Source organism: Triturus cristatus, chromosome 6 (genome assembly GCF_964204655.1).
Source record: "Triturus cristatus chromosome 6, aTriCri1.1, whole genome shotgun sequence".
NCBI lineage: Eukaryota > Metazoa > Chordata > Amphibia > Caudata > Salamandridae > Triturus > Triturus cristatus.
In genome coordinates, this window is record NC_140589.1 from 1437012795 (window position 1) to 1437084883 (window position 72089).

The following is a 72089-nucleotide window of genomic DNA, read 5'->3' on the forward strand; positions in this document are numbered from 1 at the left end:
CTGAAACAGATTTCACTGCTGTCAAACACTATCAAACCCTGTGTCTTGTCAACACTATTAATCCCTGTGTGTAGCTACTGGGCGTAAGCAAATTTATAGGAGATACACAGCGTATTTGAAACGGCGAGAAATCCTTCAAATTAATGTACAAACCTCATTGTGTTAGCTCATAAGCTAGCCAAATGACATCTCATATGCAAATGTCCCTATTACATGAACCTACACCAACCTGAAGTCAATATTAATGCTAGTAGGCCCTAATAGGAATGCTAAATTACCTAAATATTCGGAAAACCAAGTTTAAGAACAGTTGTTAATGTTGATAATTAATAATTTATCTGCTAAAGAAATCAGTCATTTTGCAATAATTTCCACCTATACAATAAATAGCCTAATTTAAAAACAAGTCAACTTTTGGGGCCACCACTTACAAGAATGAGCTTACTAAAGCAAACTTTAAAAAGGAAATCCTGTCAGATATTTTCTCATTACCCTAAATACCGAGCCTTATTTGTCACTCTGTGGTGGCAGTCCTTATTTAAAACAGGCCTTTCAAGAGTTAAGATGCGAGTGCACAGATCATAATTGTTCCTTAATGTCCAATCTGGAAACATATGACCGAGGCTGCCTGTCTATAAGAGAAAGGCAGTCATGTGAAAAATATTTTAGTCTTGCATAATTTTTCCTTTTATTTCATTCATCTCCAACACCAATTAGACATACACTGATAACGTGTTGTCTGCTATTTTGACAGCATGATAAAGGTAATATCACGTCTGTGAAATTTAGTAATTGTGAACAAGTTCCAGCCAAGCGCTGTGCAAAGATCGCCGTCGTCACGACTATCTCTGTACTTGCACAGGAGAACTTGGTATTAAACGCTAAACAGACTGGTCAATACAACACAAAAACAAAACATATATAAAATACATATGCCAAGCCATCAGTATACCAAGCACAGAAAGCATAGACAATTGCACTAACATATATAAATGAGCAGCGATGCGCAATTACAGTACCTACAGCTCAGAGGCGAACATTCTGGCCTGCTTAATTTGTCAGGCTTATAATCAATAATTCATTTACCTGCCCTATACACCCCCATCTGAAATCACCGTGTCAAGTCTGACACACAGAATCAGCAATAATAATCAAAAACGAAGAACACACGAACCTGTTTGTTTTCTTTTATAAAAACAGAATCAGCAATAATAATCAAAAACGAAGAACACACGAACCTGTTTGTTTTCTTTTATAAAAATGAGCTATGCATCTTCGTCAACACAATGTACCCTAATGTCCCAGACGAAGACGCACCTCTCATCTCTCCTCACAGACTTTTAACCACTGGATCATTTATCCAATGCAACTGGTGGCAGCTTGTGGCCACAATTCAAAAATGTCTGAATTTGAAAATCGTTTTTATATAGGCACATAGCCCTTAAAATTCCAAGCAAGAGCAACATTTTACTTTCTGGCCAGAAGCAATATAGCATTTTCTAAAAAATAAAACAAATCTTCTCCATAGACATTTCCTCGGGGCACTCGTTTTGCACAGAATAGAACAAGGGAATCTTTCTCGACTTACATTTCTCAGCTGCCCTGTCTTATCAGAGAAGTTAAAAATAGCCCCTCAGCGCGGCCTGAGCCTGGGCTGCCAGCCAACTTTTTTTTTTTGTTGTTCCGGCTGCAGGCATTACACAGATGCGATGTCAGAGAAGCTTTCTAAGCAGTGCCTCTGTTCTGCTCCTCTCACCGGCCCCCACCTACGCTGGCTACAAGGTCAGAATCTGTCTCCGATTTCTGTATCACATACTGCTCTACACAGCCCCCACCTTCTCCTCACTCTGAAGCTGTCAAAGACAAAAAGACTACTCAATTCCATAAAAACTGCAATAATTCGCCCAATTGAAAAATTATTTTTACATACAATTTGCACTCAGGGGGTCATAATCTCACCGACTTTACCCAGCACATTGGCTCACTGGACCACCAAGAACACAAACCTGTATTCTTGAACAATTTGCAAATTCGAAATACCCACAATTCTTTTTTTTTTTTTTTTTTTTTTTTTTCAAGCTAAACTTTTCAACAATTACTTTTTCGTTAGCACTTTGTACATTAGGGGTGTCATCAAATCACAGGTGTTGCTCCTTCTCTAGCTACACCCCTCTCAATTTCCTATTGACAATGTAGTCAAATGTTGGACCATGTAAACACCAGCCATGCGCTGTTCATTTGGTGGGTGGCTCAAGAACCTTCGGGCTACTATATCATTATTATATGTATCGCGGTACTTGCGGTGGCACTCTAACTGGTCTTTCTACTGGGGCCACTCTTGCTAGGTCCTCTGAAAGGACGGGATAAATACCAGCAACGTCAGTATTTCTTTCTCTGTCAGCCTGCGCTCATTGTACCTACTCCAATTACTCCTGTAACATCTGTTCCTTGGCTTTTCCAGACTCCAGTCTACTCCTCTCTGCTTCGTGAAACACTTACTCTGACCTACTATGTGACTCCTTGCGCCAAAACTCAATGGCATCCTTCCAAGCTGGTCTACATTTTCTCTTTCATAAGAGCGTTACGTTGTCCATCTACTTGTTCTGCTTTTACTCGGATACCTTCCTCAACTAACACATTTTCTCGAACTTTATTTGAATTCTCCTTACTCTTCTCTTCCTGTCTACGTGCTTTTTCCGTACGTCTATACGATTCTTTTCGCCATAATTCAATGGCGTCTTTCTGTTAATTGTCTAGCTTTCCTTTTCCATAATTCTTCCTCTACTTTCACGATGCAATCTGCATCCCAGGTCCCAGCTGCGGGCCACCTCTGACTTTCTGGTAATTCCTTAGTGTAGTCTACCCCTAGATCAAGAAATAATATGGCGTCTAGGCCATGTTTATGATACATGAAGTACCCTGGAGTGTCCCTAGGAGGAATGGGAACAGCTTCTTCGAGTACCCCTTTTCTAGTTGTGATCTGTCTTAGTTTCGAAAAGAGCGGCATATTGAGAACTGATCTGATACTTGGTTTTGAACAAACTTAATACAATAAAACACAATAATGAACAGTCATTCATACCACAATATGCAGGACGTATTAACACATTTAACATTTTTTTTTTGTGTTGAAATTTTTTATTGAATTTTATAAGACAAATACATTAGAGCATATGCAATAGTAAATAAAAGAGAATAATTACATGTTAGAAGGAATCATGGAATAAGAAATTGATAAATAAATACGATATAAATATGCGTTTAAATAGATAAATACAAATTAATGCAACAAAGATATCAAAACCCAGAATAGCATGTAATAAGAGTGAGCAATAAGGAAAAAAGAGAGAAGAAAAACATAGTAGAATAAAGAGTGCTGGAAATATAAAGAAATAGAATAAAAGGAAAAATAATTAAATAAAAGCAGAAGAATACCACAACGGAGGAAGCAAAGGATTGTGAGGGAACAGAGAGAAGAGAAAAAACAAAGGACAGAAAAGTGAAAGTTGATTAGCGTGTTTGAGTAGAAGTGGAGGCCGGAGAATCAGCAGCATTTGATTTAAGAAATGGAGACCATATTCGAAGAAAGGTGTCGTTTTGATCTTGAAGATTATAGATTGTACGTTCATGGGAAGCAGTTTGCATCATTGCCACCAACCAGTCCTCCTGTGAGGGAGGCAAAGTTGATTTCCAATGACGCAGTATACATATTTTGGCAGTAGCAATTGAAGTATGAAAAAGACGGAGTTGTGGCTTCGTGAGCTTTGGGGAATGACGTAAGTCATGTAGGAGAATGGTAGTAGATGTAAGTGGCAATTTTAGGGGCATAGTGGATTTCAAGGTAGCACCGATAAAAGTCCAATAGGGTTGAATACTAGGACATTCACAAATGATATGAGTAATATCACAACCTGAATTGAAGCATCTCCAGCAGTTAGAATGAGAGAGAAGACCAGCTTGGTGTAATTTGACAGGAGACCAGTGCCAATCATGCAGAATTTTAAAAAGACAAAATTTAAGCCTTGATTCACGAGCTCCCTTATTTAAACTCTCTAGAATCAAATCCCACTCAGCATCGGAAAAGGAAATGGAGAGACGAGATTGCCATTTACGCTGGAGGTCATGTGAAAGAGATTTAGAAAAAAGATGAGATGAAAAAATTTTGTATATACCAGAAGTAACACCCTTAAATTTCCCCCAAATGTGCAAATAGGATAATATAGGGGAATCCTGCAGGAGCCATGGTGATGTTCCCATATGGGTCTTTAAACATTGTTGGAGTTGAAGATATTTGGAAGAATGATGAAGGGGAAGATCAAATTCTACCCTGAGCTGAGAGAATGTCTTAAAATCCCCATCATGTAGGAGTTGATCCGGATAGAGAATACCTGCAGCTCGCCATTCAGGCCAGGATAACATACGGCCATTAAAACGGATCCCCGAATTGTTCCACAAGGGAGCTTTAGCATGTATTCTGGAGTTTGAGCCTAATAATCTATGACTTCTCTGCCAGGATTTATGCATGGCAGATAGTATCGGGTTTTTTGGGTCAGAACGACTAGAGCCAGTACCATACAAGGGAGAAAGGTTTGATTCCGAGGATAGAAGATGTCTTTCTATTGGAACCCATTGTGGTAGATCTTTGATGCCAGGTAAAAAATATGAGATTTGGGAAATATGTAACGCCAAAGAGTAGTGTTCAATAGAAGGAAGACCGATTCCGCCAGATAATTGGTGAGCCTTCAACTTAGTGATAGCAAGTCGCGGCTTCATAGTACCCCAGATGAAAGTTTTAATCTGGGCATCTATTGATCGAAGTAAGGATAGAGGGATCTGCAAAGGAAGCATACCTAGAATGTATATAAATCTCGGAAGGGTAACCATTTTAACCGCCTGAGTTCTGCCCCAAAGAGAAAGGCCCAAAGCCTTCCATTTGTCAAAATCCCGTTGCATTTGGGATATAAGAGGAGATAAATTATCTGCAACCATGTCTTGCAATCCTTTATTAACAAGGACACCCAAGTATTTAAGGCGTGAAGGCTGCCAATGAAAAGGAAATCCAAAAATGGCTGCTTTGGTGGTACCGTTAGAGATGGGCAAAGCCTCACTCTTGTCCCAATTAATCTTATAACCTGAAAAAGAGGAGAAATCATTAATAATGTGAAGAAGAGAAGGAATCGACCGGGGAAGACGAGTAAGGGTGAGTAGGATATCATCAGCATATAAGTATATTTTAGAATGTCCAATTGGAAGGGGGACACCAGAGACCTCATCCGATTGACGAATGGTGGCGGCCAAGGGCTCCATAGCCAGAAGAAACAAAAGAGGGGATAGTGGACATCCTTGACGTGTCCCTCTCTTAATGGCAAAGGTGTCTGATAGAAACCCACCACAATTTACCTGAGCAGAAGGCTGGTCGTATAATAAGCGTACCTTATCAATAAATTTTGTGCCTAAACCAAATCTATCCATGACTTTGAAAAGATAATTCCATTCAATGCGGTCGAACGCCTTTTCTGCGTCAAGTGAAAGGGCTAACGCATCATCCTTAAGATGTTGAGCCGACCATAATGCATGGGCCAGAGAACGCAAATGGTTCCGAGAGGATCGACCCGGTACAAAGCCTACTTGAGAATGGTGTATCAAGGAAGGCAAGACCTTACGCAAACGCGAAGCAAGAATGCTGGCCAGGATTTTAATATCAGTGTTCAATAAAGAGATGGGGCGATAGCTACTGCAGAGCTGGGGGTCCTTACCTGGCTTTGGAAGCACGACAATAATAGCTTTGTTAGAAAGAGGTCCTAGTGAAGATGAACTATCCGCCTCCTGGAATGCGGCATGCAGGGTATCAATAATATTGTGACCTGCCCAGCGATAGAACTCAGGGGGAAATCCATCCTCACCAGGGGCCTTGTGATAGGGCAGGGCAGTAATCGCACTAGAGACCTCATCTCTGGTTATTTCACCCTCTAGGATGGCTCTGCCCTCCGCCGAAAGAGAAGGAAGATGTACTTTTGCAAGAAATGCTGTCATTTTATCCGAGTCCATTCTACTATCGGAGGTGTAAAGAGATTCGTAAAAAGAGGCGAACTCATTAACGATGTCTTGAGGTTTCGTGCACAGGTGACCTTGCGTAGATCTAATGGCCGGAATGGCCATGGACGCCTCCCTCTGACGCAGCTGCGCGGCCAATAACCTTCCCGCCTTTTCCCCTTGCTCGTAATGCCGGCCTTTCATTTTCTGTAAAGCGTATTCTGCTTTAGATGTAAAAAGGCTATTTAAGGCCATTCGAGCTTGCTCTAATAATTTGCGGTTTTGTAGAGACGGAGATGTGGTGTATAAGCGAGAATAAGTTTGTATATCAGATTCGAGCTCACTTTGTCTCCTTGCAATTTGTTTATTAGCAATTGCTGCATCACGCATTAATTGCCCCCTCAAAGTAGCCTTCGCCGCGGCCCAAAGAGTCCTGCTGGAGGTGACAGACCCCTGATTAGTAGAAAGATAATTTTGAAGGTGTGATTGCAGTTGGGCCTTACCAGCAGGAGTCCTGTGGCGTTGGATGCTCATTCGCCATGGTTTACGTCCAGGCCGAGAGAGACCCAGATCAAGGGAAAGGAGAACCGGAGAGTGATCAGACAAGGCCGCTTCCAGGATGCAGGAGTCAGTAACGAATTGAACTGTGTTATGAGAAATAAGGAAGTAATCAAGACGAGAAAATGTACCATGGGCCGAAGAAAAGAAAGTATATTCCTTATCTGTTGGATGGCTAAAACGCCAATGGTCAACCAGTCCAATATCTGATAGGATGTCCCCCAACAAGGCTCTGTCTGACGCATTACCCCTATCTAATGGGCCAGTTTTGTCTAGAATGGTATCTTGCGTCACATTCCAGTCTCCGCCAATCAAATATTGTGATGCATTAATTTCAAGCAGCAAACGGGAAAGTTGAAGAAAGAATGTTTTTTTGGTACCCGTAGGGGCATAGACAGACCCTACACAAATGTGAGACTCTCCAATTTTAAGTTTGGCAAATACATAACGGCCATTTACATCTGACCATGTTTTAGAGACAGTGACCGGGAGGGATTTGCGAAGGAGGATTGCTACTCCACATTTGCGGAGAGGGCCTGTGTCTGAGGAATCGTCTTGTTGAACACTACTATGGATAACCTTGCCCACCCAATCTCTGCAAAGTTTATCTGATTCTAGAGCATCCAAATGGGTCTCTTGAAGCAAGGCCACATCTACATGTTTGGTCTGGAGATAGGAGAGTACTTTCTTCCGCTTTATGTAATGGGTGAGGCCATGTACATTCCAAGTGATCGCATTCAGAGAATGTGCCTGTGACATGGTAGAATAGAGCAAAAATCAGGAGGAAGAAAATAATATAAAGCACAAAACAACGTGGTGAATCGGACAAAAAGAAAAGGAAGAGAAATGACAATAGAAAGAGGAAACAGAAAGAATATAAGTGGAAGTAGTACTTGTAATCTAGGTGAAATGCATAAAGAAAACAATAAAAAGATAAAGACGAAAGGAGGTAAAATTTAGAAAATAGTACAGTAATAAAGAAACTATAGAATAATAGCGAGTAAAGAACAAGAAACCGTAAAACTGTTACCCGCGGGTCTGGGCGCACTAGAGCGCCGCCGCGGGAAAAGACCCCACAGAAAGAGAGAAGCAATTAAGAAGGCATTAATAATATAGAAGGGGAGCCCAAAAAAGCAATATAGAAAGAACAGAAGAAGGTAGAGAAAGCCAAATAGAGGTTGAGAAGCAACACTACATAAGAGGAGAAATCTTACAGTAATTAAATGTGAGGTAACCTAAGCGTATAAAACATATCATACACATATATCAAAAATCTATACCAATATGCATACGAGCAAATAAGGTGATACAACTATAATCAAACAATTAGGCGCCAGTGCACCCGAGTAACTGCAAAACCAGTTGAGAATATGCAATAAAATTGTAACATGAAAAGTAAGAAATACAGGGAGAAAAAAGAATAGCATTATAAGGCAGAGATATAGCAGAGGGCAAAGTGAAAAGGAAAAGAGGTAAGATAAGAAGCTAGTGAGAAAAGAGGTGAAAAAGAAAAGGCAATCAGATATTATAACAGCGAAAAATGCCAAAAATATAATAATAATTTAACAATATAAACAAGGCCCGCAAGGACCGAAAGTCTACGATAAGCTGCCAATAGGTCAAGAGGTGATTTTTCCCCACATGAGGAAGTATTATTCAGTCCGCATCCGAAGGGGTTTTAAGAGGAGAGCGGGACTTGTCCCTTTGTAAGTCTTGTGGGAATGTGGCTGCTGAGACCGACTGTATTGCTGACTTCCTATCTTCTTGTGAGCGATGAAGTCGTTCGAGGTCCCTGCCTCGAGATCTAGGGCTACTAGGAGGGCGCCTGTTACGTTCTGACGTTAAAGTAGAAGATTTAAGGAGTGATTGGGACGGAATTGGCTGTGAGGATGCAGCGAGAACCTCCATATCTTGGGGTTGAAGGCAGTCCAAAAATTGCTGAAGATGTTCTGGATCAAAAAAGTCCTTGGAGACTCCATCTTTGGTGACACGAAAACGTGCAGGTTCAAACAGGCCATATTTGATATCTAATTGACGTAACTGAGGTCGCATGGAGAGAAAGGCCTTCCGCCGTTCATTGGTTTCCTTTGAGAAATCAGCTGCCATATGAATGCGATGGCCTTCAAAAGAGAAGGAACCTCGAAGTCGAGCAGCAGACAGTAGTTGTCTTGTTTGGTCATGTCGGAGAAAGCAAGCAATGATCGGCCGAGGACGCGCGGCAGGATCATCACGAGGAGGACCAATTCTATGGGCCCGTTGAATCTCCAGAGGTGGGGTAAAAGAGATACCAGTCATCTGAGGAAGTATGCGACTCAGAAATGCACTGGAACTCTGCCCTTCAATACGCTCTGGAAAACCAAAGAAACGAACATTATCCCTCCTGCTTCTGTCTTCCAAATCAATAAGTTTGCTGCGGAAGAATAGGAGGTCTCGATCTTTGTTGGGAAGGGAGTCCAAGTGGTTCTCCACCACCTGAACTCTGGAGTCAAGAGAGTCAATCCTCGCATTAAAGCTGATGAATTCTGCTTTAATTGATTTGGTCTCCTCAGCTAATGATGTAATTGTGAGTTTCATGTCGTCTAGTCGGCGACTGACCTCAGATATTTCGTGTAAAATACGCTGCAGAGTTACCGCCGATGTCTGTCCCCCATTAGAGGTCGAAGCCGAGGATAAAGCGGGAGGAGAGGAGGCAGTACCTTTCGTTGGCATGTTAATGGTCTGCTTAAGAGCTTCAGCAAAGAGAAGTGGTTTAGAAGACTTATTTCCTTGCCTAGGGGCAGGCATTTGAGGAAAATATTTGACAGAAACTTTGAAAATGCGTGAGGGCGTCTTGCTGGTAAACAGTTCTTGCATATAAACATAAAATTACAACCATTCCAGACACTAAAAGGTAAGAGTACATCACATGAAGGGGAAAACCCCCTGCTTAGTTATCCCCAAAAACCACAAGCAAAGGTTGAAAGCATTGATGAAAAAAGTGTAGCTGTCGGCATGCTCAAAGACGCATAAATAGAGTGAAACAGCATATAAACCACAATTGAATTTGCAGAATGAACATGGAGGTCGTGAGCCACATCAAAACAAAGAGTACACAACCTGACTGAAAAAGTTGACATAAGCACTATGATAACATTAAGTTAAGACATGCCATTATATACGTCACCCATGTTGCATTAAAAGAGTCATTTCCAGACGTCCCCAGTCGGAGGGGCGAAACTATGAGGCCAGTCATAAGAGGATGGAAAAAAAAAAAAATCGAAAAGTTCAGTTGTGGGTGACAGCCGTGGCTTGTTCTTGCAAGAAAAACATTAATTTGCAGAGAGTGTGGCGCAAAATGACTGACTGAGGTAAATGACAAGGCGCCACAATAAAGTTATAAAAGGAGTTAATCCTACCAGCAGCAGTCCAGCGGCACGACAAGAACCATGACTCCTGTGAGGTAATATTGCTGAAGAGAATAAAACAGGCAAACTGAAGGAGGCGCGGCTACATGAGGAGGCAGGTATTCAGCAGTAAGAGCAAAGGCGGGACTTCATGAGGAAGGCGCCTGACAGCAGCAGCGAAGGCGCGGCCTCATGAGGAGGCGGGCGCACGACATCCACAGGAGCCCAGCCTCATAAGGAAGCGGATGCTCCTCAATAGCAACAAAGGCGCGGCCTCTTGAGGGGGCAGGCGCACTCCATGAGTAGCAGAGGCGCGGCTTCTGAGGGGAGGATGAGGCAGCCGAAGGAAGCACGTCAGGCGGGTGAGTCAGGTGAGCAGCGCCGCACAATCTCGTCAAGATGAGCAACACCAAGAAGACTGCGCTGTCACATCCCTGGAACACGCTCAAGTCGTGCCCCCCACCTTCCAGCAAGCACAGGGCACGTGAAGAGGGCTCCAAAGCAGGTAAGGAGAAAGATATTTCTGTTAAGAGCCCATCCCGCGGCGGAGCTCACTCGTCAGGCGGCTATCTTCCTGCGTGGCCAGACCACGCCCCCCAACACATTTAACATTTAACGTTTTTAAATGAGCAACAATGATAATGACGATCTAAGAAAACTTAATCACAAGACATAATCCTCGACATTAACGGAATTATTCTGAATTTATATACTTGATATACTAGATATACTGCTAAACAGTACAGATACACTGCTGAAACAGTGCAGACCGGATTTGTGTACCCAAACCCGTCTGGATCGGCACAACTTATGTGCACGCCAGAACGCCTCCCCAGTAATGGTACTCACCGGGTAGCTCGGAACGGAAGGCCTCGGAACGGAACTGAACTGAACTGGACCGGACTGGACTCGACTGGACTCGACTCGTGACCTGGATACTTCGGAACTTCGGAATCTGGTGGGCCTCTGTATACCTCGGACACAGCTCTCTCGCAGGTGGGCTCTGGGTAGGACAATCTGCGTTCCTCACCGCCTCGTATGGATGCCTGGTCGCAGTCTGTCCCCTTCGTTGGCCTGAGGGAGTTGGCGGGAAGACCCGCGAAGTGCGCGCTTGAAGTCCATCACGGCTATGGAAGGGGGCAAAACTGGACCTTCATCTCCGGCGTGTGGGGAAAGAGATTAAACTGTTCGGGCGCCATTATGTGGTAAATAAAATATCACGCTCTCATAATTTCATAATATCAATAAGATCATGCATAAAGCAAGAGGCTGAGTCTGTGGTATCAGGTTCATAAAGGGATTTATTCCAATAACTCGAGTCAAAGGGAGAATATTTCCATCACCAAAATTGGATCTGGAAAGGACTGAAAAGTATTCGCAATATTCTCAAAACATTATTCACAGAGTACAGTATATATACATTTCTCAATTGTACGTAAGCAAAAGAGCAAGAGAGAATGAGATAAGAGCATGTGGGCGTGTAAGTAGGCGTGAAGGTGGGCGTCCATGTGGGCGTCCACTTGATGATAATGGGTAATTTGTCATGTGTGGGTGGATACCTGGAGAATCCTGCAATGTCAGCAGAAATATTTGGCAGAGATGCGTGCGCAGTCGCATGACGTGTGATAGACGTGCAACTAGAGGGAGAAAGGGACTTGACATTTAGCTCTACATGTGGAGACAAAAGTCTGGGGTTATGTCAACCTAATCCCAAATCATATCTAATATCCTATGTTTAAAGAACTGTGTTATCCAAAAAGAAAGGTCTCTCGAACAAAATCTATTCTATACTGACTGTGAGTGCGTGTACAAGCGTCTAAGTGTCTACACTAAATGCGAGGGGGTAGGAATATTCCATGGTAACAGGGCTATGAATTACTTGCATGAGGACAGAGAAGCCGGGCCTTTTGCTCGGTAGCTGGAAGAATGTTTACTTAAACTACTAGACAGGAATGCATTGGGCAGGGAGCGGAGCAGATAATTTCCGAAGGTGAAATACAGTTCTTGGCAGGCAGCAAGCTGATGTCGGGCATCGTGAGCCGCGCAGAGGATGAGACAAAGTTCATGGTCACAGATGCAGGCTCGGACTGGAGCTTCAGAGACAGAAAGCAAGAAAAGCTTGATGACAGAATCAGGGCCTACTTGCCTGGACTGTAAAATGGCATAAGTGAACCATATAAAGGCGGTGGCCTTTCGTACTTAGGAATGGAATATCCGGCCCATTCATGGCGGATCAACAGAGGACATGTTAACGGTGGACGCACATGTATTTGCGTCTTCATAACTGGAACTGGAGGGAACATACATGTACTTGTAACATGCACATAGAACCGTTGGGGTCCAAGATAGGGGACATAACTGACCAGAAAAATCCATATTTCCACAGTTTCACCCCTCTTCAGCCAGGATAGCTTCATTCCAGTGGCATGGAGAGCACGGGACTCACGTCTGAGCATACCCGTCCCGCTCGGGGTGACAAATGCAAAATGCTTTCTCGCCCTAAGTGCACCAGGTATGCTCAGACGTGAGTCCTGGGCTCACTGTGCCACTGGAATCAAGATATCCTGGCTGAAGAGGGGTGAAACCCCGAAACCGGTCCTAGGATGCTTGTTTCCGGTCCAGGGAGGACTTGGCTTGGCAGTTCGGGCTGGACTGTTCCCATGAGGCACAGGGTCAAGACTGATTTGCATATAGCCAGGTCTAAACTGGGGTGGCTTGGTGAGCAAAAGAATGATGGATTTAACCCAGATCTCTTGACTGGGGGTGAATGTTTTGATTTGTTCTGCATTCCGTCCATCAATTGAGTGTCTTTTGATTGGAACTCAGTTAAACCCCGTCTCTCAGCTTCAAAATTAAAGGCTCATCGTTCCTATGGAGGAATGGGCTTACCCTCAGTGGAACATTACGCCCTTGTATTGCAGCTTTCTCAAATGTCATTCATGCTTTCCAAAGCATCTGATATACCACAATAGGTACATCTTGAACGCTATCTTTCATTAACCGAAAAATGTCTCTCTGTCCTGTATGGCACTGAGTCTCGTCCACGTGATTCCACAAATCCCATTCTATCAGCCATGCGCGGGACTTGGCAAAGGGTGCACCGCTTACTGGGCTCACATCCTCTTCTTCATAGAAGGGCTCCCTTATGGAATAATGCTAGCATCCATATTAATAGACAACCACAATCTTGGCCTACATGGGAAATAGCAGGTATTTGTGCCCTAGATCAACTTCTCTCCAACGGGTAACTTAAAACATTTGTTCAATTACAAGAGGAATTTCATTTACCTGACATACAACTTCCAAAGTACTCACAGTTACGACAGTCCTTACGGAGGAGTCTAGGACCTCCTCCATGGCTATTACATGATTCACCAATTGTAACATACCTCTCTACCTGGGGAAAGATTAAAGGAGCTACATCTGGTTTGTATCAAACACTCACAATGCATCTTTTCCCACAACCTTTATCGCAAGCCTTATGAACTAAATGGCAAACCCTATTATCAGTCTCCTCTAACGATGATGAATGGTCAGAGATTCTTTATAACTTGAACAGAAGTGCACGTGAAGCACGATTGAAATTTTGTCTATTCAAATTTTACATGATTGGCATTAGGATTGGCATTGGTCACCAACAAAACTACATAGAGCTGGCTTGCTTCCCCATTCTAATTGCTGGAGATGTGATAGTACATCCTGTAACATTTCTCATATCATTTGTGGGTGTCCGGTAATCCAATCCTTCTGGAATTATATAGGTATCAACTTACATTCTATGATGCCTTAACAACTTCCACTTTCACATGCCACCATTCTCTTGCATGATACACGTCAATCACAAACACTTTCTAAACCTCAAACCCGACTTTTACACACAGCTTTAGCTACAGCTAAAATGTGTATACTACGGCAATGGAAATCCCCTCAACCACCATCGCAAGAAACATGGTTGGTGGCTATGATCCAAACAGCTTCTTACGCACGTATCATCTACAACATACAGGACCAGTCTGATCTATTTCTTCAGGGATGGTCACCTTTTCTAAGTCCAGATACTAATATTAATGACAATAACCAATCTGCACAGTAATTAATCCAAATCTGTTCTTATTCCCACTCACTATTGGTAATTAGTTATTTTTAACATTTATCATATCTATTTACTAACTTCCATTGCTTCTGGAGACTCCTTTTATCAGTATTTATATATAAGTTTGCACCTTTTACTATATATATATATATTTGTGCATTTAGGTTCTTCTTCTCCCTTCTTCATTTCACATAATATACTTGATGATCTTTCGTATATCCTCTTTGCACCTTTCTACACATTTTACTATTTCTTTTCTGTCCCTATCTTCTCCGTATTCTGTTTTTCTCTTTTTCAAACTTTGTCTCCCCTGGTTTCGTAACAATAAGATAATAGAGCCATAATCTAATTTAACTTAACTTTATCTAAATTATTGATCCTCACTTTCTCCTTTTCTTTTCCTTTACATCAGCTCATATATTTGAAATCATGATAAGTATTTATTCACATTGTCACTTAGAATGTCACTTCTTATACGTATACACATCAGATGCAATTACCTAGTATCTATAATCATACTAGGTCTACCCGTACTTATTTTCCTGGATTGTTCTCTTTTCTCGAGAATACGTTTAGATATCATTATTTTTCTTTATACTTGTACATCTATCATTTATTATTTTCTTTTGTGATCCCTCATGTTGCTCCCCTCTCCCTTTCTTTCTCCTCCCTTTAACTACCTTTTTCATGGGCTCAGTATCAAATCAAATATTTATATATTTATATAACCTGGTTAATTATTCAGAAGTTTTATTATATGTCCATGTGCGCCAATTTCTTTATCTATTTATTGTAAGATAAGACACAAGTTATTGTATGCATTATGAAATTTTATGCAAAAATTCAATAAAAAATTAAAACACAAAAAAACTTACATTTCCTGCTCCAGTCAGTGCAACAGTACGGAAAATGCTGGATAGCAGAGGGGTAAACATTACTGTTCCCACTCAACTGCGTGCAACAGTAGGGAAAGTGTCAGATAGCAGAGGGGTACAAATTACTATTCCCACTCCAGTGAGTGCAACAATAGGGAAAGTGTTGGATAGCAGAGGGGTAAAAATTACTATTCCCACTCCAATGAGTGCGACAGTAGGGAAAGTGTTGGATAGGGGGGGGGGCATAACATTTACTATTCCCACTCTAGCCAGTGCAACAGAAGGGAAAGTGTTAGATAGGAGATGGGTAAAACTTACTATTCCCTCTCCAGTGAGTGCAAAGATAGGGAAACTGTTGGATAGCAGAGGGGTAAAAATTACTATTGCCACTCCAATAAGTGTAACAATAGGGAAAGTGTTGGATAGCAGAGAGGTAAAAATTACTATTCCCACTCCAATGAGTGAAACAGTAGGGAAAGTGTTGGATAGTGGAGGGGGAAAAATTACTATTCCCACTCTAGTTAGTGCAACAGTAGGGAAATAGTTGGATTGTGGAGGGGGAAAAATTACTGTTCCCACTCCAATTATTGTAACAGTAGGGAGAGTTTCGGATAGCGGAGGGGTAGAGATTACTATTCCCACTCCAATGAGGGCAACAGTGGGGAAAGTGTTGGATAGCGGAGATGTAAAAATTACTATTCTCACTCCAGTGAGTGCAACAGTAGGGAAAGTGTTGGATACTAGCGGGATAAAATGTACTCTTCCCACTCCAATCAGTGCAACAGTAGGGAAAGTGTTGGATTGCGCTGGGGTAAAAATTAATATTCTCACTCCAGTCAGTTCAAAATTAAAAACAAACAAAATATTAACGACAATCAAAATATTTAAAAAATAAAATAAATATAAAATATATAAATATGTTAAAAATTAAAATACAAATGTTTCATATAAAAAATAAAAAAAATATTACAATGTTAAATACATATGATATACCTACAAATAATATATTAAGTAAAACAAAAATTATATTTTACACACAAATAAATATGTTTCATTAGAAATTATTCAGAAACAAAAACATTAATTACTACATAAATGTACTTTTTTATATCCTACCCTATAGCACCACACAATTCACAACCCACATCTAATTTTTTTTAAAAAATGTACTTCCATAATAAACATATTTTATTACCAATTAAAGAAATATTATTAATTTAAATTCATAAAAATTAATTAACTTCTCACACTTTACCACCATAAACCCCACAACCCACAGCTAAAATTCAACTGTAAAACAATTCATTACACAATTAAAACTTATTTTTAATTAACAAACTAATAGTATTTAACAACTAATTTAAAAGTAAGTAAAATTAATTAACTCCCCACCCTTTATTTCTATAAAAATAAAACCCCCACACAAAAATATACTCAATTACTCTAATTAAATATCAATTAATTAATCAATAATAATAATCAATTAATTAATTAAACATACATTTCTTCCCACCCCTTCCCATATATATCCCACAACACACACATAAAATTAATTACACAATTTCCATAATTAATTTACAATCAATGTATTAATTTAAGTTAACAACTATTTATTAACTAATTAAACATAAATTACTTCCCACCCTTTACCCCATAAACCCCTCAAGCTGCACCTACAAGTAATTACACAATTTCCATAATTAATTTTCAATCAATGAATTAATTTAAATTAACTAATTATTAATTAATCAAAAATAAATGACTTCCCACCTTTTACCCCTATAAACCCCACAACCCACACCTAAAAACAAATTACACAATTACCATAATTAATTAATTAATATTAACTAACAACCAATTAATAATTAATTACAAATAAATTACTTCCCACAATTAACACTATAAAATCTCAATTAAATATATAATAACAAATAAAAAATAATCATTAATTTATTATAATATTTTGCTTCCCACTCTATTCCCCTATAAACCCCCAACCCGCTATGGAACACAAAAACACAAAATAAATTAAAATGAAAAAACTACAAAAAAATTAACACATATATTAAAAAAACACAATCCTTATACAAAAAAATAAAACATACATTTAAAATATAAACTGAAATACATAACACTAATTAAAAAATCGATATTTTACACAACTATTATTTTTGCAAACTATATTAATGAATTCTATATTTTTGCAAACTATGGGCATCAATAGGATGGCGGGCGGACTTTGTCCGCCCGCATCCTTTCATAGAATGGGACCGCCCGCCATAGGTGCGGGGATCCCGTGGGTAACATTAGGATGCGCCCGCCACACAGGCGGGCGCATCCTGCATTCTTGACATTGTGGCGCGCGCTGCTCTCAGCACCACCCGCCGCAATGCGGAAAAGGCATGTTGTGCAGTTCCATGCACAACGTGGCAGGCACCACGCGGTGCCTGCCATGTTGTGCATGAAACTGCAGGGGGTACCATAGGTACCCTCCATGTGCACCCCCCCACCCCCCAGAATCCCTGGGGGCCCACTACGGGCCCCCAATGGCGAGAACCGCAGCATGCATCATAATATGGATGGTGGTGTCTACCAGACACCGCCACCATATTAACTGCTTTTCCGCCCGGTAGGCAATCGGGCGGATTGCCTACCAGCAGAAAACTGGCGGACGGTCTTTCCGTCCGCCGGGGTCCCCCCCGCCATAGTAATATGGCAGGGGGGAATTGGCATGCGGGCGGGCACAAATGTCGGGCGGATGGCGTGGCGATCCGCCCGACATGCTAATGGGCCCCTATGTTTCTTACCTAAATTCGATATTCTTGACCACGATATTCTAGCTGTTGATATTTCTGTTTCACGATATTTCCGACTCGATATTTGTGTAAGTCGACATTTCCAACTCGATATTCTGTCCTACCCTGGTAACCTCAATCTACAGTTGAAAACACCTATCAGGACGCTACTAAAGGAATCTTCATGCTTGTAGCAAAAGTAAGTGCTCAACGTCCTTAATGAGAAGCATAGTTAAGTCTAGTTTATTGAGAAAAGTGATCTGAATATTAACTGTGTTTTTTTTTATTGTTTATTAAAGGTAAAACCTTGCTGCATCCCAAAGAGGAATTTGTTGTCAGGAAAAGGGAAACTGTATCGGAAATTAATCAGATCACATGCCAAACCAGTAGAGTTTACCAGCCAAGACCTACCTTCCCAGCATCCCACCCCTTCCCTCATTGAGGTTTGTTCACTATCTGATTAATTGGTTGGCGTGTGTACCTTACAGTGGTAGTGGTCAGATCTGTGTTGTTCCCGCAACTGTAAGAAAGCATGTATAGAGGTTAGTGGTTGTAACACATGTGAAGGCTTTGCCATATCAATATAACCCAGAAACCACTGGCCACAGTATCCATCCATTCCCAGAATGGTCCATAGCTAATAGACAGTTACAGGACGTGGCAACTTATGAATGGCTTCAACTCACTCAGAAGACCAGTAGCACTTGCCAGCTAAGGTTTCATGACCAAGATAACTTACTTGGGGAAGGCAGAACTGTAATTTATGTTTTGAAACCTTATATCCCTTGGTAGCCAAATGGGTGAAGATCTAGACGGAGTCATCCTTGCACTGATCTAGAGTAACAGATGCCAACGATAAATATCTACATATAGAATTAAAGTAGACCCAGAGCCTGTGAAAAGATGGAAGAGGACTCCATAAATCCTCAAAGTCAGGTCCGCAAAAGTTGAGACCATCGGAGTGTAAATGAGAAGAAATTGTTACTCCCCTCATGTATGGGGATGGAAAAGAAAGCAGAGCAAAGATCAACCACAGTGAACCATTGGGTGTTTATGGGAATACAAGAAAGGGGAGTGACAGGGCTCGGCACCACAGGGAAGCCTGGCATAAACATATTAACAATAGCCCTAAGGTCCTGCACAAATCTGTATACATTGGCCTTCCCCACCTTGCTCATTTGGAGACTGGTACTACATCTACTAACAATTGCTACTAAAACGTCTTTCTTATTCAAATTGGCTATTACAGGGCAGATCCCATCCTTCACTTCAGGTTAAACGTGTTCTGGCATATCTTGGGTAGCTTTTTCTCATGGTTGTCCTTCAGCTTTACTGGTTGCATTGAGGAGATGAATCTCACATCTTTCGCCCCTTTGGACATCAATGCAGACGTTACCTCAATTAAGTTAAATCTGGGGAAATGACAACCTTGCCCCCTTCACCTGGCAGCTTAAGGTCTCACATAATAGCGCATGTACCTTGTTTTCCTGTTGTTGGGCTGTATTTAAGAATATCCATTCCAGGGTGAAAACGCAGTGTATTTGAGCTTACATAAAATATCCATGCCTAACAAATTTGTTGGGGAGGTAACACTAAGCAAAAAAGAATGCTTATCACTAATACACGTTTCCAAATATAAATGGTACCCAACTTGTATGGGTGGGCCTAATGCCTGTGATAGGAAAACATAACATGGCCAGATCAATTTTTTGCACTCGTTACCCAGCCTTCTTTTGCCATTTGGGTAACTGTGAATTTTGGACTCTAGCTCAGCTGGCCCCTAGGGCAACCTACCAAACCCAGACATTTTTAAATCTAGACTAGATTCTGGGACTCCCATTGACAATGGTTTGGTCCTTTCCTGTCGGGGGCACTAGGCTCAGTCACACAAGAGGAGTAGTGCTTTTATCGGGACAAGTGGGGAAAATGCTGGTTGGCAGGAATCTTATCGGTTGCTGAGGAAACAAAGTTTATGTTTCCAAGGTGCATGGAAATGCATGATTTTAGGCAAAGTTTGACATTTGCAACGCATTGTGGAATGCATGCGAGGCACACAAATCTGGAGTCGCCGGGGTGTCTAGCTTTCAGAAATGTCTGGGTTTGGTAGGTTTCCCTGGCTGGTGGATGAGCCCGGGCCCATTTGGCACACCTATTCCTACTGCCTATTGACTACATGTTGTGTTTTAGGGACTTTTGTGTTGTGGGTAATATATGAGCCACACAAGTGTGGTACCAAGTGGAACAAGTGGGTGAACGTTGGATGTTAGGAATTTTCTGGATCACCATGGGTTCCAGAAGTTTACCTCACAGAAATGCAAGGAAAATGTGTGGTTTTTGGCAAAGGTTGAGGTTTGAAGGACATTGTGGGTAAGAAAATGTTGTGGGATCCTCCTCAGCATATCACCCTGGACTACCCTTGGGTGCCGATTCCGATCCGTTAAAAAAATTTACCGACCGACTGGTATCCGTATTTTATTACGTACGAATCGTACAAGTCCCGTACAAATGGCGAAGTACGATTCGTACGTGAAAAATACATACGAATGACCTCGGGAAAAGTCTACGACACGTCCCCGGACAGTTTTACGTACGAGTCTTAAAACTGAAGTCCTAGCGCACAAGTCCGATCCATACCGGCGTCCCGAATACACAAGCGTATGGAAAACGTCCCGTACGGAGCGAAGTTTGTACGACCCCTACCCCGGGTACACTTGGGCCCGGGGTACGAGTCGTACGGCCCCCCCAGCCTCCCACCCCTCCCGCGTACTTCCGCACCATACCCCCAGCCCCCCGTATGTACGCACCGTACCCCCAGCCCCCCGTATGTACGCACCATACCCCCAGCCCCCGTATGTACGCACCGTACCCGCAGCCCCGGTATGTACGCGCCGTACCCCCTGCCCCTGTATGTACCGGGCCCCTTTTTCCTCGTGCATCGCGGCGTACTTAGCTTTTCCGGCACTTTTTGGCTCTTGTAAAAATATAGCCGTGCGGAGTGCTGTGGGTACGAATGGTACTTGCTGGTCCGTAAAATGCTGCCTGACTCCGTGTGGACGTCGCGTACGTGCTGTCCAGGATCGGAATTGTAGGTATTTTTTTGCCGCACGGTGTTTTTTACGATTCGTACGGAAATGGTATTTCTGTACGAATCGTACTTGCTGGTTTGTACGGTGGAATTCCCGGGTACGAGTCGTACGGAGAAAACGCTCCGTACGACCATTTGTACCCGGGTTTTACAGGATCGGAATCGGCACATTGATGTCTGGTTTTCAGAAATGTCTAGGTTTTGTAGTTATTCCCAGGAGGCGGCCGACCCATGCCCAAAATGTGCAGCCATTGAACATGGCAAGTGAGAAGATATTTTGATCTAGCCGCATTGTGCTGGCCCATATATGAAAACAGCACCCGAAAGAATAAAAAATCCTTCTTGTCTGCCATTGAGATGGGGATGCTTAAGTCCCAGCGGAGCATAAAGACTTTAGCTTCTTTAAGGGTGAGTGTCAGGCCAGACCCCATTATTTTATAAAAATAATATTCCTGGCATCCAGTGGGCTTTCTTCCCCTGCGGGAAAAATTGGTGCAGCCCCCTTCTTCGCCCCTCTGGGGGGCAGAAATACTTATTTGCTTCTTTTGGGGTGAGGTATGGCCCAATGCCACAGTGGCTTGCCAGAACCCTTTTCATTTATCCAAATAGAAAATCCCTGGGGTCTGGTGTGCTTTCTAGGCTCAGGTGGGCAGATTTGAGGTAATAACGCAATCAAGCTAAGCCTCCTATGTGCCCCTAGGGGTTAGAAAGAATCTATTACCCCTTCTGAGGTGGCCATATGAGTCAATATCAGGATAGGCCACATTTATCCTTTAGTTTGTTTTGACACCGTTTAATAATCCCTGGTGTCTTGTGGGCTTTCTGTTCCCCAGGGGGGGCAGACAGACTGTAGTATCTTTTATGGCGTGGGGGCATGGCCCTGTGCATGGCCCTGTGCATGGTGAGACATCCCTACCCCTTTGTTTTTTTTATTTATCTCTGGTGTCTAGTGGGCTTTTGGCCCCACTTGGAGGTCAAATAGGGGGTAATTATGTATATCTGCCACCCTCAAGGAGGCAGAAAGAATAATGCTGTTGGGGGGAGTGCCGCTCTCTTCGACAAAAATACCTGACTTCTAGGGGAAGCACATGGCCAAGACATCTTACTGTGAGCTCCTGCTGCATTGCAGGGAAAGAGAGGTGTCATTTGAAAGCTGACCATTAGCACCACCATCATTCCCATTACCACCACAATACCACCAATACCCCATCATCATTAACGCCACTGCTATCACCACCATTAGCGCCATTATCGTCACAACTTTTACCACCTCCACTAGCACCATTTACCTCACCACCATTACTACCACCATTATTACCATTGCCAATGCCATCACCACCATTACCAGCATTACTAATAAAACCACCACCTTTACCACCACCTCCATTACCACAATCCCCACCACCAACATTATGAGTACCAGCACCATTACTACCAGTACCACTATTACCACCACAACCATTACCATTACCACCATCACTATCACCACCATTGCCATTACTGCCAGCAATTCTACCATCAGCATCACTAGCATTACCAGAATTATCACCACCACCATTTCCATCACCATTGCCACCACTATCATCATTACCATCACAAATATTACTTTTACCAGAACAAATACCACCATTACCACATTAGCCTTCCCACCACCACCATCATTACCACTATAGTTGTCAAGACCACCACTGCCATCAACATCACCACAATTACCAACACCATTACTGTCATTACCACCACCATTTCAACTATTACCACCCCCATTCCCATCACCACCATTACCTCTACCACTATTAACAGCACTGTCAGTAGTACCAACATTACTAGTTCCAAAGCCACCATTATCACCACTAGTATTACCACACCACTACTATCAACATTAGCTGTGTTGCCACTACCACATTACCATCAACACCACCATTATCACCAACACCACCCTTTCCACCTCCAATACCATAACCTTCACCACCACCATTGCTGCCACCACCCCCACCTTTACTATCATTGTTCCAACTACCACCACCACAATTACCACCACTGTTTCCTATAAAACCATTAGCACCAGTGTCACTATTATAATCAACACCATTACCACATCACCATTCCAACCACCATTAACACTACCTTCACTATTACACCACGTCTATCTCTATGCTCATTGTTAGCAACATCACCACTCTCAGTTTTGCCACCAGTAACCCAGCAGCACCTTTACCACAAACACCTACACCAATTTCACCATCACCATTACTACTACAACCACTCCCACACTAACACTGTTTACACCACCCCATTACCACCAATACCACAACCCCATTACTACAACCACCATTACCACCACTAACACCACCACCATTACCACAATCACCATTAACATTACATTTACATTACTGCCACCAATATTACCACTTCTACCTCCACTAAAGCGTGTGTTTTTGTGTATTTGATGGTGTTGTGTGTAGAAGAAACCGTGAAATGGGCATGTATGAAAAACATTGTGTTTGTGTGTGTGTGTGTGAGCGCGCCATTAATAATAAAAAACACATTGGTTAATGTTTTCACGTTAAATCCAGCCCTATTGACCTTTGTCAAGGCTTGTTTGGAATAGTCGTTTCAGTTCCGATTTTTATTGCCTAGCTGAGCAGCAGCTCCAATGAATACAAATGCCCCATTCCACAATGTGGCTCACTTTCATGTAAAAAGCAAAATATATATATCAATAATCTACAGGAGCCAGCTTTATTAAAAGTTCATTTAAGGTTTAACTTCTGAAGGATGTGAGGCTTTGTACTTATTCAAGTAGTAAAGTGCTTATCGTGCTTATAGTAGGTTATTAGGAGAGTCACTGTGTAATGTTGTAGCAGCCTTAGGTAAAGGGCGCTAGGACCTGAAAAAGGGAAAGGAAGGAGGCGGAAGTGGAAACAGGATGGTGGAAGGGGCAGGACTAATGGGGCAGATTAAGGCTGGGTATGGAAGGAGGAGAGGTTCATTAAAGCTCCCTGATACAAATTACTGCTGAGTCAGTGTCTTCTATACTGCTCACGTCGACACGAAACTGGCAACGAAGGTGGTCATTAAATCCTGTGTACTGCTTGCCGGCGGAGAAGAGTAGGGAGCCCACCCCGCGTGTGTGTCCACTTTGAGACGAACCACATACCTGAGGCGTGACCTCAGGAGCCCACCCAAGTCACGCACAGCTGATGGTGCCGTGAGTGATCCTGCAACGCGCCTTCATGAGCCCACCCTGGGCGCTTGTCTCCTCCGTCTGCCTGGTGTTTGACTGTGAGCCTGGAAGGTGGCTTCGGTCGCAGGCTATTTCATCAGCTGCCTGCTCCTGCCGACTGGTGAGTGTGGCAGCGTGCACCCGCATACTGCCCCGTATGCAACGTATGCATTGAGCCTCTGCACCAGGGCCCGACAAACCTGCGTGACATCAGGCCTGCTCGGAGGCCATTTTGAGGTCAGACGGGCACTCCAATCAGCTGCCAGAAATCAAGGGTGGCCATCTTGAAGTCAGGCACCTGAACACTAATCAAAAGGGTAGCAAACAAAGACGAAAATACATCATTACACAAAAGAAACACCACCGATATTACTTCTATAAGTAATCCACAAGATATTTACTGCATCTGTTGCATCATTAGACGCCTCGTCATCCTCCTCACCAGTGTAGGTCACATGCTCCAATGCTCTAAAAAAACAAAAACTCCAATTCAATCCTTCCCCAGCCGCATTTACGGGCCATAGCAGCCACAGTTACTGAATGTTTGTGGACCCCTCCCGACATGGCACTACTTACGTCGTGGCCAGCTATTAGTGGCATCCTACGCTTTTGCACACAGAAACAAACATGTCCATCTCTCTGACCACCAGACGACGTCATGATTCGCAGAACAGGGGAGCCGAGTCACAAACTCGTACGTGGTCGTCGCAGGTGGTAGGACACAGACTTGCCATGCTGGGGGTTCCTTTTCTGTGCCCGCCGGAACCTCTAGCTCTCCTACCTGGTGGAGGTATGGGTCTTCACTGGCAGGAATGGCTGGAAGACTTGAAGACTTCATGAAAGGTTCTCAAGTATCTGACCCTGATCAACAACTCATTTCACTACGCAATCTCGTCGGGAAGGATGTTGGTCAAGTTATCAAGGAACTTCCAGCTGATATTATGTCTTCAACAGAAAATGTCTTCACAAATGGAACATTAATTATGAACGTTACACCTTCAATCTGGCCTCCCAAGAAATGGGAGAATTCATTTTGTGCCTCAAACGGCTAGCATGGTACTGTGCTTTTGACTCCTTCACGACCGAAGATGCTCTTCGCCTGCGAATTATCGAAGTATGTCAATCGGAGTCCCTACGGAGACGTCTTCTAAAGAAAAGCTATTCCCTGGATGAACCTGAAGAAATAACGAGAGTCAATGATCAAGCAGAAGAACATGCAAAAAGGATGGAAGCTGGAAAAGGTGAAAAATGGGAACAAGCCTTCCGGCATCAATCTCGGCACACGGAGAGCCACTCCTCCGCAGGCTGATGACCGTCCAGATAAAAGGAGTAATCTCAATGGCCAAGTCGTTGTCGCAGTCCTAACCGGACTGATAAGAGACGGGAACGCCAGCTCAAATGCTATTGCTGTGGACAAGACTTCCCACACACTGAGACGTGTCCCGCACTAGGTCAGAAATGTTGTCGATGTGGCAAGGAAAGCAACATCGAGAAAGTATGCAGAGCAATGCACAAAGACACTCACAGACAATCAAAGCAATCCAGTTCTCGACATCATGCCAAGGCAGTAAGGGACTGCAGAGACACCTCCTCCAGCTTGTCACATTCGAGTCTCTATTCTCACGTCTCCTACAGGTCACGATGGTCAGAATCTTGAGAATCAAGGTCTCTCACGCCTGTATCGCAAGACAGTGAGGAATATGTCTGCATGGTTGCAGACCCTGACAGGCTAAAGAAATACCCACGACTACATCTCCAAATGGGTGAGCACCTAGCCACGTTCGTGCTGGATATTGGGGCATCCCTCAATTACATTTTGGTGGCAGAATACAACAAAATGAATCCACAACCTCACCTGCGCAAAGCTACGGTGTGAGTCTACAAATGGATGTGGAAAGAACCTCTTCTCTGTCTAGGACAATTTCAGACTTCTCTAACGTACAAATAGAGATCTATTCCAGCTCATATTAAGGTGATCAAGGGGCCCGAGGCTGACTGTCTCCTTAGCTTTCCCACAGTAGAAGAACTTCAACTGGTGGAAATACTGTACCGAGTGGATGATGAACCTGACATAGTCCACAAATTCCCAAAACTGTTCACAGGCGTTGGGAAAATTGCTAATTTTCAAGTTCACCTGCACATAAATGAACGTGTGACACCCATAGTTCAACATCATAGGAACATACAGTTTCATCTTCAACAGTCAATGGAGGAGGAGCTGCAAGATCTTCTCTGGGCAGATATCATTGAGAGAACTTCGGGACCTACTCCTTGGGTATCTCCAGTGGTCATAGTACCAAAAAAAGGATCGGACGGCAGAGTCCATCTTTGTGTTGACATGAGAGCACCCAATACTGCCATTGAAAGGGAAAGACATCCCGTACCCACATCAGTCACGTGATCACATCATTGAATGGGGCACAAATATTTTCCACGTTGGATCTTAACAAGGGTTATCACCAGCTTGAACTTCACGAAAGTTCGAGATATATCACCACCTTCTCAACTCATCAAAGCCTATTCAGATACGTAAGGCTCAGCTTTGGAGTATCTTCTGCGGCTGAGATCTTCCAAGAGGCGATCAGAAGAATCATTTATCATATCCCTAACAGCTTTAATTACAGTGACAACATTCTTGTATTTGGAGCAACTGTACAGGAACACACCAAACCACTGGATCGAGTATGTCACGCACTACATGAAGCAAACTTAACATTCAACAAAGACAAATGTGAATTTCATTAATCAAGATTGAAGTTCTATTGGACACATCCTCTCAGGCACAGGAATGAGACCAGAACCTGAAAAAATTGCAGCCCTGAATGACACCCCTCGGCCTCGAGATGCAGAAGACATGCAATCCTTTCTAGGAATAGCTCGCTACTGTGCACATTATATCAAGGATTACGCCACCATCAGCTATCCCCTGAGGAAATTAAACAAACAAGGTCATGTATTCAACTGGTCAACCAGAAGTGATCAAGCATTTCACTTGATCAAAGCATCTGTCGAGTAAGCCAAAAATCTGGCTTACTTTAACTCTTGTCGTAAGACTGAAATAACCGTGGATGCCAGCCCTGTGGGACTTGGATCCATATTGGCTCAGAACAACAACTAAAGTGATCAATGTCACATAGTAGCTTATGCCAGCCACAGCCTGACTAACACTGAGAGTGCATACTCCCAGCCGGAGAAGGAAAGTCTTGCTGTGGTCAGGGCCTTTGAGCACTTTCACATTTTAATCTAAGGGAAACACTTTACACTCATTACCGACCTCCAAGCTCTGATAACCATATTAGGAAATCCCCGGGCCAAAATGCCACCCAGAATAGAGCACTGGGGAATTTGTCTTCAAGAATATACCTATACAATCATTCACAAGCCCGGAAAAGCAGCACATCCAGCTGATAACATGTCGCGACACCTGAAGACATCTTCAAGCTCAAACTCGTTGTTAGCGGAGGAGTATATACACTTTGTTGTGGCTAAAGCAAAACCACATGCAGTCCCTCTTGAAGCTATTATTGAAGACATGGCCGCGGATGTCAGCTTGCTGGATGCAAGACAACGCATTCAGACAAATAGCTGGAGACATCTAGAAGAGCCTGGATACAATAGACAGGTTGACAGCCATGAACTAAACTCTTGCCGGCATGTAAAAGATTAATTGTCCATTGCCAAAGATGGCCTCTTGCTAAGAGATAAAAGAATTGTCATTCCGAAGCAACTACCTTAAGGAATCGTCAATTTGGCACATGAAGGGCACAGAGGTATCGGAGCCACAAAGAGAGCATTGTGTGAAAGGGTCTGGTTCCTGTCCCCAGTGTCAACTAGTTAGTCGAGAAGAGTCACCTTAACCTCTACAAATGTTAGAATTGCCGGGTGGCATTTGGCAACATGTTGCAGTAGACTTCTTTGATCCATTACAATCCAGTAAATACTTTCTTGTCATAATGGATGAATACTCTGGATTCCCAATCGCGCACCTGAAATCATCAACCAGAGCGGCCACTTCCATACCAGAGTTGGATGAAGTCTTTGCAGCCTGGGGAATACCTAAAGTAGTCAAGACAGACAATGGCCCTCCATTTAACGGACAAGAGTTTGCCGCATTTGCTAATCATCTCAATTTTCGACATCAGAAGATCACTTCCATGTGGCCACAAGTCAATCGGATGGTAGAAAGGTTTATGGCCACTCTGAAGAAGGCCATACAGCAAGCGGAACTGTCCAAGAGAGATGTTCAAACAGCACTAAACGAGGTGCTACAAGCATTTCGAACCACACCACACAGTACTACGGACAGATGTCCAGCAACCTTGATGCTGGGCCGCACAGTGCACACAAGAATACCGGCCAGGGAAGACTCAACTGGCTGTACTAGTCAAGACTCAGAACACGAAGAGTTAGCAGCACTAGATGGATCCAGAAAAGCGAAGATGAAATAATATGCGGACAGTCGTCGGAGAGCCAAACCATTATCCATCAAAGAAGGAGACTGGGTGCTTGTCTGGCAAGAGCAACAGATGAAATCCTGATAGTCGATATCATGTTCACCCACTGTTAGTAATCAAACAAAAGGGAACTATGATCACGGCTGCCTCAGATGACAGCAGAATAACAAGGAGCGTTGTAAACTTTCACAGATGCATGCCAACCACAAGAGAGACAATGAATGCGCCAGAAACTGCAATGAAGGAAGACACCCACGTGAAGGGAAGTGAGCACATGTCTCCCTTTCCCCCTGCTGAAAAGGAAAGAATCGATCAAGATGCTGCCCATCGGCCACAGCGTACTCATCGGAGTCCTGCACGTCTCATTGAAGAACTGTAAACATGTTCTTTTTTGTTGTTGTTGTTGTTTCACTGTTTATTGAGTCCAAGTTGTGTAAGAGGGGAGATGTAATGTTGTAGCAGACTTAGGTAGGACCTGCAAAAGGGAAAGTAAGGAGGAGGAAGCGGAAACAGGATGACAGAAGGGGCAGGAATAATGAGGCAGATTAACGCTGGGTATGGAGGGAGAAGGAGAGGTTCAATAAATCTCCCTGATACAAATTACCGCAGAGTTCGTGTCGTCTGTACTGCCCACGTCGTCACTACACAGTGGAGTTAAGGAACAGTGGAAGGCAGGGTTGACTAACTTATCCAGAAACAAAAAGACGTTGGGGCATATCATTAACGAGGCGATAAAAAATGAATACCGCTTTTGCGTCCGTTTTTGGACGAAAAGCGGTGATAATTTTATCGCCTAATCAGCAAGGTCACGCTATCGTGTGAAACCTTGCATTAGCGCCTGTATTCTGAACGCCCAGCTTTGCATCTCAAATGAGATGCAAAGTGGGCGTTCCTGCCCTGATATAACTGGAGAAATGTCGCTAAGCGACATTTCTCCAATTATCAATGGGCACGCTAACCTGCAGAGCGACAAGCGAAGTAGCGATATCCTCTGTTATCGCTACTTTCCTTACGCCTGCTTCAAGACTGACTTAGCCATGATATCCTATGAAAGGTGGATATCATGGCTAAGTATTCCTTGCCCTATCATCAAGCTATTGCCAAACTTTGTGAGATTATCGCTGGATTTCCGGCGATAATCTCACATTTGGCAGTTAGCGCTTGGAATTTTATCGCTTTTGAGATAAGCGTTGCTAATAGCACGCTATCTCAGCTATAAAATTCCACGTTACCCGGCGATAATTATCCTAGCGCTCTTAGCGATAATTATCGCCGGTCCTTGATGATATGCCTCGTTGTACCCAGGATGCAAAGAAGCGAAAAGACAAAGTACCCAGTAAGAAAAAGCAACTTAAGCAGCATGTTATACAATTGAATACAAGTAATTAAGCACATTCTTTGACCTTGTTATCCATCGTTTTTGATAATTAATACAAATTAATAAAAAAATAGACAGGCACAACTGAATTGCAGTAAAAATTTTGAAAATAAGATGAAAACAGTTCAGACTTCGATCTTTTCCGTCCTTTTTTAACAACGACCACAACAGTGAACAAAAGACGGGCAATTCTGCCTAAAAATGTGCAAGACTGGAGCGCAGGTTGGGGGAAAAATGTGGTAAAAATGTTGTTTTCTGCTTTTATGTCGCACTTTTTCTTCTAGCCTCCGTTTATGTTTTACCAAGAACTGACAGGATGGAGGGAAAAGCTATTAAAATACTGCCTGGTTCGAGGTGGCAGATGTGGGGAAAAGAACTGGAAATGCTATGATTGTCCTGCAGAACCATCCTTTCCAGGGGGTAAACAACGTTTATAACGAAATTTTTTGTACGCAGGGAATCACAACGCGGTCGTTACAACGACCGCGTTGTGATTCCGCATACCATTACTCCGCAAGTCGGAACAACGACTTGCGAAGGGTGGGGGAAGGTGTTGAATTTAAAATCTAACACCTTCCCTACTGTCCACACAGACAGGAGTTGGAATAGTAAATCACACTATTCCAACATCCAGCGCCCCCCCTCCGCAAGTCGTTGTTCCGACTTGCGGAGTAATGGTATGCGGAATTACAAGATCTGTTCCTAGGAGATATAGGCCGGCTCCAGAGGACCCTGATTTCCTGTCTTCTCACCCTTCATCTCAAAGTCTGGTAGTTCAAGCTTCTTGTTCGAAGCAGTCGGTTAGCTCTTTCCCTCAAGCACCGGCTGATAGAGACTCAAAAAAGCTTGAGCAGTCAGGAAAGAAAGTTTTTTATTCGGCCAGTATGGCATAACAGTCCACAAATGCAACTTGTCTATTGGGCAAATATATCCACACCCTCATGGACTCTGCTAAGCATATTCTCCCTAAGCTGTCTGAAGAGGATCGGAACAATTTGAATGAGGTCTTGATGGACTCCCAGGCTGCTGCTCGACAAGTAATCCAGTCCGGTCTTGATACTGGAGATTCAGTGGCAAGGTTGATGGGTTTGTCTGTTACCACTAGGAGGCATGCTTGGTTAAGATCGTCAAGATTCTCACCTGATGTGCAAGCAGCCCTTTTGGCCCTTCCTTTTGATGGTTCTAAGCTCTTCGGGGAGAAAGCGGACTTGGCCTTGGAGAGATTTAAAGACAGTAAAGCCACGGCAAAATCTCTGGGTTTGCAGTCTCAGTCAAGAGGGTATGGTTACAGAAGGTATTGTGGTTTTGGGAAGTCTTCTTTTCGTTCCCGTCAGCCTCAGCAACAACAACAGCAGCAAAACACTCTGTATAAATCCTACAGAGGTAAAGGCAGAGGTCGCCTTTGTGGAGCTGGACGACATCCCTCTTCCTCCTCCTCCTCCACCTCCCCTCCCCCTCCCGGTAATGCAGGAAATCAGCCCTAGATCTGCCATCCTGGATTATGTGGGTCCTGTGGGAGGTCGGCTTACCCATTTTCTACAAGACTAGAAATGAATAACTTCAGACCTTTGGGTTCTAGATCTTGTGGAAAATGGGTACGCCCTTCCCTTCAGGGAATTCCCTCCTCCTTACCCTCCTTGCCATGGGTTTTGTGCGGAGGATCGTTTGCTTCTCCTTCAGAAGGAAGTTCTTACCCTGTTACAAAAAGGTGCGATAGAGGTGGTTCCGGAGCAGGAAAGGGGTCAGCGATGCTGCTCCCGGTATTTCCTGATTCCCAAGAAGGATGGCAGGCTGCGTCCTATCTGGGACCTCAGAACCTTGAATCTATTTCTCAAGCAGAAGAGATTCAAGATGCTCACTCTAGCACAGGTTCTTCAGGCGCTGCAACAAAAGGACTGGATGGTGTCCATCGACTTGCAGGATGCGTATTTCCACATCCCAATCCTGAAGTCGCACAGGAAGTATCTCTGTTTCACGGTTGGGTCGCAACATTACCAGTTTGCGGTCCGTTTGGTCTTACTACTGCACCTCAAGTCTTCACCAAGGTAATGGCAGTGGGGGCAGCTCATCTCAGAAGGTTGGGGATTCCGGTTTTCCCTTACCTGGACGACTGGCTTCTGAAGGCAGAGTCTCCAGAGATGGTGTGTCGTCATCTGCAGGTAACAACCCAGCTGTTGTACAAATTGGGTTTTTCAATAAATGTACCCAAGTCTCACCTTGTGCCCTCGCAGCGCAACCTGTTCATAGGGGCAGTACTGGATACCACTGTGTGACGAGCATTCCCTCCGTCTCAAAGGATTCTCGACATACAGGAAATGATTCCTTTGTTTTACAATGGAGCAGTTGTTCCAGTTCTTTAGGTCCTTCGCCTGCTCGGTCTGTTCGCTTCCTGCATCCTGTTGGTCAACCATGCACGCTGGCACATGAGGGCGCTCCAGTGGTGTCGCCGCAGGCAGTGGTATCAGCACAACGGAGATCTCAGGGAGTCTGTGAGGATCTCCAGAGAAGCTGCAGTGGATCTGTCTTGGTGGAGCGTGGAGGGCAATCTGTCTCAAGCAAAGCCTTTTCATCTTCCTCCATCCGTGGCCACAGTGATAGCGGATGCCTCTACCCTAGGGTGTGGTGCACATCTGGGGATCTGGAGATCAAGGGTCTTTGGTCTCCAGAAGAAAGGTTGTTTCACATCAACCTTTTGGAATTGCGGGCGATACGTTTGGTGCTCAAGGCCTTTCTCCCTTCCCTTCATGGTCAGTCGGTTCAAGTCCTGAGGGACAACACTGCTGCGATGTGGTATGTCAACAAGAAGGGAGGAGTAGGGTTGTACCGTCTCTGCAGAGAGGTGTTGCGTCTCTGGTCCTTGGCTCAGGACCATCGGATTTGCTTGATGGCAAATCATATGGCCGGGGTTCTGAACGTGCATGCGGACAGTCTCAGTCAGCAGTTCTCCGCCGACCACGAGTGGAGGCTTCATCCAGAGGTAGTCCGACACATCTTCCGGACGCAGGGAACTCCTCGGGTGGACCTGTTTGGCACTCACGAGAACGTGCACTGCCCGTCGTTCTGCAGTCTCCAGTTTCTGGGGCAGGGAGCGTTGGGGGACGCGTTTCAGTTGAGTTGGGGCTCGCAACTACTTTGCGCGTTTCCTCCCATACCCTTGATTCCTCGGGTTCTGAAGAAGATTCGCCAAGACCGGGCCCAAGTTATATTGATCGCCCCGGATTGGCCAAGAAGGGTGTGGTACACGGACCTTCTTCACCTCTTGTTGCACCCTCCGCTCCGTCTCCCTCTCAGGACAGATCTCCTCTCTCAGATGGAGGGCAAGTTCTACACCCCCACCTCCAGAGCCTGCACCTTCATGACTGGAGATCGAACAGGGTAACTTGAATTCTTTTTCTCTCCCGTCTGACAAGGTGGACGTTATATTATCGGCCAGGCGACACTCCACTAAGTCTGTCTATTCCTACAGGTGGTCCAAATTTGTTAAGTGGTGCGGAGAGAAATCTATTGGCCCCTTAAAAGCTCATCTATCTGATGTTCTTTGTTTTTCTCTTCATTTGGCCCAGCAGGGTTTTGCTGTGGCCACTGTTAAAGGGTATTTGTCGGCTTTGTCAGCATTTTTGTGTTTGCCTGATCAGCCTTCTTTATTTAAGTCTCCTATAGTCTTAAGATTTATTAAGGGGCCGACAAACATGTTTCCTGCCACTCCTTTCATTATGCCCCACTGGGACTTGAATTTGGTGTTAACTTTTTTAATGGGTTCGTCATTCGAACCAATGCATAGTTGTCCTTTAAGACTTTTAACTTTTAAAACTGTCTTCCTGGTAGCTATCCCCTCACCAGGAGGGTGAGTGAACTCCAGGCTTTGAGTTCAAAGCCTCCTTTTCTGACCATATACGCTGAAAGATGGTGCTTAGGACCAGGGCTGCTTTTCTGCCTAAGGTGGTGACTCCTTTCCACCTAGGTCAGTCCATTACCCCTCCTACTTTCTATCCCCCCCTCACCCTTCAAAGGAGGAGGAAAGACTTAATCGTCTAGATCCAAAGAGGGCGATTAGCTTCTATTTGGACAGAACAAAGAACTTTTGTCAGGATGACCAGCTCTATGTTGGATATGCTGGTCGTATGAAGGGCAAAGCGGTGCACAAGCGCACTTTATCACGATGGATCATCTTGTGCATCAAGATATGCTACTCCCTGGCTGGTAAGGAGCCTCCTGTAGGCATTCGAGCTCATTCCACCAGGGCTAAATCTTCTACTTCTGCATTGTCTAGAGGTGTACCTGTTTTGGACATCTGTAAGGCTGCAACTTGGGCCTCCCTCCATACTTTCGCGAAGCATTACTGCTTGGATTCCCAAGTGAGGAGGGACGGCCATATTGCGTGCTCTGTTTTGCAGGACTTTTTGGTATAGAAGAGTGGACACCCACCTCCGGGAGAGGTACTGCTGTGGGATTCTATTCATAAGGTGAGGAATCCACAGGCAGATGTATCCATCAGAAGAACAAGTTACTTACCTTCGGTAACGCTTTTTCTGGTGGATATAGTATCTGCCTGTGGATTCCTCACAGACCCACCCATCTCCCTGTTGTCCACCCTTTTATACCATAAAAGCTGAGGTTTTCGTTTTTGACGTATTATGTGTACTCAAGACTTTGTTACCTCTGTTTATTTACTATTGTCTTGTTTGAAGTGCAAGCTTTCTTCTTTCTTTATACACTGTGCCGATTAGGATCCTGGAAAAAATTTCCCCAACCGAATTGAATCTGGACTTTTTTCCGTACAAATGGTAAAAGCGCCGTACAAACTGCCAAGTACGATTCGTATGGGAAAAAGTCCATACAAATCGCATTGGGAAAATTCCCCCACACGTCCTCGGGTCGGGAAAAGTCTCCGACACGTCCCCGGACATTTTTATGTACAAATGGGAAAACTGAAGTCCAAATGCGCAAGTACGATCCGTCCCATCCGTCCGATTGTACAACTGTATGGAAAAAAGACCGTCCGGAGCGAACTCCCATAGCAACCATGGAGATGTCCAAACAAGTGCCCGGTATGCGCTGTACCCCCCCCGCCCCCTGTATGTTCGCGCCGTACCCCCAGCCCCCCCGCGGATGGGTGCGCCGTACCCCCAGCCCCCCCGCGGATGGGCGCGCCGTACCCCCAGCCCCCCCGGGGATGGGCGCGCCGTACCCCCAGCCCCCCGTATGTACGGAGCGTACCCCCCAGCCCCCCGTATGTACGGAGCGTACCCCCACCCCCGTATGTATGGTGCGGACCCCCAGCACGTGGGGTGGGGGTACGCTCCGTACATACGGGGGCTGGGGGGTACGGGGGTACGCTCCGTACATACGGGGGGCTGGGGGGTACGGGGGTACACTCCGTACATACGGGGGGCAGGGGGGGGTACGGCGCGTACCGGGCCCCCTAATCAGCTCGCATCGCTGCGTACTTAGCTTTTCCGGCACTTTTTAGGTGCCGTAAAAATTTTCCCATCCGGACTGCAGTCGGTGCGAATCGTAATTGCTGGTACGTAAAAACATGCCTAACTCCGTCCGGACGTCACGTCCGCGGTGTCCCGGATCACATTTGTATGTATTTTTCTGTCGGTTGGTCTTTTTTCCGATTCGTACGGAAATGGTGTTTCCGTACGAATCGTAATTGCATGTTTGTAAAGTTTTACAACCCGGTACGAGTCGGACGGAGAAAAAGCTCCGACCCACGGTTTGTACCGGGTTTTTCCAGGATCGTAATCGGCCCCTGAGTGTATTTGTGTGAATTCTGTATACTATGTATACGTTGTCTCTATGTCGGTCCGCCCGTTTTGCCTCTGTGGCACGAAAAAAAAAAATGGTTGGAACTGACGTCATCACGCTGACGTGGTCTTCTTATGGCTCCGGTGACGTCATGCGGAGACGCATGCGGAGCCATGACGCAGTGACAACCTCGTTGGCGCAGAGAGCTACGAAATGTTTCCGGAATGCTGGCGCAGAGGGGATATTCATAAGGTGAGGAATCCATAGGCAGATACTGTATCCACCAGAAAAAGCGTTACCGAAGGTAAGTAACATGTTCTTTACTGCCAAGCTCTGAATCAAACCCTTAATATTTATGATTGATGGCTGAATGATCAATAGGTATAGTTATAAATCAATGTCAAGTACTATTCATTATTAATTGGTAATCATGTTGAATTAGTAGATGAATTCATTAGAATGATCTTTATCTCCTACTGTCTCATTTATCTCCTGCATTCAGTATAAACTCTGATGTACTGTTATTAAATTCTGAATTATATTTATCAATGATGGTTTCAATTGAAAAAATAGGCAATAAATCGCAATGCCATGTTGTCCAACCCAATTGACATTATCAAGTGTTAACTGCCTCGTTATTGACTGATGGCACATACTTATGAACTTTTAGAGACAGGAGTCGCTACAGCAGCAGTGAAATCCACGGGTTTCATTCTTCAGTCACAAACATTTGAAGTTTTTTGAAGCCTCCAATGTCTCTAATGCTTTATTTTCATTTTGAAACAGATAATACTGCACTTAATGAGGAAATTTTGAAATGTCATTAACCAGGAGTTGTGGTTAAAGATCTATGGGGCATATCAACAACAACCGGCGATAATTATCTCTAAGCGCACTTAGCGCTAGGATAATTATCGCCGGCTAGCGTGAACTTTTATCGCTGAGATAGCGTGCTATTAGCAACGCTTATCTCAATAGCGATAAAAATCCTCACGCTAACAGGCTAACGTGAGATTATCGCTGGAAACCCAGCGATAATCTCATGTTACCTTGTTGATAGGGACAGGCAAACTTAGCCATGATATCCTCCTTCCATAGGATATCATGGCTAAGTCAGAAAAATACCAGACATAAAAAAGCAGCGTTAACCGCGGTTAGCGCTGCTTTTTTTGTCTCTAACAGGGTTAGCGACATTCTTGATAATAGGAGAAATGTCGCTTAGCGACATTTCTCCTATTATTTTACTCTGGAACGCCCCCTTTGCATCTCATTAGAGATGCAAGGGGAAGCGTAGAGTAAAAGGGTGCTAACATGCAAATTTGCATGTTAGCACCCTGTTGTTGATAGGGCGCTAGTTTTATCTCTCCTTTTTTGGCTTTTAAAGCCAAAAAAGCAGAGATAAAGCCCTTGTTGATATGCCCCTGAGTGGCTTAGTCAGAAAATTGCTAGGGATTCACAGACTTCCACGAGCGAATCAGAACAACTGCTTCATAGATGGGCTGGTATATTATTTTATTTTTTAGTTAGAGAGTTTTATAACGTGCGAACATGACCCAAAGGTATCAGAGCGCTGTACAAAAAAAAAGTCCTGTTACATAACATATAGTACTACGTATCATACACCAAATAGTACTCTGGACAACTTTATCAGGCCATACATATCAAGTAGTGTCCACTATTAAGCGCCCAGCAAGATCTATGAGCACGAATGCCCTTCGGTGGTGTGGTGATCTACCTACACACTCAGTGATATAGCTCAAGGTGTGGGTAGTTTCAGATTCAAGTTAGCCCATATACATTAAGTCAGAAATCTTGTTAGTAGAATTCTTTTGGCCTCTTTTTAGGTCTCGCCTGACCCAGCGTATGCGCTGGTCTGGCGAGACTTTTTGAGAGGGCTCCAAAAAGTGCTACCAGGCCAGCCTAGAGCAACAGCGCCGCTTTTACCGCGATTACTTTCACTTTCGCGGCCCCACGGCCGCTGGCGCTTTGATGTTTGATCGCGATCGCGATCACTTTCGCGGCCGCAGGGCCGCTTGGCATAGCCAATAGGTCTCGCATTTGGGACCTTATAAGTATTTAGTTATGCAACTGTTGCATGGCTAAACACTTATAAGGTCCCAAAGGCGAGACCTATTGGCTATGCCAATGCTTGTTTGAAGTTGCTTGTGGGTGGGTTGGACTGAATCTCCTCAGAGAAGGAGCTCCATATTCCCAGAGCAGAACAGAGAAGGTGGAAGTCTACTTCTTTTTTGTCAATGTTGGGCGTTAATTTTGTGGATTCATTATCTTCAAAATAAATCTTTTATATTTCCTCTGTGTGATTATTTCCTTCAAAATTTATATTGCTATTTACTATGAACTGCAATCCATTGCCTGATGCTAAAGTGTTGAAATACAGATACTAAGATGAATAGTTTAATTTTTTTACAATAGATAATACACATTTAAAATTAAGAATCAATAATAGGTGGTACCATATTCCTGTTCCTCGTTATTGCCACACAACTCGTGTGTGTGTGTGTGTGTGTGTGTGTGTGTGTCACCGCACACTGCTCTAGAAAAGGCGTTCATTTGATTTTTGTAAAGCAATTGAGCTATTGGACATTGGAAGGAAAAAAGAAAAGTAATGGGTCCTTGTAAAACGTTGCATTTGAAGTCACACTGCTTGAATCTCTACTCTTGTCAGTTGATTTAGGGGATAGCATTGTTTGGAATAACAGCATCCAACTACATCCTCCCGCGTTGACTTCTTCTTTTTTATTCTTAAGGATTTGCTCCGTGTTTTCGAGCACGACAAAATCTGTGTGTGGTATTTCAATTTTAAAACAAATCTGCTGGGCTGAAGTTAGTCCTATAGGCACGCAGTGAGGACTCTGTGACAAATGCTGCTTACCTTCGTTTATTGAAAGGCTGACAGATTTAATTTAATGCATGATGAAAAAGTCAAAATCAGCTGCTCGCAGTTATTGTTACATTGGAACTCACCTGACAGCATGTATCGTTTCTTTATTTGATTGGGTTATATGGCAGATTTACCACACACATGGTGTCAAAGTGGTGGCTATTTTTTAGTTAACTGTGTAGGAAATTTACACCCGCTGAAATTGCATCTTTATTTAAAATAACAGAACCAGGATTGTACAGTGCCTCTTCCGGACACCACTCCTCTCTCTGTAACAGACAGCTCTTCCGTGAGAGGTTCAGCTTGTCAAGCACTAAGCAGCACTTCACCCCAAATCTACTCATTTGCTCTTTGTGTACAATCCATAACTCTTGCTAGTTAACATTCAGGAGACAATGTGTTGCCCTCTGCCAATCGGTGACCTATCCACGCAAGGGGGGTGGGGGGGGGGGGGGGCAGTGGCATGATTTTAGGGCCTTGTCACAAATGCCAAGCCCTAGTTAACCACTGCATGACATATCTCCTCCATGCAAATTTTTACAGCGCCGCAATTAAGCAGTTTAGAATTTTTATGGCAATGTTTGGGCTTTGTGGCTAAAAACGGCGGCCAATAAAGGTCTGTGATGGATGGCGCAATCCCCACTGGGCACATAGCATGTAATCCTGGACAGACAATGCAGCGTGGACGGCATTGTTCTTTCTGATGGTTAATCTTTCCCCCTGTCATCTGCGCCCGCCCGCGCCAGGCAGGGCTCAGATGAAAACAACATGGCGGCCGCATTGTCGGGGGCACGAGCCCCGGCTGCAGATGGGGCCTCTGCAAGCTGCTGCGGGCATGGGCGCCTGGACGAGGGGCTTGCAGCGAGGCTGCTGTCAGCGGGGGAGCGGGCCTGGGGGCCATATGCCTCCGCTCTCCTCCCTTCTGTCGCCAGGTCTGCTGCCGGGTCCTGCTGTCAGCACGACATGCTAATGATGGACAGCGCTTAAACTGTTTTGTTTACCTAGCAACAGACCTCTTCGTCGAGGGGGTCTTCATTAGTCACCTTAAACAAGTTATGTGCGGTTAATATAGTTTTTCGAGGGCGCTCAGATGCTCTGACCCGTGTCTGTTGCCTTCACTGGCACCAAAGGCATTCATTCCCTCCGTGCCTTTATTCCTGTTCACAGAACCGACTCCAGAAATAACAACAGCAAATGTAATTTAATGGGGGCGTTTGTTTACCAAAGTGGCTTTGTAAAAGTTGCCATTGTTGCACATGTCTATGTTTTGTTGCTTAGTTAGATCGCGAGTGTTTATTCTTCTCACAAAACAAAAACACGCTTAGCCTTTTGGTTAATTGTTGGATGGAGCTAGAACTATTATATGTTATCCGCATCATTGCTTGAACAGAATAATGCTGAGAAAAGGAGGACTTTTGGTGCCAAATATTTTAAACGAAGGTGTGTGTCATTTATAAACAAACATATTCTCAATTTATGTTTGAAACGCTTATGATGAGTTAGTGGAAACAAATGCTCTCGGCACATACATTCAGTGAATGAGGAGAGTGCATCGGTAACTATCTGTGTCTTAAATAACACGAAAGCCTAAATAAATATCTGTAATTTTATAGAAACGCCTGTAGGAATCGTGTTATTTTACCATGTTTAAAGTACTGACTAACTTCCATGTATGTTGTTCCAGCCGTCTGTGTATCTGCCTACCTACCTGCCTATATTTATTTCAGGCACATGCATAACCTTCCATACATACATCCGTCTGTCTATCTAATCTGCTAGTGTATCGTTGTCTTTGCAGATGCTATGATCACGTTATCACCTGCCTGTTGTGTTTATCGATCATGTCATTAGTACAGCGCACATCATTTTATACATATATAATTGCATTACATCTAAATTAGTTTTCATCTATCTGTCTTGCTATCTACAGTAGCAGTCGTTAATTTACTTGTCCTTTTTGGAGAAAAAAGATTTTGCGTGGAACAGTTTACATGGTATTTTACCCAATTGAAATGTGTCTGTCTGCCCCTTTCCCATCTTTCTGTCTATACTGACGTTATGCATAGAGGCAGCTATGATTCATAGTGCTTAGAATCTGCAAACTTGCAATCTTTAGTGCTGCACGATTTCATTACTGCTATAGAAGACCTGTGACTATTATCCATCCAGTCATCTGTGTGCCTCTTAGGGGTGGGCGGAATTTGCGTAATCGCGTTACGCAAATCTCCGCGAAACGGTAAAAAATCTCCGCGAACACGCAGAAATTCCACGAACACGCGCAATTGCTTGTTCGCGATACTTTTTTCCTGTTCGCGATCGCTGTTTGCGTGCTCGGGGTGAAATATCTCGCGAACACGCATATTGAGAACGCGAACAAGCAAAAAATTTCGCGAAGTCGCGGAACGCAGATTTTTGGGCAATTTCGCGTTCTCCGCGGAACGCGAAATTACCCAAATTCCGCAAGTTCCGCGAACGGAACGGAATTTACCGCCCAGGCCTAGTGCCTCTCAGCCCTCGTTTATTGACGGATGCGGATACATTGACCCAGCATAGCAGAATATTGGAGTTAGTTCCGTGTCATACCCACAAAGGATACCTCGTCCTCTGTAAGTAGTTGTAACATTAGAGACGGGGCTCCATTGTCTTGGAATTCAACCTAGTTTACTCTGCCATCACTGTCATGTCCTATAAGATGCAGAATAGTTTGGACGATTAAACGGCCAACAAGGTCTAATGCGGTTCATCGCTCGCAGTGTAGCAAATGCATTTGAGTTCCCAATGTTCCAGCTCAAGAGCAGACGAGGAACACACGCAGCAAATTATCCAGTGTACAAAGTGATGCTTGTAAACTTACTCCATTAGGTGCTTGGTGCAGTATGGCAAGGCGACCTACAATATTTCTGGGCACTGAGTATTAAAATATGATTAAACAAAGAGTCAAATACCGGAGAATGACAGTGTAAGCTTGAGCTATTAAAGCGTTCGCATCCGCCCATAACGCAGTATACACGTACGCCTGTGTCCCGTCTTGCACGCAATCCATGACCCTGCACGTGGAAAAGAAAAAAAACCCGATAAACTCGTCCCAGACGTGTTCATGTTTGGTGCAATTCTGGAACCTGCTCAAGCAGCCCCCGCATGGCGGCATCTGAGATCACCAACCGACTGCCTGTAATATGGAGCATACAACAACGTGACGCTACTTAAGAGGATGTGGCATAACGGCCAGAGCTGCCGGATTTGGAGGTAGGGAACTAGGTTTGAGTCTAGGCGTCGGCTCAACATCCTGTGAATCTGGATAAGTCACGTTATCTCCGCGTGCCTACCAAAAAATGAATGTCCTTGTGTAATGTAACTTGTGCTCGTGTAAAGCGCTCCAATACCTTCGGGTCGAGTTCCCGCTATATACAACTGGAAATAATAAAAAAACGGTTCATTTTCGATACCCGCCCATTTAAATCCATGTTTTTGCAGCTGTGTAACAATTGCACAAGCACAAATTGCACACAACCAGTTGAAGTTGAGCATACTGTGACGATGCATTATTATTCATATTCACATTGTTCATTATTAACTTTTTTTATCATGGTAATGTCAGTGTGCATGCTCATATTGCTTTTATGTGGGTGTAATTGAATTTGAAAAAATAAAAAAAAACAGTGGGAGTTCCCCCCCAAAAACATAGGATAGCAATGGGTTCAAATAATGTACGAACGTAATTTGAATAATCAACTCCCTGTTCCCAAACTCGTTAGTTTCCTCCCTAATGCTTCAAAATACTAAACTATTAAAAAAAAACAGAAAATATAAATCCTATAAGGGAGTACTTTTATTAGTCTACCCTTCTTTAGCCTGATCCCTTTTTGTTCCTTTTAAGCTCCTCTCTCGCATGTTTCTAGCAGATTATGTAGTAAAAAAAATTGGAATGCCCTTATTGCTGTCTTTTACCAGTTTGCTTGGTTTCTGTTCTGATGGGCGAGGTTGTGTGTAGGCAAAACACTGATTGACTGCAAGGTGCCCCAACTATTTACTAGTGTCTGAGATTAATTCATTCCATTCCACCATTTTATTTTTTGCTTTCGTGAGCATGACCAATATATGTAGAAGTGGATCTTGTGCTCACTGTACTGTAGGACTCAAGCTGCACTCTATTGACAAGGTTCAATTAGGCCGACTCTGGTCTGGGGTTGCCTGTATGCCTGGTCAGAGGGGACCAGGCATGGTAGTCATGGCTGGACTGTCCCTACTGGAGCAGGACTAATATGAATCGCGTACTGTGTTTATACAGCGCTTACTACCCCTGACAATGCATTGAATATGACCGGTTCCTCCTTTAGCAGACATGGTGGGCAAAAGGCGATGAACTGGCTGTGGGTGAGATTAATTTAAGCATTTCACCTATAGGTTCGATGTTTCCTCACTGCAATGCCCTAAGTGCAACAGAAATGCCTAGAAGTTGACCTATACTCACTGTGCTACAGGAGTCAATCCAGATTCTACTGACATGGTCCAAATAAGCCCAAACAAGTCTGGGTTTGCTAGTGTTCCCTTTCAGGGGAGTTGGGAGCTGGCATTTTGGACTGGGCTGTTTTGATGGTACCAGGGGTGAATTGCATATGACTAATTCCTGCGTAATGTTATATATGATGGCCAAATAAATGATGGACTGGAGTTCAGCCTGAGTAATTACCAGTGCCTGAAAATAACTCAAGCAATCCACCTATTACTTTTTAGTTTTCCTCAGTGCAATGCCCTAAGTGTGACAGGTGTGCCCAGACGCAGATCCCATGCTCACCGAACCATAGGTCTCAAGCTGCACTTTACTGATGAGGTCCAAATAAGCTGAAACGGGAATAGTGTTGCTTGCATTCACACTCAGAGGGGCTCAGTGCTGGTAGCTGGGATTCAACCATTCCTTTTTGAGCAGGACACAGGGCGATTTGCACATGGCTTGTTCCAATCTTAGGTGGCATGGTGGACACAAAATTGATCGATGGACTGTAATGCGACCGTGTGTAATTACCAGTGGCTGTAGTCATGGCTGCTGTCTGGCAGAGCAGTGGGGAGGGTGGGGGGAAGGGGAAGAGGGTGGATCACAATAGAAAAAAAACACTTACATCCCAGCCGGCCAACTGGCCTGCCACCTCCTCTCCTGCGTCCTCTTCCTGGCTTCTTGTAAGAAACAGGAAACACCAGTGCTCCCACGCTCCCCATCACAACTCTGCAATGCAGTGTTGTGATTGGTCTGAGCGCCGTGTCACAGCGATCAGCCAGGGTCTATAGGGGTGGGCATGTAATGGAAGATACCAACTCCATTGGAAATCCCATAGATCAAGTGCATTTCTCCTAGACAATTCACCTTGGCATTGCGGCTACTGAGCATCTTAAATATCTGGACAAAATGCCAGGGAGAGATGAGGAATAACAGGGGGATTGGTGTGGAATTGAATATACCGGTATCCTAGTCCAGCCTTGGTCTACAGGTGGCTGCTGTGGTTTACATTAATATGTAATGATGACATGATATCATCCCATCAATTTCCACATTCTCCATCTTTTTATCCAATAACTTTCCAGAAACTCTTTTTCTCTGGCTGTGAGATTTATTGCAATGTGAACTCTGATTTTACTGACAACAACGTCCACAGTTGGTGGGACTTTGGCATGCTCAACACGACCCAAACAAAATTAAGAGTACATCCTGCATCGCAGTGGTAATTGCAATGGGGATACTTTCTTTGCTGTAATAGCTCTCCATCCAGTACTCAGGTTTGTCAGTGGAACTGCAAATATGTTCATAGCTCTGTAGCTTCTTGCACTTGTAGGCATTTAGGTTCTTTGATGGGAAAGCCCATGAAGCACATCTTTGGTTTCCATGAGTGACCTGTATTCACAGGTGCTTTACCTTCAGCACACACCGTGGGGATATCCTGGTCTACCCGGTCTGACCATCCGCCTGAGCGATGCAAATCCTTCTCTGAATCACAAAGGTTAACTTCAGTTCATGCTGCTGAACTCCTTGCCAGTCCCCCTCTTCAAGCAAACATCTTTCTCATGCATGGGCACTTCCAATGCCTTTCATAAGTAGTCGGTCCACTCATACCTTCGAGGCAGGTCCAAAGTAGCTTCTCCTGGCAGGCTTGTGGGACTCCCCAGGTTTCTGCTCCCCAACCTGGCAAAGGTGAGTTGATGGTCATTCCCCAAACCTAGAGCAAAGAAGAGTCTCTTGGTCAGCATTAGTGTAGGATCATGGATTCTGATGGAGATATCTTGGTACGCTGGATGTTGTTTCTATGACATATTTAACCTCATGTTGCAGACATAACTTGTTTATTTTGAGTCCAGCTCTGTGACCCTTTTCGGCCAGCTGCAACCTTTTGCTTATTCCTTTTATTCTTCCCAGACTGAACCATTCATAGTCTTTGTCTTCAGGTGTCAGCAGGAAGGTGTGGTCATGCTGGGAGTCTTCTGTTAGAGAAAACTAAAACAAAAGAGCAAAGGAGGGAGAGGCTGCCCCATTTAACTACTTGGCAACCCCTAAGGGGTAGTGATTCCGGGGAACAATGGAGCAACAAAGGACAAGGGAATTTCTCTATACTGCAAAGGGACTCTCTGTCTCCTTTCCTCCAGACTACTCGAGAGTCTGGTCCACTACTAAGAACCCTAGCAATGCCCTGGAGAAGCCCTGTAATTCTCATTGCCATATGGGGCTCTCTCCTAATTCCATTTTACATACCCAGATATATTTTAAGGCATGGGCAAAGTGGCCAATTGCCCAGGGCTCCCATCATTCAAAGGGTCTTGTTTAAATAAAAGGAGAGAAGGGATTAAGCAGGAGAAGATGATTAACAAAACATCATCAGATTTCACTTGATGGGATTTAATTAGGATTAAGATTTCCCAACAATCAAAGCTAAAATCTCAAACACTATGTACATTTGTCCTCAATTAATATTATTTTAAGCGCTATGTAAATTTGTCTTATATTAATATCATGCAATAGTCCATTAAAGATGTATACATATGCCCTTCTCGTATCTTTCCTACATTCATAGAACAGGCTGGTTGGACATTGAATACCACAAAAATATTCTTGTTGCATCCCAAAAAAACCTAGATCCAAATTCAAAATGAATCTGCCTTATCGATACCTGTTCATGCCATCTTGTGGCTGATGGACTCTAGACAACTTCATCATTCAGATGGTTTAGCATGATGCGATTTCTGAAAGCTTAACTATAATTCACTATTGTTTGGTTTCAGAGGGCTTGAATTAACTGAAAACGTTTATAAATGGTGCTACAGTGAAAGCTGTTCTGAACAATGAGCTCTAAATATGTCTGCCCGGGACCCTAAAATCCTTAAGATGAAAATCTAGGTACCACTTGGTTCAAGAAACCAAAATAGACACCTGAATAGCAATAGACACATGTACCAAATACACTCCACACACAAACTCCCCATAAAGAAGTTACACGTATGCACGCAGCATCTGTGTCCAGATCAACAGAGCGAAGAAGCCGGTTGCAGGTGACTGGCAGACCTAGTTACAAATGGGAAACAGCCTTTACCACGAAGGCTTTTCTACGCGTTACAATTAAAACGGTACACTTACCTCGTAAACGTCTTCACAACGCGTATTGCTTCCACAACCGTCTTTACCGCGCAAGCAACGTCTTCATGGAACGTCTTCTTCCTCATCCGATTAAGTCCTTTTTTAGTGTCGGCGAAGACGTGAGAAAAAGGCAAAACAAAGAAAAAAGGGGGATTAGGGGGTTCTCCCCCCCCCCCAAAATATGCATAGTAAAGGAATAATCGAGGTGAAGGAAATGCGTAGAAAAAACATTCCGTTGTAACGCATGCGTGGTAAAGGCATGCGTTGCAACGGAATGCATAGTAACGACATATATTCGTTACAAATACACAAGAGATCAGTTGGGAATCCTGACAGGCAGGTAACAGCTACCAGGTAAAAAGACCTGATTTGTCACTGTAATCTTTTGCTGCCACCACTGTCAGTCCTCGGAAGCCCAGCCAGCTGATGCTAGTCACGCTTAGTAAAATGAGGCCGCACTTCCAGACCACACAGTTCTGCTCTGGGTTGCATCTGTTGCCACACTAAGCTCTCAGCCCTCACACAATTGTTATGTGTGCTGAGGTGAAAAATTAAAAAACCTAGAGCGCTTGCCATGTGGAACTCAAGGTAGGGTTGCACACTCTCCAGTGCCATGCAGTGAACCATTTTTCATTTCAACAGATACACTCCTCCTTATGAGATTGATTTCCCAACATAAGGTAATCAATTGTACGTGGGACGAGTGATTAGGTCTTTTACTATTGGGGATTTGCACTGACTCACGAGCATGGATAAACATAGTTTGCACCAGTGGCAACTATGTGAGAGTCAATTCTGTGGGTAGCAGTATGGAATAGCTAGTAGGATATATTGAGTAACCAGAGTATCGTAGCCTAAATCTGGAAGACAAAATATTGATAGGTAAGTATATATAGATAAGTATATGTATGCTTTGCCCATCTGCACAACTACGTACCTTGATACCTTCAGTATTCACAATTCTAAGATGTTCATTTGATGATATCTATCTATCTATCTATCTATCTATCTATCTATCTATCTATCTATCTATCTATCTATCTATCTATCTATCTATCTATCTATCTATCTATCTATCTATCTATCTATCTATCTATCTATCTATCTATCTATCTATCTATCTATCTATCTATCTATCTATCTATCTATATATATATGAATATAACAAAGCGCCCTTGCGGGGGGCACTCAGCCTCTACTTTTGACAAAATGTAGTTTCCTTATACACAGGCACATGTTAAGTGAATCCGAGCACTGCCGAGCAACTCATATGCTTATCGCGCAGAAAACTCTGAGTGACAAAGTTTTTACAAACGAGTTTTTGTAGGGCACTTAGCCCTAACTTACATTGTTATTCAAATACAATAGCCTTTATATTTATAGGCACAAAAACAGAAAATCCGAGAACTGTTAAGCAATGGACATGTTCAGTGCATATGGATGCCTTTGTGTGATAAAGTTTTAAATAAAAAAACCTTATCTAAAATGGGCACTTCGCCCAAATTACACACTGACATGCTCAGAACTGATGAGCAAGTACTCTTTACCGTGTTTGCCAGTTAGGACAAGAAAATACAAAGTCTTGTGTATGTTATACTGTATAAATATTCACAATAGACATAAACCGGTTGAAAAGCGGAATATGGCATGATCATGATGAACTACCATTCCCAGAATGCTTTATATGTGATAGATTGGATCAGTTGGTATATATGTGTAAAAACAAATGACGCACTTGTGTAAACACCGTGATCAAGAACCATTGGAGTTCGAAACGCGTTGGTGAAGAGGAGTGTTGGTCATTAAACTCACCATTACTACACCCAGGAAGAGTGCGGCTTCGTTTTTGCTTTAGTAAAAAATCAAATGAACATCTTAAATTTGTGAATACTGAAGTTTATATGGAAGACACTATCCTAGTCAGAGCAAGCCCACCAACAAATACACACTGATTCTCTAAGTAGTAAACTTACATGTGTGAGGATCGCCTCATAGAAAAGATAGGAGAGGTGGAAGTAGAGGTTCAGACTCACAGGTTTGTGAATAGCAGTTTGTTGAACTTTAACAGTACTACTGTAGTACTAAAACAACTACAAAATGCACTTTGTGAATAGGACCCATAGAGACTCAGTATGAGTGTGGTTAGAAAATGCAAGTCACCCCAAGGTGTTCACAGATGTCGGTTCTGCCCTTCCTCTGCTCAGAATTGAAGATCATTTCCACCATTGAGTAGGAGCATAAATTAGAGATAATGGAGGTTGAGAATGTCATGCCTATTGAAACAACTGTGGCGGCGTGCTCACTGCTCCAAAATTGAGGCTCCTTCAGTTTGCTTCTACTGTGGTTCCGAATCCAAAATGGTGACAGGAAACAAAGCAGTTACACTTCTGGGTTATCAGTTGCAGCAAAATTATATTAGGATAAGAGAAACCCACCAACCTTGTCTGAAAGCTGGGACATAGTTGGGTCTCTGCTCTCGTTGCAATTATAAATTCACATGCACTCTCCCCAAAGCAGAAGAGTGCGCGTTTGTTGGTTGCAAGCATTTCTCCATCTGTTATATTCTAGAGACTTGCCTCCTGGTCTCTTCTATTGCACAAGTTTCAAATTCTGCTTTTAAACTCTGATTTCTGACTGCCTCCTCTTCTAATGAAATCTCATGAATCATTTTTTTCTACGCCGCTGGCTCTGCATTCACGCTGAAACTCCCAAGCATATGAGGTTTCCTCATGTCCTTTGTGGTGAGTGATTCCATGTGTATAATTCATATAATTACTTTTTCAAAGCCACTCATGAACTTTGTTGCCTATGTGTTATCAGGAGGGCACTATTAGTGCTGTAAGTCCACTGTGAAATATCAGCCAAAAGACAAAACCTATCCCCGTGCTTCTCCCTTTCTTACCCCTCTTCTCAGTTTACCCTAGAGAGTCACTGCCTTGGTGTAAAAGGTCACAGCTTGCTCTATTGTTAGGCAATGGGCAAGCATTGGGCTGTCGTATGGATCCCAATGCATTAGCTGTTGTGACAAAGTAGAAAGTGAGAGAATTGTTTGATAATGGTAGTACAACCTCGGTGTCATTGGTGTGGGAGATATTTAAGTTGGTAATATGGGGAGAGGTTACTTTTCATCACACTATCCACTGAGATATCAAAAACAGCAAGATAAACATCTTAACATCACACAACCTATTTTCTTCAAGCTGAGATCTATAGAAGGTGTAATAGGCATGTGAAACCCACTTAGACATGTTAAAGGCTTCCTTGGCCTTGCCACCATGAGATATTCCAAAATCAGTAGTCATAAAATGTATAAACAAAAATATTTCAATATGATGAAAAACATTGATAACCTGCTGGCATGGCAGGACAGTAATGCTGCTGTAAATGCCAATCTAAGAATTCGCAAACTGCCCAAATTTAGGAGGAGGGCACTGCAATTGCACTAAAGTTTAAGAAGTACTTCATGCGAGAAAATAACGAAAACCTTCAGGGAGATGGTGAGGTAAAAAAGGTTTCTTTCATGGTTCACATTGCCAAGCAACCTGTAGAAGAGATGTGGGCTCTAGCTGTGAAAAATACATGCAAGGTGGTCAAGAGGTCATTGTGGCACGACCCTCAGTCAAAGAACCTGGTGAAGATGACGTTGTGAGTGAATGGTATAAGATCTATGCCAAAATGGTATTCGGCCTGGTGAACTGGAAATATCTTCAATTAGTGCTGGACTGTATGTGGTCCAGACCCAGTCCCTCAGGTTGGATTCTGACGTCTACCTTGGGCCATGGTTCAACATATGGTAATAGGAGGGTTGCAGAGTTAATTGAGATCACTAAGGGACCCTGCAGTGCTGCCATCTTTCCACAATTTATTTTGGCTTGGTTACAGAACCTATACAGAAGCAAACCAGATGTCTCAGATTTGCAAGGTATCCTGGGAGAATCAAAGTTTATACTGTATGCAGACGATCTCATACATATCACTCACCTCATCATGCTAACTTTGAAAAGGTACTGAGGTAATAATTATCATTTAGCTATGGTAAAAGTATTGATCTTGAGGATAAATACAAAACAGATAGAGGTTTTTCTGGTTCCTGAGAAGGCAGGTCAATAGGTATAAATGATGCAGAGCTTCCAAAAGAAGAACTCGGGGATTTGGCGTCTTGCACATTTTTCAGAGTTATTTCTAGTTCATCATATTCACAAACTAGATTATAATACAAGAAACAATTAAAGGCCTCAGGGAAACTGCCACTGTTTCTTGTTTCTTTTGGAAATGTATATGTTCTATTTAGATATATATCTCTCTCTGGATTAGCGGCATTATATTTTAGCTCCTATTGAAGACTAGGTGGGCATTTCCAGATGTCAAAGGTTATTCTTTGGCAGCTGCATCACAATATCAGCAAATTCATGTGGACTGCCTGTAATAATTCTTATTTGGAGTCGATGACAGTGAATATACATCTAGTTCCAATGCCCGAAGTTCTTTGAAAAAAATAAGATAGTGGGGTATTTTCTCAAGAATGTGTGATAACCATCGCAAAAGTTACTTAACACAACCCTCAACATCGCAGTCCATCGCGGGAAATTCACGCCGAGTTAACCAGGTATTCACAACACGGTGGTACCATGTGATAGTCACCAGATAACACGTCAACTGACCGCGATGAAATCAACGCCATGCTGCAAAAATGCGAAAAGGCGAACAAAAACAAATCTGTGATGAGGCCAATCGCGATACAAAAATCAACGAAAACCAGCTACAGGCCTGCAATTCACACGCGTAAGGCGGGAACAATAACCATAAAAGTAGAAAAAACTGACAAACAAAGGCCAAACAACAGCCAAGCACAATGGATGTTGCCGGAGCAAGTATGGAGGAGAACCAGAACCCCGCAAGTTCCCCGGAGGGCCTGCCTGGGACCTCGGGGTCAGGGAAGGGCAAGGAGAAGAGGAGTAGGAAGAAGGGCTTCAGTCCACAGGAAAACAGGATCCTGATAACGGAGGTGGTCAACCACCATCAACTACTGTTTGTCACCTCCACTGTGTCATTGGCAACAAAAAATGGACTATGGCAGTCCATCGTGGACAAGGTGAATGCAGTCGGAGTGCTGAAGCGGACAATGGAAGAGGTCAAGAGGCGCTGGAATGACGTCAAGTGCAAAACCACGCTGAAACTCGCCACAACCGGAAGGTAGCAATGCAGACTGGAGGTGGGAGTCCTGCGCCACAGGAGGAGCTGAACGACATGGAGGAAATGGTGTTCACAGTCATCAGTGGGGAGACGGTGGCTGGAGTCGGGGGACCTGACACTGCTCAACAGGACCGGACACAACAGCACCAGGGTGAGTGACGACCAGGGACTGGGGGGACGGGGGGAGATGGGCACAATGGCACACTTGCACAAGTAAGCACAGCACATCTGCAGACAAACCATGCCCCAGACCCCAACTCCCACCAAGAGAACAATGTACCCAAGTATGCCTCATGTCAGCACTGTACAAGCACAGAAATCAAAGGCACACCGCATGAAAGGGAAAGGGGCACCAAAACAGAGCAGCAGGCCCCCCCAATGCAGCACACACACATAACATGCTGAGCACATCAACACTGACAACAAAGTGGCACAAACCCCAACACGTCCACACCAGAACACAGGACACAACTGATGCTGACTGGGTGTAGACACTGGCCAATCCCAAGTATCATTGCAGGGAAATCTGAGTTTATATTGTACAAGTACAAACACACATCCATGATGTTGTCGAAATGTCCACTGTCCCGCAGCAGATAGGCAACCCCTCTGAAACAGCCACGATGTACACAATCATGCAGTCTATATGTAAATATGTACAATGCGACAACACACATGTGAACACATTGCTAAACTGCATCTCCCCGTCACAATGCAGAGGGACAATCAACACCTCCTGCAGAGCAGCCCGAACCTCTCTTCTCTGATGACGAAGAGGACCAACACAGCTTCGACCCCGACGCCCTCCAAGAGTTCAAAACAATCTCCACAGCCCACCTCCAGGAGCAGGGCAGCCCAGCTGCAACGGGGACACCCCACCCCCTGCACAGACCACACAGCAGGCATCACAGGACCCCCATGAAGAACACATGACCTTCCAACGCCGTGTGTTGGGATGCTAAGAGCAGCTGGCTGAACAGGTGCGGGTGGGCTTCGACTGCATGGCAGACAAACTAGATGCCATACGTGGGTGTCTAAGTCCCATCAGGGACCACTCACAGTGCCTAACGGACACCGACAGTCCATTCCATGCCCACCAACAAACCATGGCTGACATCGCCAGAGTTCTGACTGTGCGACAAGAATGACTGTCTAGTCAGGGTGGCTCCAGCGAGCTCGCCCGGTAGTTGGGACTCATGCCGAGGCTCATGGGGACCATGGAGCAGGCCAATGCGGAAAGAGCGGCTGCCAAGGCTGCACACCAGCGAGAGGTAGCTGGGTTCCACAATGACCTCAAAACCATCCTCATGGAATTGCTGCCACAAGGCCTGATGCCGATGCATGCTGCTGCTACCACTACATCCACATCTCCACCCCCTGAGGTGTCACTGCCACACAGTGCTGGAGAAATGTGGAAATCTGAAATAATTTCTGTTAGCATGAGCTGAAGCCATCTTGGTTATGGCATCCATTTTGTTGGCTTTGTAATTCTCCCATCCCTGCTGCTCGTCTTTTTCCCTGCTTGTGCTGTCTATTTTAGTTGACTTCCTGACTCAGCTAAAAGCAATATGCATGCTAAAGAGTTTGTAGCTGCCAGAACCTCTGGTCTCAGACTCAACTGTCAATCTCTTAGTGCTGCCATAAGCACTCCTGCTCCTCCTCCCACATTGCTGACTAAGTGATCTCCCATCCGCCCATGTTTGTCGGTAGTTATTCCTGTGTATGCTTGTACCTTCTATTTGTAACTACATGCTTACTCTGCAACAAACTCTGTATATAAGGCCTTTGTTCTCTGCCTTCAATATACTGCCTTAGGCAGCACTTGAGAGTGCTGTGGGGACGTAGTCCCACTCATAAGTGATTAATAAACTTGTTATTTAAATTCCAGCTTCAGTGCCAATCTCTATTTTGTTGGTCTAAGGAACCGTGGACAGAGAAGGGTGACCCCTGCACCGGTGTGCTCATTGAAAAGCATATTTCCACAGAAAGGCCAGCACCACCCACACGTGAGGCACTTGAAACAGCAGAGGACGAAGATGGGGATGAAACCGCCTTACTGGTACGGAGAAAACTGTAGCATTCATCTCCGCCATATGGCCAGTTTCATCTTGGTTCTGCCCTCTGCATCATCACCTTCCACTGTCCCCCTATACACTCTACGACACTTACCTTGGATCTTGCAATGGACTGCCATATTCTGTTTGATCGCCAACGACACAGCTAACAGACTGCGGACTGAACTCTTCCACTTCCTTTGGAACATTTGAAAGTGGGGTTTGCCTGGCCCTGTACTGCTCCAGATGCAACACTCCACTGAATGTGCATTAAACATTCCGAATCACAAAGATGTGTCGTCTCTATGGTCTTTCAAGTGTGGTATTATGGATGAATGTAGGGTCAGTGAATTCCTCTTACGTCCATGTGGCTCTTGTCATTGGACTTGGGTCGCAGGGTGACACATTGCCGATTGTTGTCCGGGTGGCGCTGACGCAACAACAGCGACACACACATTTGTTACTTCCTTGTCCAGCCCTGTACGGAACGACGCCCAGAGCCCCGGGGTCATTGTTCAAACCCTTATGCTGGACTGGCATACGCCAGGCCAGACCACTACGCTTATGCTCCAGGGGGGGACAACAATGCCACATTTGCCAGGACTCCCCTGTAGTGATCTGCTGCTCACAGGTCTAGTTGTCAGCATGCCACAGCCACTCCCTCACGGCTGGTTTACACCCACACCACACCCATCCAGCACACGCGTCACAGCACATATAACCCTGCCAATAAATAGGACTGGGTGCATGTGCACGATGCCATTTCCAACCTCTCGGGGTGTATCAGTGTGGTGTGCATGTAGGCATGGGGGCCCAAGGGCCTGCGACATCACATGCTGCAGGACCAGAGATGACATGATGGCCTCCGCACCACGATACCCAATCATAGAGGGTCCATGAATAGCAGGGCACAGACTTGGTGGCAACGGATACACTGCAGCCGGCACAGGCACTCCGCCACGGGACGGTGACTTTCGGTGCACTGAGGTAGGGGCACCTTAAGTGCTGAGCGGGTGTGCAGCCTGTGATGATGCCCCATTCCGGCGGTCCAGACGGCTCTGGTTTGTGTGCCCTGCTGGACCGCAGTGTAGGCCTGAGCCAGTGGGCAGCGCGGGCCTACCGCCACGTGGCGTCGCCTCCTGGATCACAGAGTTAGTGGCACCTATGAGGCTGAGTGGGTGTGCAGCCTGCGAAGATGCCGGGTGCACTGTTATGTCCTCTGCCATGGAGTAATCAAGACCCAGCACCACCAAATGTGAGACCTGGTAGCCTGCGGAGTGGGGATGCCTGATGTGGAGGGTGCCATGTCTGCGGGCCCCGGGCTTGTGCCGGTGGCGAAAGGTGAGCAGTGAGGCCTATGTGCACAGGGGCAGGCATGCACCGCTGGGTGGCGGGAGGGGCTGGGGTGCAGCTGCCAGGGTGTACAGGGGCGGGCATGCACCGCTGGGTAGCGGGAGGGGTGCAGCTGCCTGGGTGCGCAGGGGCAGACAGGCGATGATGTCATCTGCAATTGTATGTACTGTGCCATTCAGGTATCTGGACTCTGTTTCAGATGATGGGTCTGTCTCAGATGTGGGACCTGGTGAACTGCACTACATGCCGGCATGTGGTTGGAGACACACCGGTGGCAGCAGGTGAGCAGTGTGGCCTGGGTGCGCAGTGTCGGCGCTCTCTCTCCCTGTCCCTCTCTTCTTTTCTCTATCTCTCGCTCCCCCTCTCTGTCCGTCTATCTCTCTCCCCCCTTCTCTGTCCATCTATCTCTCTCTCCCCCATCTGTCTGTCTGTCTCTCTCTTCCCCTCTGTTCGTCTAGCTCTCTCTCCCCCTCTCTGTCCGTCTATCTCGCTCTTTCTCTCTCTCTCCTTCGCTCTCTCTCTATCCCTTGAATGTGCGCAGGACTCACCTTCTCATCATGATTTTTGTATTGCAGGCTGTGACCTACGGATTGTCCCAAGGGGAGCCGCCATGTGTCTTCATTTCTGTTCTGTGTTTATTTGAATAAATTATCATTTGTTGCTTTGAAGGTGAATGTGTGATGCTCATTTTTGTGACGACACATGCATGTCACCAGATGTGATTGTGCGACATCATGCGGGTTATTTGGTACATGATTCAGCGTAGTTAATGTGGCATGTCTTTGGCTGGAGGGGTGCCAGAGAGGGGGGGCCCTGGGGGTGGTGGCGGTGGGTGTTGTGGCCCTCTTGGGTGTCCAGCACGCATGTTCAGTGCCTCCATGGCATCTGTTGTTCTTCAGGTGTGGCTCTGGGCTGGGCTCTCTTTTCTGGTGCAGGTTGTAGTCGGACTTTGCACCAAGTCGGAGCAGGTGTTAGTTTCCTGGTGCTAACGCACCTTATCGCCTGTTTTGTGATCTTATCGCAGATCAGGCTGGTCGTTGAGAATGTTGTGGAGTAGGGTTGTTGCTGCTTTTTGCACGGGGACGCCTACTCTGTATCTCATTAGCGATTGTTGCCGGGGTCATCTGTGGCTATCGCCGGAAAACTGGTGATATGGGCTGTTAGCACCAGCTTGTGAATGGGCGGTAAATTTATTATCGCGAATTTGGCTGCACTACAGTGCCGTTAACTTGGCGATAGCTCCTTGAGAATATGGAACAGTATTGCTTAACATAGGCAAAATTTAACGCTTTTTTAAAGTTTGGGAAAATAATTGATATTCATCGCTTTGCATGAGGGTCAAGATTTTTATTTACCAAATGTATGAATTGCTGTATCATGAACAATTACCTGGCTATGAATTAATTTTGCGTAGATGTAGAAAGGATGCAAGTCTGGATATCTCACCTGGGAGCGGTGCGCTTTGAACACTTTTGTGTGTGGATTAGTGGCAGTTAAAGAGATTTTTAGTATTCTGTTTTAGTATTTCTTCCCAGAAACTCTTACCTGATCCTGAGTTGACCAAATACGTTTTTCCCACAAGCTCAGTGCAGGTGCCTGATATGTAAAGGAGAAAAAAAGTTGGGAAACTTTTTATGTGACCATGGTTAATATCTTATTAAAATGCGATTTTTAAGGCTATGAGTCTTCTACTGGGCTTCGATTGATATATTAGGCTAATAAAAGTATGGTACATCTATGGTTGGCTAAAGTTGAAAATAGGAGAATTTGAAACTGTGGAATTAGATATTTATTAGGATCCTGATTTATACAATTCTGATCACAGCAAACTGGAAGTATGAGAATCCCCAAAACGTTTCTTAAGTTGTGTAACACACTGTATTACATTATGCATTCAGATGAATTGTTTTGTTTGTGCAGTGAGCTAGGTATCATAATTTGGGGTATTTGTAAGTCTTTTATATTTAACTGAGGATTGAGAAAGAGGGAAGAACTCAAATGTAATATGTTAATAGAGGCAGACAAACTATCTGTACATCAACACATTATTAAGGAATTTGGGATGAAAAAGAGTATTTCCAGTTCAATAATATAAGCAGCACTTTATGGAAACAGTAGAAAATTCACCTTTTTGTCTGTGACCATTATTTTCTTTGATTTTGATGGACCTGGTAGCTGATATATTGGACCTTAAACAGTGAGAGACTGCATGTGCTTTTTCCTACACCTGGCAAGCAGTTAGGGTAATACGATTGTCATGTTTGACTTTTCTGTAATTCAGCCATACATGCATACAAACTGATAAAGGATGATAAAAGTTAAATGCTGAATGTGAGCTATCGTGAGGTCTTATGCCAGTCACAAAAGCATAGTGCATATGCTGAGTAGCAGCCATGCATTACTACAGGTCAGGATGGACTGAGTTTTAATTTGCTATCCAAAACCCACTTATGGTATTTAAACATAACATTTCAAATAAGTATGTCACTAAAAACTGCATAAATTTCAGTTTTAAAACATGATCTGGACGTGCTTGTATGTTTGTAGGAGTAACATGGTACAGACTAACAAAATGACCGTCATGGTAGGAGCTTCGGAGACGAGCTACTGAGGGACAGGATCATCATTGGTGAATATCCTAATATTCCCACTGACATCCATGCCACACTCCATAGGAACTTACAAGGAACCAAATCTACACATGGATGTCTCCTGCAACATAGAAGAATACTTTCTACTCACCATACCAGATGACTCTCGATCAGTGAGTTAACTGAGAGCCAGGTTCACAACGGGATTCCCTTTGGACTACTGGCGTCTGCTGCACTTTTGATGGCCCCGGCACTGTAGCTGGTCACAGGGTCTGCACCCACTCCGGGGACCGCACTACATGTACTGGGGTGGTGTGTACCTGTGATTGTCCGTTGACTTTCTCAGGCCCTCGATTGTCGACTCTCACCCCTTCTGGACCCCCTTCCTCCCTCCTGCACTGCTCTCCTAGCACTGAGGACCCTCATCACCTGGCTGGCGTGGTCCGCGTTCCCCATCTTGACCTACTTCTTACTTCCTTGCACCCTGGTTTGAATTCCTGCTGTCACCGCCATCTTTGCAGATGAGTTGTCCAGCTGAGCTGAGCTGGAATCATTACCTGAGTTCCCGATGCCTCCACGTGATCTCTATTGTCTTGCAACTGCACTATCTTACTCCGACTGACGCTAGTGAGCCATTATGTGCTCTGCAGACCCAAGGGTTGTGTTCTCCCCGAACCGAGCACCGGAATGACGGTTCACTGACGACCAGAACAGGGGACTCAGATCTCACTGTGTCTTCTTTCTGGTCATGCTCTGCGTGGCAAATATCTCGCCCCATGGAACTCCCAGACGGAACATTGTGGCTGTGAGAAGAGGGTGGAACCATCTTGTTACTTCTTTGAGTCGGTCCCTCCACTCAATGGATGAGTTCTGTCTCCTGCTTTATTCAACCTACACTTGCCTTTCTGCCCCATGCAGGCAGGGAGAGACCACTCAATTTTGGACAGTGCCTATTGCCTTATCATGTGATTGATCACACAGGACATTTAACATTTTATAGATCAAGTCCATGATTACCCTGGCCCATAATTTACTGGCTATTTGGTTAGGCCTGAGCTGAAACTAATATAATGATCAATAACATGAGAGTTTTAACATATGCTCAGGAATATATTGTTTTTGGGATCCAGGACTGCCATTTTGTGGACCCCTTCTTGTACTTCCCTTCATCCCAGGCCCTGGCTGCCATTTTTGCATTCCTTCTCACCTTTCCCTTCATCCCAGGCCCTGGCTAATCTCACTCAAGACATTAAAAAAGTACTAACTTCACCCTGGCGCCCCTAGATTTCCCCATGCATCTTATCACACATATGCTTTAAGTCCCTCTTCTACCTCCCACCTCATAATTAGAAACTGAATAGTTCTACCTCAAGATGTGGTGGCCATCTTGGAATGGGTTGGTGCCAACCTAAACATAACTATACGATCTACACCATCTATCTCTGCTAAGTGTTCCCCCCTCTACTCACTACAGAAACCTCTGACATTACTAAGGTCCTATCTGCAATCACTACTTGATACTACTATAGATAATCCCAAGTAGATACCCTGTTATGAGTTTTTTCCTTTCACTAGTACCCTTCCTGCACTTTCACCCATCAATGTCTTATTAATTCCCCCATCTCTCTTATACTAGCTCCCCCCTCCCAACGTTTTCCTCATCATGGTTTCCACTCACACCAAGACACTGATCCCCCTACTATCACCTGCCGGAAATAACTCATTAAAAATTGAATACCCACCAAACGTAACCAAAATGTGTGCAAAAAAACACAAATGCTCTAACAAAACCCAGAAACACTCTTCTTAGACTCCTACTTCTGCGTCAACAAGGGCTCGGTAATAAACAACCTAATATTCTTCACCAACCTGAGAAAATAAAAATTATGAGGCCTATGTGTCCCCTATGTGTTCCCCAACGTTTTTGTGCACATGCATGTATGCCATGCATTTTCCCTCCATGGCCTGTCAACCATGATGCCTATGCTATAACGTGGCCTGCCACCAAGTCTCCCATGAGAGAAACAACAAATCTGCATTGAGGCCTACACGTTTTGCATCATGTTTTCCTGCACTCGTGTCATTTTCATGAAAGCCCATTTTTGTGGCTCAGCCAGAGCCCGAAAAGAGGTTTCAGACCTCAGACGCTCTGAGAGCTGCAGCTGTGTATCCTTGGCCTCGTACACTTGGGCCTCAGCCAAAGGGGCCCAGTCCGGGGTGCCGAGACAGTATTGAGCACGGTTATCTGCTTACTCCTACTGAATCACATTCCTGCCTGGATAAGGAGGAATAAACACAACCCGTCTGCAAAGGATAGAGCCTAGCCTTTCTGTTTCCTTTTGTGTGATTGCAAAGCTCACGTCAGTGAAAAGCCCATAGCCCCCACGTAAGGCCTACGCAGTGAATGAAGAAATAGACGCCACATCGGCTCGTGGTGATGGGCAACCCATGTCACAGATCAGTTCCTGCTCCGGACTTTAGATATCAGATAATACAAGATGTGCTGGTCGTCCTGACACTGAAGGCCTCTCTTCCAGACTCCCCCACTGCACAGCAGCCTTCCCCCAGTTACACGTCAGTTACACGTCATGCTCGAGTTGAGCACAAGTAAGGCAAAGTTCCAGTAAAGTTCCAGCTGATCACGCAACCCCCTCCAGGTATCCACCCACCTATGACACTCACCTATGACTCATGAAGTGGACGCCCACATGGACGCCCACCTTCACGCCTCCTTACACGCCCACATGCTCTTATCTCATTCTCTCTTGCTCTGCCTGACGCACTCCTGCTTACGTATAATATTGAATGTATATATACTGTACTCTGTGAATAAAGTTTGAGAAGACCCTTCCTGATCCCATGTGGTGATGGAACCATTCTCCCTATAACTCGAGTTATTGGAATAAAGCCCTTTTGAACCTGATACCACGGACTCAGCCTCTTGCTTTATGCATGATCCTATTGATACCTATAGAAATTATGAGTGCGTAATACTTTATTTACGACATTAATGGCGCCCGAACAGGGACGAATCCCCTTCCCCATGCGCCGGAGATGAAGGTCCAGTTTTGCCCCCTTCTACAGCCGTGACGGACTTCAAGTGCGCACGTCGCGGGTTTTCCCGCCAACTCCCTCAGGCCAACGAAGGAGACGGACTGCGACCAGGCATCCATACGAGGCGGTGAGGATTGCGGATCGTCCCGACCCAGAGCCCACCCTGCGAGAGAGCTGTGTCCGAGGTTTCTAGAGATCCACCAAAGATACGCAGCGTCGAGTGTCCGAGGCCTTCAAGTTCAAGTTCAAGTTCTGCTTCCCGGTGAGTTTCATGGGGGTTGCATAAAGACGGGTTCATTTAATGAACACGGTAAAGACGTGTCTCAATTGTGAGACCGGACTGGTTGTTCTGTATTCCAGTGCATAAAGATTTCAAGTATTCAAGTATTCAAGTGCATGCATCAAGTATTCAAGTATTCAAGTATTCAAGTATTCAGGTGCACCGATTCAACTGTATGAATGTTATTGTCTTAGTCAGGTTCAGTTTAGGTTTGAATGTGTCAGGTTTGTATGTAATATTGTTTCATTGTGATTTTTGTTTTTGGTTCATTGTGATTTTTGTTTTTGGTTACATTTCAACATGCCGTTGTTTTCGAAATTGCGTAAAATATGTACCAGGAAAGGTGTACTAGAGGAACCAGTTAACATTCCGCCTAGAGACACACCTGGACATTTCATGTACTGTAAACATGGTTTAGATGCCGTGTTGTTTTTAGAGCTATGGGTGGATTACACGAAGAATTTAGAGACACAGTATCGATGGCCTATCACGGGAACGTGGGATGCGGAATGCATTATGAAGGTAGAGGAAGAACTATGGAAGAGAAAATGTAGACCTGCTCAGAAGGATGCCATTGAGTTTTGGCGCAAGGAGTCACATAGAAGAACAGAGAAAGAGTTCCACAAAGCAGAGAGAAGTAGACAGGAATCTGAGAAAGCCAAAGAAAAGAAGTTACAGGAGGAAGGGGAGCGGGTAAAAAGAGAACAGACTGAAAGAGAAAGAAATACTGTCGTTGCTGGTATTTATCCCGTCCTTTCAGAGGAACTAGCAAGAGTGGCCCCAGTAGAAAGACCAGTTAGAGTGCCACCGCAAGTACCCCGAAAAATAAGACCAACAGCATCCGAAGCGTTTATTAACACCTACCTAGAGGAATCCCCACCAGCATACCTAGACGGATCTTTCCCTGCACCCCCAACACAGGCCCAGCTCCAGGAGCTCGAGGATGGCGGGGAGGGATCCGGGACAGCATCAGGAGGGGGGCCGACTGTAAAAGTAGACATCTCCGAATGTATATACGATCCAGATCCAGGAAAGGGCAATATGCTCGTGATTTCACTAAGACTTAGGCGAGCAGTCGCATATTTGGAAAAATTACCAGATATGGATAAAGACCTAAAGAAAATGTACAAATTCATAAGAACATGGGAGGGTCCTGAGTGCATAGCAGAGGCCACACAAAACAGAAAAGTAATTATTAAGAACTATATCCTTCGTTTCCTAATTAACTGTCTGATCAGGGAAAAAGACGAAGGTGACGGGGACGTACATCCTTGTTATATAGGTTGGAGTGATCATATAGATGCCGGTCAGCATGATAAATCAGGACAGACAGACAGCATGTTGACCAAAATCCGAAAGGCAATAATAGCCTCACACAAAGCAGGACCGGTCGGAAAGGCTGAGTCATCCTCTGATGACGAAGCCGGGGACAAAGACAAAGTACTATACGTGGGCCATGCTCGACGGTTCGAGAGGCCCAAGGGCCTCAATTACCGTAAAAAGGGAACGGCTATAAAAGAAAGATATTCCCATGAAAGTTTATTCCAAATTACCGACAAAGCCCTGAATCAATGGATAGGTAACGACCAGCCCCTCACCCCGACCGAAAATGAATTAGCACGGTCAGCCACCCTGTCGGTATCCCAATATGATACATATAATAATGATATAGTAGCTCAAACGTTCTTGAGCCTCCCACCAAACGAACAGCGCATAGCTGGTGTCTACATGGTCCAACATTTGTTTACGTTGTATGAGAGTCAATATTCTGATCCCGGTCTATTGTATAAGTTGCTGGACGACATAATACTAGACAGATGGATGAACATGGGTACTGAATTGATTAATGTCATCCTAGATCAGCGACACAAATATATAGTATACGTAACTAGGTCCCTGCTTCCCGCTCAACCCCAGGATAGGGGACAGTTATACGACAAGCTGAACCCCCTACGAGAGGTTCATCCTGTAAAAGATGCAAACAATGTGCTACAACGGGTGTATGTCTACACCCCCTTGTCGAAATTAGAGATACTGGAAATGAAAAAGATGTTGCCCTCCCATGATAAAGACCCGGGGGGTTTTCACCGAGAGCTAAAAGACATTCTCCGCTTAGGAGAGTATACATATGCTGACATTCTAAAGTTATTGAAAGTACTATTGCCTGCTGGTATTTACGAGAAGCTTAAAGAAAAGGACTGGGAGGTGGGAGAGAAAAAGATTAGCTGGTATGTGTTGGAAACAGAGGATGCCGCCATAGCCGCGCGGATTGGTCTGGGTTCCCGAGCTAAAGAATTACCTGAACTTCTTGTACAAGTTTTGCCTAGATTATTAGTTACCAAAAAGGAAGACTGGGATGCTATTTCAGCCTGTAAGCAAAAACCAGACGAGGACACAAGCGATTTTTACTCTAGGTTTGAGAAATGTTTTACTATTAATAGTGGCCTTAAGCCCGGTAGCGACTCATATCCCCATCTTTTCGTGAGCAAATTAGTAGAAAATTCCCTACCCGAGATAAAGTATAGGGTACTGAAGGTTGAGAGTACTTGGCAAGCAAACAGCCCTTCACAAATGTTACAAATGTTACAATATCACCAGAACAGAATTAGAGAAGAACACGACCAGGAAAAGAGACGCATGAAAGACACAAAGATGAAGATGCTGGTGGCCCAATCGACACCGGCAAACACAAACACAAATATGAACAAAAGTAGCGCGACACCAGTTAAAGGGAACTGTAATTATTGCAAGAAGCCAGGCCACTACGTAAATGAATGTGCAGTCCTGAAACACAATATAGCTATAGGTAAAACAAAGCCACGTCCATATCCTCCCAAGGAAAATAACACTCATCAGACATCGGATACGTTTCCACCGCCGCCACCGCCTGTCCATGCACCTGCACCCACCCATGCTACAGCACAAATGTATCAGCACGCTCAACCCAACTATCCAGAATACCAAGCATATTCATGAAGCAGCCTAGAGAGGGAATTCGACTTGCCCCTTATTCCAGTTCCTGTGGACCAAGAGGGTCCCTATGTACATGCACGTTTACTGGGACAGGATAAAAAGTTTTTGATTGACACTGGGGCGAGTAGAACTACCATCAGTCACTCCGAGGTTCCAGGGGCACCCCTCTCGGGCTCAAAGAACATATCCCTGGGTTTTTCAGGAAAGCCAATTATAAATGATGTTTCGGAACCAGTCTCTTTAGGAGTCGGTCCACTGGTACATACAACAGACTTACTGCTTACTAAATCATGTCCAGAAAACTTACTTGGTATAAAGACATTAAAGGAACTGGGAGCAATTATCTGTTGCTCGCCAGAAGGAGTGCGACTGTATTTACGTGATTTCAAGGGACATTTTGTAATGAAAGATTTTGATATCAGGCTCCAAAATGTACCACAGCACCTATGGGCACAAGGTCCGACTGACGTAGGTTTCATGAACATCACACCACACCAGGTCACCCTCAAGGCGGGAGTAGTGCTGCCACGGATACGACAATACAAGATCCCACCTGAGGCTGAAGTAGGGTTACTGAAAATAATAGACGAACTCATTGCACAAGGGGTGGTGGTGGAGACAGATTCAAACATATGCAACTCACCTGTTCTTCCTATTCTTAAGCGAACTGATCCCAAAGCACCACCTGTCTATAGATTAGTTGTGGACCTGCGAGAATTAAACAAATGTGTAGTCCCACAGTACCCGGTGGTCCCGGACATTTCTTCATTATTGACTGCTATTGATGCAGAGGCTACGTTCTTTACAGTTATCGATCTGAAGAACGCATTTTTCAGTATCCCAATACATCCAGACAGCCAATATCTTTTTGGCTTCAGTTTAAAAGGCCGCAGCTTCAGATTCACAAGAGCACCACAGGGCTTCACAGAGAGTCCTAGCATCTACAGTCAGGCACTAAAACGACAACTAGACAGTATTCATATGCCTACCACTACAGCGCTGATACAGTACGTAGATGACATTCTCATCACTGCAAGATCAGAAACTGACTGCGAAGATGCATCACTCACGGTTTTACACTTTCTGGCTGACAAGGGGCACAAAGTGTCCCCTTCGAAGTTACAATTCTGTGAACAGCAAGTGGCGTACCTTGGGCACTTGCTATCCAAGGAGGGTAGGCGACTAACACCGGAACGTATTCAATTGATTTCTGGCCTTTCACAGCCTAAGACACAAAAGGAGGTACGTGCATTCATTGGCCTCACTTCATATTGCAGGCAGTGGATTCCCCAGTATGCTTACATAGCCAAGCGCCTAATACAGTTGACGACACAGGAGGCAGCTTCTACTAATGTCCTCCCTTGGACACAAGAACACACTGTGGCATATGAAGAATTAAAAAGAGCTTTATGTCAAGCTCCAGTTTTAGCAATCCCTGATTACAACAAATCTTTTATGCTTTTTGTGACAGAGCGGGATGGAACAGCACTATCTGTCCTAACACAAGATCATGCAGGAAAACACAAGCCCTGTGCTTATTTTTCTAGTACATTGGACCCAGTAGCACAGGCTTTGCCTGCGTGCTTAAAATCTGTTGCAGCAACGGCCTTAGCCATAAGACAAAGTGACTCGATAGTGCTGGGTCACCCCCTGACAATACAAGTACCACACGCAGTGGAGGTTCTCTTGAACCGGACACAAACCCAACACTTGACTGTAGCGAGACTGACAGGTTATGAGCTGACGTTATTTCAACCACACATAGAGATCAGACGATGCAACATACTGAATCCTGCTACTCTTTTGCCCTCTAGTACAGAAAACGTTCCCCCACATGACTGTGTTGAAGTGATACATACCGTGACTAAACCAAGACAAGACTTGACAGATGTTGCACTCCCAGACCCTGACCTAACACTCTATGTTGACGGCTCATGCATGAGGACGGGGCGGGAGAATTAGTGGCAGCGTATGCAGTGACCACTGCTACTGAAATCATAGAGACTAAAAGAATAGACATACTGTCAGCACAAGCAGCAGAGCTCATTGCTCTGACACAAGCATGCATAAGAGCTAAGCACTTGAGAGTAAACATTTACACCGATTCACAATACGCATTCGGGGTAGTTCATGATTTCGGAGTACTGTGGAGAGAAAGAGGTTTCTTGACCTCTCACGGGGCCAAGATACAGCATGGCCCCCATATACAAGCCCTTCTGGAAGCGATACATTTACCGACAGCCATAGCTATCCTGAAATGCAAAGCACATACGAAAGCTACAGATACCATTTCTCAAGGCAATGATCTGGCAGACCGAACTGCTAAACAGACAGCTCAGACCCCACTAGACATGATGAACTCACAGATACCATCAATGACCAAAGCCATGACAGTCAGGGATCCTTCCAGGGATGTACAAGACATACAGACACATGCTACTCTAGACGAATTAAAGAAATGGTCGGAACAAGGAGGGGTACTGACTGATCAGGGTTGGATGACTAAGGGCAAAGCAACATGGTTTCTTCCTGATTCGATGGTACAAGTGATCATAAATACCGCACATAGTCCTGCACACTTAGGAGAGAAAGCAATGATAGACAGCTTACAGAATATTTGGTTCAACAAGCACCTGCGTGAAGCAGCAAAACAAAAAGTCAGAACATGTATGATCTGTTGCCAATTCAATCCAGGTAAAGGCATTCCGATGGAACAAGGTGGATTCCATCCACCTGACCATCCTTTTGAAGTCCTCCAAATGGATTATATCCAAATGAACAGATGTAGAGGTTACAAATATGTCCTGGTAGTCGTATGTTCACTCACAAGATGGACAGAAGCTTTTCCAGTCCCAGATTATACTGCTGTAACTACCGCCAGACAATTGGTGCGAGAGTTTTTCCCACGTTATGGATTACCGCGTGTCGTATATTCCGACAACGGTCAGCCTTTCTCCTCTGAACTCATGAAACAGGTGTCCCTTCTGTGAGGATATACCTGGAAGTTCCATTGTGTACGACATCCTGAAGCAGCAGGCCTTGTAGAAAGACACAATCAGACCTTAAAGACAAAACTAGCAAAGATTTGTGCAGAAAAAGGTGTAGATTGGATGGTAGCCCTGCCGGTTGCCCTCTTTTACATGCGAATGGTAGCCCATTCTAGAACAGGCTTATCCCCTTACGAAGTGGTCTTTGGTAGACCACCGAATATGTGGGGCACTCCGATGCCTAAAAAGATTACTGATGTTGATAGTAACATGCTGACAGATTACCTGGCTTCCTTGATGTCTGCACTACTCTCTTGTCGTTCGCAGGTTGCCGCCGCCTTCCCTGACAACACCCAGGTCAAGGAACACTCCATTGCTCCTGGGGACTATATTTTAATAAGGAACTTCGACAGGACGAGCCCTCTTGAGCCGAGGTGGAAGGCGCCGAAGTTAGTGCTATTGACCACGAGGACAGCCGTTAAAGTCGAAGGACGGAAAGGATGGTTGCACATTCACCATTGTAAACGCTACTTCGGGAATAACGACTCTTTTAAAAAGGAAACGAACTTTTCAGACTTTGAGTCCCCTTTACTAGAGGAGACTCCTCAGCAGGAGTACAAAGCTAAACTTAGATCTAAAAAGCCAGACCCCGTTTGATCAATTAAGTCCACTAGGTGGTGAATCGGTTGAACATGTATTCTGGCTTGCATAAGATCTCGGACAATAATAATGATAAAAAGAGCAAGATGAAAAGCAAATACTGTAAAATATTACGTGGTAGATGTGTAGTGACTTTGATTTTTCTATCTCTTCTGTGCGTCACGATAATATGTATCAGCTTAATACTACATGCTATTTTTCCTCCTATTGCCTCACTCTTACACTCCTCCACTAATGATACCATAAAGCACACATTTAGTGATCTGCCATCCTATGAGCTATCCTATCGACTTGCCCTGCGCAACAATACCTTTATTCAGATGCTGCACCATTCACATCAGACTAGCAATGCTACAGACTGCTGGGTCTGTGGCCGACTTCCCCCGTATCAGAAGGTGAAGGGAGTGTTGCCTCTTTTCCCTTTTCCGTTCTCCCATAATGGTTCTTGTGGAGCATGGTTTGCCCTAATGACATCCATCAACGGTGATGCCAAAGAATGTCAAGACAAGGAGTGTAGGGGCGACTGGGTATGGGGTAACTTGAATAAAGTCATGAATGAAGTAAGTTTCCCAGACGAAGAAGGTCTTCCCCCAAAAAAAGGTACAGATCTAGAAAATGAAGAGTATCTGCAAGGAAATGCGACCCTCGACTTTATTATATTGAATGTCAAGCCCATACACAATGTAGGTCCATCCTCAATTACAGTCCTGCCAGTAAAAGGAGACTTATGTGTCAGAAAAGAAGGCTCAGTACATTTGGGGCACAGCGAGTGTAATACTGTAATAGAGTTTAAAGACAAAGGAAAGTCCTATTTCAGAGCATCACGACACACCTACTTTATTTGTGGCCAGACAGCCTATGTACAGCTGCCCTTAGACTGGGGTGGGACGTGCTACATATCCTTTCTGTTACCACCAGTTTTCTTGGCCCTATCGAACTATCATCAAGATCTCCAACTAGCACTTATCAGACACAGACGAGGGCTCGATGCCTCCGGCATTGACCTGACCAAGACAGCTTGGGAGCAATATACAGATTTCAACAAAGGATTCTTTTTCTTCATAGGTCCCGTCCAGAATAGTAAACTTATCCGCAGGCTAACAAGGATTCTAGAAACAGTTGTAAATGAGACTGCATCAGCCCTGGGGAACTTGACCCAGGAACAGTCTGCTATGAGAATGGTCGTTCTTCAGAACCGTCTTGTTCTTGACGTCATCCTGGCGGATAGGGGCGGGGCTTGTAGAATTATCGGCTCCAGCTGTTGCGTTTTTATTCCTAATAACGCACCGTCTGTATACAAAGCAATAACAAGGCTCCACAAGATTGCCCAAAGCATACATCAAGACCCAGGCACGTGGACTTGGTCCAGTTGGCTCTGGGGAATAATATCGGCATGGGGATGGAAAGTGTTGACCGTCTGTGGGTTAATACTACTAATGATATTCAGTTGTTGTCTATGTCTGCAGTGTGGCCCAGCCATTTGCGGCCTGTGTGCTACTGCATGTGTTCCACTTCCCCATATACAAAGCATTGAAAATGGAAAAATAATGCTGCAAGAACCGATCGACTGTCTCATGAGAATAGATGTGAAATGAAGGGTCCACTAGGGGACAAGGAGGGAATGAGAAAATAAAAATTATGAGGCCTATGTGTCCCCTATGTGTTCCCCAACGTTTTTGTGCACATGCATGTATGCCATGCATTTTCCCTCCATGGCCTGTCAACCATGATGCCTATGCTATAACGTGGCCTGCCACCAAGTCTCCCATGAGAGAAACAACAAATCTGCATTGAGGCCTACACGTTTTGCATCATGTTTTCCTGCACTCGTGTCATTTTCATGAAAGCCCATTTTTGTGGCTCAGCCAGAGCCCGAAAAGAGGTTTCAGACCTCAGACGCTCTGAGAGCTGCAGCTGTGTATCCTTGGCCTCGTACACTTGGGCCTCAGCCAAAGGGGCCCAGTCCGGGGTGCCGAGACAGTATTGAGCACGGTTATCTGCTTACTCCTACTGAATCACATTCCTGCCTGGATAAGGAGGAATAAACACAACCCGTCTGCAAAGGATAGAGCCTAGCCTTTCTGTTTCCTTTTGTGTGATTGCAAAGCTCACGTCAGTGAAAAGCCCATAGCCCCCATGTAAGGCCTACGCAGTGAATGAAGAAATAGACGCCACATCGGCTCGTGGTGATGGGCAACCTATGTCACAGATCAGTTCCTGCTCCGGACTTTAGATATCAGATAATACAAGATGTGCTGGTCGTCCTGACACTGAAGGCCTCTCTTCCAGACTCCCCGACTGCACAGCAGCCTTCCCCCAGTTACACGTCAGTTACACGTCAGTTACACGTCATGCTCAAGTTGAGCACAAGTAAGGCAAAGTTCCAGTAAAGTTCCAGCTGATCACGCAACCCCCTCCAGGTATCCACCCACCTATGACTCATCAAGTGGACGCCCACATGGACGCCCACCTTCACGCCTCCTTACACGCCCACATGCTCTTATCTCATTCTCTCTTGCTCTGCCTGACGCACTCCTGCTTACGTATAATATTGAATGTATATATACTGTACTCTGTGAATAAAGTTTGAGAAGACCCTTCCTGATCCCATGTGGTGATGGAACCATTCTCCCTATAACTCGAGTTATTGGAATAAAGCCCTTTTGAACCTGATACCACGGACTCAGCCTCTTGCTTTATGCATGATCCTATTGATACCTATAGAAATTATGAGTGCGTAATACTTTATTTACGACAAACCGTGACGCTCAATGGAGGAAAGTCTTATCCTCCACACTCAAGGTCTCCTCCTCCAAGAAGATACAGCACAGCCTCATACTTATCAGTATATAAGGCTAAAGCCTCCATTACCATCTATAACAATGGCACTTTACTTACACAATCCTCCAACCGCAATTTGGAACTCTTCGAGGATCTCTTCCCCCTCATGAAATCTATGCCCTGCAATGAAGCAACTCCCATCCCCCCTTCCCTGCCCCCTACTCTCTCCCCACAGAGAGATCTCCATGTGCCAATCACTCCTTACCTCACCTTTCACACCCCATTATTGGACCACCCATCATTGGCACCATACGTACCTAGACTCTCCCCTCGACCCCTGAGAACAATTGCCCTATTCCAGTTCCCCACTTCACCTCAGTACTTAAGACCACCACCCCCCCAAAGGGTTTCAATCATTCCACAAACTTCCACACCTTACCATCTCCCCCCTCAACACATGAATGAACCGAATATTACTCTCGACCACTGGAACGAATTCAGCACCTTCTCACACAGTCATTTATCGACACCATGAAGTCGGTCATCATAACCACTAATCACAAACATCCCTCTTCCCTAGAAAACACTAGACCCTCACACGACAATACTCTCCACACTTAGAACTCAATTCACACTCAACTTACTTCCCCATACCCATATCCTACCTACATCTAACCCCCAAGCCATGCAACAGTGCATGGTCCTTCACCAACTCCCTGCCCCATACCCCAGGATTACCTGAATCCACCTTCAGCCCCACTATCCATTATTACCTCCCCCACATCCCCTCCATGCCAGTCCCACAGCACCTCCAATCTCTTGCCTATGCTTCATGAACTAAAAACCAAATTACAATTAATGAGCGTAGCTATTCAGAATCTAATTCATACTACCTCCAATCTGGAACACAAATGTTTGAATCTAAAATAACATTAGGGGACCCAAAATATGCCCCCCCACTCAAATGCCATACTAAAATTGGGCCTATCAACACTAGTACCCATTTGTGACGACACATGCATGTCACCAGACCAAACCTTGACTGCTCCTCCCAACCTAATAGACCGGTCAGTAACAAATTGAACAATGATAAACACTCCATACTCATTTCCTATAACCAGACAAGCATCATTTATTCCTCATCCCCAGTGAAAATCAAGAACATCCAGACAATCATCACCCATTCATTTAGAGACCCCCCTCCCACATTTAGGTCCATCACTAAATCCAGTCTCACATGAGTGCCCATCTTTCACCCACACACAACTGTTTCTGAAACTAACCTTAAATGCACGCTACTCATTTGCCGATCTGCAGTGAAGCATGCTACCAATATTGCCCATCTTATACTTATTTGTGATCTGGACCTACTCACTGAAACATGGTCTCCGACACCTCATCCCCCATACTGGACCTAGTAGTTCCTCCCAGCATGACTGTTTGGATTGCTCTGAACATATGGGTGGGGGCGTTGCCTGTATCCATTGGAACAATCTCTTACTAAAACAATTTCATACTCAGCCTCTGTCCAAATGTGAATACCTTTTGATCAATATCTCAACTAATACTAACACATTATGTTTGTTGCAAGTGATCTACCACCCTCCTGGTGACAATCACTCATTCATAGAACAAATCATGGAGATTATCTCTACCAACATCATGTCACACTACAACCAGAGATTGCTTAGTGACTTTAATATTCACTGGAATGTCATAAACGATCCTCTGGTGAATAGCTTCAAGTCTTTCCTTCAAGGCCTCAACCTGGTTCAAACCTGCAACAGCCCGATGCACAATAAAGGGACAACTCTAGACCTAATAATGCGCAAAGGAGCATACCATCCAAATTGAATCTATCCTTGCATGTGAATGGACAGACCACCATGTCATTCCTATTCTCCATAGCAGAAAGTGTATTCATCTCTAAAGGTCAACCAGTGAAATCAAGATGTTGGACCAGAAACACCAGAAACATCTACCCTATCATGCTAACTACTTCTAGTAACAACAATCTA